General features: G+C 40.6%; 5 protein-coding genes across 7 annotated transcripts in view; 2 read left to right on the top strand and 3 right to left on the bottom strand.

Annotated features, from left to right (window-relative positions):
• LOC114428325 (reticulon-4-interacting protein 1 homolog, mitochondrial-like) overlaps nt 1-134 on the top strand; it is a 6,978-nt gene extending 6,844 nt beyond the window's left edge. The window contains exon 9 of the mRNA XM_028396624.1: nt 1-134. This exon is cut by the window's left edge and continues 570 nt beyond it. The gene's annotated coding sequence lies outside the window, so the exon portion shown is untranslated.
• On the bottom strand, nt 82-23,475 carry LOC114428323 (beta/gamma crystallin domain-containing protein 1-like). 3 transcript variants are annotated; one of them, XM_028396621.1, is made up of 23 exons: nt 21,159-21,332; nt 20,948-21,019; nt 19,355-20,709; nt 15,747-18,996; nt 15,365-15,544; nt 14,449-14,487; nt 13,713-13,831; nt 12,345-12,498; nt 12,018-12,157; nt 10,845-10,971; nt 10,619-10,654; nt 9,829-9,974; nt 9,583-9,703; nt 8,564-8,709; nt 6,899-7,025; nt 5,603-5,632; nt 5,361-5,473; nt 4,893-5,025; nt 3,669-3,808; nt 1,963-2,086; nt 1,722-1,880; nt 958-1,114; nt 82-557 (listed from the first exon to the last, which is right to left on the bottom strand). In XM_028396621.1, exons 2-23 carry the CDS (start codon nt 20,993-20,995, stop codon nt 469-471), a joined length of 6,933 nt encoding a protein of 2,310 aa, XP_028252422.1. In that variant the 5' UTR covers nt 20,996-21,019; nt 21,159-21,332; the 3' UTR covers nt 82-468. The 3 variants fall into 3 exon arrangements, with proteins under 3 accessions (XP_028252422.1, XP_028252423.1, XP_028252424.1); XM_028396622.1 differs by lacking the exon at nt 21,159-21,332 and adding an exon at nt 23,227-23,475 and having other exon boundaries at nt 469-557; XM_028396623.1 differs by lacking the exons at nt 20,948-21,019; nt 21,159-21,332 and adding an exon at nt 23,227-23,475 and having other exon boundaries at nt 469-557.
• Nucleotides 23,476-28,061: 4,586 nt separating this feature from the next.
• mrap2a (melanocortin 2 receptor accessory protein 2a) lies at nt 28,062-30,091 on the bottom strand. The gene is made up of 3 exons (XM_028397794.1): nt 29,770-30,091; nt 29,359-29,458; nt 28,062-28,842 (listed from the first exon to the last, which is right to left on the bottom strand). The coding sequence occupies exons 1-3, from the start codon at nt 29,885-29,887 to the stop codon at nt 28,368-28,370; spliced, it is 693 nt and encodes a 230-aa protein (XP_028253595.1). The 5' UTR covers nt 29,888-30,091; the 3' UTR covers nt 28,062-28,367.
• A 12,071-nt stretch (nt 30,092-42,162) lies between these two features.
• On the top strand, nt 42,163-42,713 carry ripply2 (ripply transcriptional repressor 2). Its single transcript, XM_028397841.1, has 3 exons — nt 42,163-42,282; nt 42,388-42,458; nt 42,551-42,713. Exons 1-3 carry the CDS (start codon nt 42,163-42,165, stop codon nt 42,711-42,713), a joined length of 354 nt encoding a protein of 117 aa, XP_028253642.1.
• A 25,954-nt stretch (nt 42,714-68,667) lies between these two features.
• Nucleotides 68,668-71,320, bottom strand: part of LOC114428730 (single-minded homolog 1-like) — an 8,766-nt gene continuing 6,113 nt past the window's right edge. The window contains exons 10-12 of the mRNA XM_028397396.1: nt 71,063-71,219; nt 70,566-70,953; nt 68,668-70,202 (exon numbers count right to left, since the gene is read on the bottom strand). Of these exons, the coding sequence (XP_028253197.1) occupies nt 69,463-70,202; nt 70,566-70,953; nt 71,063-71,219 (1,285 nt within the window). The 3' untranslated portion in view covers nt 68,668-69,462. The remainder of the gene's footprint in view (nt 70,203-70,565; nt 70,954-71,062; nt 71,220-71,320) is intronic.

The raw sequence follows: 71,320 nt of genomic DNA, 5'->3' as shown, positions 1-71,320 counted from the left end.
GATAGCATAAACAGCTAAATCTTCTGTGCAATGTATTTAATAACTTTATTGACAAAAAAATAGTTTTATTATTCTGAAAACAAAACAGGTCTGTGTTGTATAATTTTGATTAAACAAACATAAAAGACACAAGATATACAGTAATTTTTTGTTGCATGCAGCCTTAGTGAGGCATCTTTACCTTGACATAAAAAGCATTAACACTGTTTTAAGTTACTTATAATTAGGCAGAAGATTTCAATGAACTGATAAAATATAAACATATACTTGTATTTCAAGTTCAGAGTCCACTGCTTGGTATGTTCAGTGGGTGTTAATACATTCTGTTCTCTCCATGTTGACCTCTTCATTGGAATTATTTTACAGTTCGCCTGCAGCAAAAAAGGATCAGACCCTCCAAAGACGTACCGCCTCCTCGAGTGTCCAACAGAGCAACATCGGTGTCTGATTATATCAGGGTTCATGTTTTCATATAATCTCCACATCCCACCTTTGTTGTAGTTTATTTGTATTGAGTGTGTTCAGGATCACCTGGTTTTTGTCATAGTGGTGGCCACCTGGAAGAGACCAAAGTTTTCTTATTGGTAAACAAACAGATTTCAGGATGTCATACTCCATAATAATACATATATTATGGATAGAAGACATGGATAGTATAATGCGTTTTTATTGTAGTGAGTAACTTTGCTACACTAGTATTATTTTGTCCACAAGGTGTCACTAATTGACAGCAAAGCAAACTGCACACACTTGTAATGTTGTGCAGGTCATGGACAAAACTCTTTGCTCTTCTTAACGTATTCACAGAAGAATACTGTGGTTTTCTATAGGACAATAACTGCATCTTAAAAGAGCAGAGAAACTTCCAGAAGAGTGGTTGTACATAAAAAAAAAACTACTACTACATTCTGTACCAAACTCAGTTCATGTGCTCATGCTTTAAAAACCACATGTTACCTTTGGTTTCCAGGACCAGATCAGAGTTAAGGGTGTAGTGGATGAAGCCCTCTGGGGTGATGCTCCACAGGTGGGTGTCAGTCTCTGGGCTGAGTCCCACACGGCTTCCTGCTATCAGGACACTGCTGTTGGGTCTCAGGCAGCAGTCCTCCAAGAGCTGGAAACAAGGACAGGAGTGAGACAGGTATATGGTTCAACTTATATTTATTGTATAGTATAAGCCAGTGCTTAAGCTTAAGCTTAAGGAGTCTTTTTTTTCTTAACACTTCTTCTCATCAGGGAAATCATACAGCCCTTTTGTTCTGTTATTTTTCTGTGTGCTGCTTTTACTGCTTCTATGCGCCTTTTTTTCCTGTGTGCTCTGTCAAGCACCTTGGGAAGATTTGGTTTAATTAAAAGGAAATCCATTGACTGTTAGTGTGGACAAGTGTTAATGTTGCCATGTCAACCTTGGTGTGCACTAAACAAACATCCCAATGGCATCCTGTTCAGGGGTGTCAGTCAAATTAAATACAGATATCTGTATCAGACCAAAGATGAGTTACATTACCCACAGACAGGATGTGATGTCATGCAATAGTAGTCTGCTAAGTTAAAAAAAAAACGTAACAACGCAACCATGGAAACAAGGTAGTGAATTAAACATTTGGTTTGTGTTTGGAGTACTCTCTTAATGTATGGGGCCACATGTAGCTCTGCACACAGCATTGTTCGGTAGACTCAATGGCAAAAATCCAGTTAAAAAAGGCTGAGTGCGTTGGTACCTTGCAGTGCAGATGTCCATTCTGGTAGAACCAGATCTGCTCCAAACCGTCCATCTCCTCCATTTCTTGAATCCGCAGCAGTTTGACATCATCCATGTCCCCGGTCACTGACATCATTAGCCCCGTCTGCCTGTTCCTTAATCGGAAGTGCACTTGCTTCTACTCAGAAAACAAAACAACATATAAAGAACTGATGCTTGTACAAACAGGCAGTCATTTTCACTTTGTGTAGACATTCCACCTGTAGGAGGGGACGGAGGGAGCCGATTTTCTGCCAGCTGCTAAACTTGCGCCAGTCGAGTACCTCGCCGGGTTTCAGCAAAATCTGAGCACCTCGATAGTTGATTCCCTCATACAACACCCACCTGATAGTGAAGGAAAGACAAACACAGTCACATCTCACACATTCAACAAGTGCTGTAAAAACACTCCCTCTTTAACGGTTGAACTTTAGCACTTCGATTAGCCTGACTTAATTAGTCGCAAGGTAAATGCTGCTCACAGTCATTATTCCTGCCTGAAACAGATGTCTTTTGTTTGCTTTTTAATGTAAAATAGTGTGTGTGGGAGTTACATGCATGAGCAGTTCAACGCTTTGCAAAACTTTTCAAAACTTTTGTGGTATTTCTGCTTTGAGCTTGAAAACAGCAAGTCAGCACTGAGTCCAGAGCAGTGATGGCTGTCATCCAAGAATGTGCAGCACCGCCCTGTTCACCTGAATGGTCGTCCTCAGACTGCTAGCTCTTCTCTGAGATGTAGAAGCAGCAAAGAGTTTGGTGTCATCATCCACTTTATGTACAAGAAATAATGGGATGTGCTCCAACTGATAAATAGGGTAAACACATTTCAATCATCCTTCACACCTGAGTCTTTATGAGCATGCACTTAGAAACCAGTTAACCATAAAAATTCCTTACATATTTTTCTCTCTCTCATTACTTCTCTTATGTAAATAAGAAAGAGGCATTTGGCTTATAGTTCAAAAGAGTCTGATTAAAATTCCTAAACTTCTCTGAGGCTTTAATGTTACTCAATCTATCAAGGTTTTTTTCCTTGTGGGCACATTATATTTTTTAGCTCTGTCTTCCCGCCGCACTTTGCCAGAGATAATCTTTTAAAATGTGCCTAGCCTCAACACCGTCCAATTTAGCTTTGACACGAGATGTTGCTTTTAACTGCGGTCCCAGCGGCTGGGCTCTCTCCTGCAGGCGGAATGCCACTCCAGAGGCAGGCTCTGTCTCTCTGTGAGCCCTTTATTTTCTCAGCATGGGCTCACACCTACTGTCTGAATCTGTCACATCAGCAGCAGGTTTCCATCACTGACCAGCAATCTGTCAGTAAAGCTGTAATGTACGATGTGCTGACCTTACACTCTTGGCATCCAATATTTCTGAATCTGTCATGCCTAAAATGCCGTCATTTAAAAAAGTAACTGCAGGAATCCATATTGACTTCTTATACGGAGAGAAAGTGCAGTTCTAGTCAGTGTAAAGGTAACAAATGGTAATTTAAAAGAACAGAAAGATGGACATTTAGAGAGAACACCCTGTTGCGTCGTTTATTGTCTGGAAAGCCTTGGCCTTTCATTTTAAGGACTCTGCTTCGTCTGCTGAGATATATCTACTTTGCCATCTTGCCCTGCAGGTTATTATCAGCAGGGGTGTGGTTATACATACATAAAAGGACTATGAAATAAAAAAGTGAAAAAGCTTCAGAAAATATATGACGCGTCAACAACTTGACAGATGAAAACAACAGGGATTTAGACGCAGAGCGGCTGAGCACCAACAGACCGCTGAAAGATGTGTGAAAAACAAACACACTCACAGAGAGAATATTATTCATGAGCCTGACAAACACATGCTAGGAGTAGCACTTGACGTCGGCCTGCTCTTTCACATTCCTATAAGGGTGAGTGACAGCGCTGCAGTGCTGTAATGGACTCACATGCCGCCTTCCACCAGCACGGACTGGACTCGGCCACAGCCTCCAGCCAGCTGAAGGTTGACCGACCCCTCTGTCAGAAGCACTCTCTTCCCCCGCAGGCCACTGCGCTCAAAAAGAGTGATAGACGGTAGTGAGAACTCCTGCAGAGAGAGGGAAAGGACAGGTACATTAACAAATGGTGAATGCGGCAGGTTGGAAAGGTTATGTTGAAGTTGCCCTGGTAACAGTCTACACTCAAACCTTTGTGCTTCCTGACATTTTTGCTGTCTGGTGACTGTAAAAGGTGGGTTGTTCTTTCGATAGACACTTTTGGAGAGCAGGAGTGACACATTTAATAGTGGCTTTAATAATGGAAGAGGACAGGTGGTGGTAGGAAAAGAATTGATCATTAATTCTTTTGGTTGTTCACATAAGAACCAGCAGTGCAGCCATCGCAATGCAAACATGAACGGCAGGATTTTAACTGTATTATAGGACAAGCTCAGGTATCAGAAAAAAAATATATATATTGGGATTTTTTCTGTCTTCTGCTTTCTGCTTTTGTGCTGCTTCTGTCCTCTCAGTGTGGGGTTTCACACACACAACAAAGTTAACAAGGTGTAAATAAAGGTTAATTGCGGCTTACATAGAGGTTTTCCCAGACAATATCTTAAGATTATGTCCAGAGGCCAGTGTTATATCATTGCTATAGAAAGTAATGACTAATGTGCCTGTTTCTAGCACTTTCAGTTAACAAAATGGCTGCAGGAGTCTCAGCCCTACCACTGCAGACTCCTGCAGCCAAGTTGTAGATAGATAGATTCTTAATAAAATCCATAACAAGGAACTGTGTATTTTATTGCAAATTTTGTTTACAGAACTTGATAAGTTGCAGTTGAATTGGTCATAGAAATAAAACTCGATTTAAAAGTAAAATGTGGACTAATTCCTGGCTGAAGGAGCAAGCTCTTTCTTTGTGTCTCCTAACTCTGGCTCTTAAGCTGATACATTTATATTACCGTAATTTATTTTGACACTTCTGCCCAAAATGAATCTAAGCCACAGTAGATCAGAGAGAAGTCACTCTCTGCTTTTTCCAAAAAGAGTCACCATCTTTCACATTACACAAGGAATTGTTCCACTGTAATGTATTGTAATTTAATATTCTACTGTCTCCAAAAATAGCCTGTTTCGTTTTAGGCTTGGTGCCTATAGGTGAAAGCAGAACCAAGGAGATACACTTACAAAGCCGACAGTCTGCAGTGACAGGATGGAGCCACTGGCACTGACACAACCCATTGCTCTCAGATCAGGATAGCTCCCTTCTTCTAACACGTACATCTTGCCAGTGAAGTCCTGGCCTTCAAATGCCAGCCAGCTGAAAGATATTAGCACACACACACGGAGGAGAAATCATGCTCATATTCTGGATTGAATCCTCACCAATAGCTAAAGTTATATATTCAAGTTTGGGGATGAGCAGCAGTCCATGTTTGTATGTACAGGGGTAAGTAGGCTTAAAGAAAATGAATGCTGCATTCAGACGCTGCAGTAAAGATTTCTGTAATATGAGAGATTCAATCACAACAGATCACCTTGGGAAATATATAAAAAGGTTTTATGGAAGGTTGCTGCAAAGTACTTCAAATACCTGCGATTCTACTTATAATTCACAAAAGAGCCTCTTTCTCCATTAACTGCAGCATTACTCACCTGCCAGCCAGAACCTTACAGGAGGCCACAGAGAAGCTGTCCTGCAGGGAGACAGCGCTGTCCTCTAGAGCGAGGACGGAGCCCTGAAAGCCTGGGTCAGAGAAAAGCTGCACCTGCGGCACACACACACACAGACACACACAGCGAGACAATAAGACTGAGTCATCAGCTCTGAGTCCCCCACACACCCCTCAACAGAAGGAGGAAAAGATTACAGAAATATTTCTTTTTTTACGACCTACCTTGAACTTGGTTGTGTTCTCAAAATTGTCCTAAAATGAGTTAAAAAATAAAAAGATTGATTTGTACCAGCAGAACACAAAAGAAGTCATTTACTTCACAGCAGTGTGCCTGTAATTCATCTAAAGATAAATTAATGACTCTAATAACTGGAACTCCAGCTTAAAGAGACAGTAATGTCTAAAACACATCTTAATATTTTTCATGTTTTCTTCAGTGCTATTTATCTCTACAGATTCTGCAGTGCAAGCTCCAGCTGTGGCAGTTTTACTCTTCTCCATGAACGAGTGCTCAAAGTGCCAAAAAATAAATAAATAATTCAATACATTTTCAAAAACCCTGACCCAGATATTTGAGTCCAAAATACACATGGCAACCGTATCACAGAAATCATACATCCCATGATGCATGTTACAACTCAACAACAAGGACACCATGAATCACAAGCACCAGCCTGTCATCACGGATAGATGTATGACTCCTTATGTGCAGAGATTTGGTTGACAAGTGTAGTTTAGGTTCCTCACATGAAAACAGAGTGCCATCTAGTTTTATCTATGGCTAATGTGACCAAAAATAAATGGACAAGTTCAGGGCACTGCTCGTGTTGTGTGTTTTTTTTTTTTTTTTTTAGATCTTTACTCTTCATGCTGCACTCTGCTAGAGCTGCAGCTGATTATTGTTTCCATTAATAATCAATCAATGTATTCTGCTAGTTCACTGACAAACAAGTAGAAATGTTCCAGTTTCCAGACTGACAAGGTTCCACTAGGTGTCCACATACTTTTGTCAATGTAGTGTATGTTGGTTGAACTGTCCCTTTAAAAAGAGACCACACCACTAAAACTATATTTATGGTGAAGTGCATGTTTTTGTTACTATGGTATCTGTCAGGGAGTTACACTGTGTTCCATCCCAGCATGACATTGGGGCAGTTGTGGCCGATCACTGTAAGTTTGTCTGCTTCACAATGAGTCACCGTTAGATGTTTTCACTCTTAGTCTTGTGACATGTATTTTCCACTGCTTGGATCCTTGTTCTGCCTGTGAATCATGCTAGCTCTGATAATCTGCAGTATAAAGGTTTGTCTGTCACCCCAGAGGTTTCTGTGCTTCATCCTTAATTCTCTATGAGGATCGTGACTGGTCACATGCAATAAAATCACTTGGTGAGTCAAACTAGGACGGCCAGGGGAAGTGAAAATGGGCTCTTATGGTGATTTTAAAATGTCACCAAAGCATCCGCCTAATAACCAGGCTTTTTATTTTAATCTAAGCTGCCTGAGTCACTGCTCTTACCAGCAAGACTGGCATCGTTGATCCGATACAGTGCTGCAGTGCCCCCCAGTCCTCGGGGCTTCCGTACAGGCCTTTCTCCAGGATGTAGGACTCACCACAAAAGCCTGGCTCCTCAAACACAACCCAGCTGAGAAAGAATCAGAGTAGGAGGGGCTGGATGAGTGTACATTTCATTTTGAAGTGACATTTCAGATTCCGTGAATATTTTCCAGTTTCATTTTATTTTAATTGCTAGAGGAGTCATCTTTCATGCAGCCGCAGCTGCTTACAAGAACCACAACGATCCAGTGTTGTTCGTTTATTTATTACATGACACTATCTCTGCACTGACTCTTCTAGCTAAACTGTCAAGCCTTGAGTGTGTGTGTGTGTAACGTGCAAGCAATGGCAAACAAAAACACCGCTGAGTCAATCAAAGGCTCACAGGGGCAGCTGCTGTACAACATGGGCGAGGCAGTCTAATAACAGGCTAGCAGCACAGCAAGAATAACCATCCAGTGTTGTCATAAAGGAGCACATAATGTTCCACTGCACATTATTCACCACTGTGAGTCTTTCCCCCGGGTAGCAGCCATCAGCATTACATGATCTGCAATTCATTATTCTTATTTGCATCTGATTTGTTTATCTGTGTTTTTTTTTTTCAGCTGATTCTCGAATAAAGAAGGCCATCGTTAACAGAACGGTAACTCTACAGTGTGTAGGTGAAAAAACAACCACATTTTTTGGCATATTTAAAATTCATCTGCACTCTTGCCTTCAGCTTTAACCTCAAGGAAAAAGCAGTGTGAACAAAAGGCTTCTAACCTTCAAAGTAAAAGTTGTACCCAGAAGCTAAAAATAAGCCACTTGAGCTCAAAGTTTTAGAGTCACAATTGTAACAGAGACAGCTAAAACACATTCAAAGTCAAAGTTGCCCACAAGCTGCCAAGCCAGGAACAAAAACAGCTTGAGTAGTAAAAGTTTCACCCACAAACAAAAAGTCTGCCTTCACTGCCTATTGACAAGTTATTCAGGTTACGATAATGTGATCGAATAATGACGGGTCGTTACGCTGCAGCCAAATCTTTGTTTATATTCCACTGTCAGATAATGGAACAAGATAACACTTTGTTGTGCTAAAATCGCATTGTAGTTCTTCATTCAGTGTGACAGTAACAGCAGCTCACACATCGCACACAAGACTCAAATAAGACAAGATCTTGTTTGTTGTCATTATACACAGTGAATGCTGCAGAATTATCTTCCATCTACATATATAACAGACAAAGGTCACCGCATACTATCTGAGGTGTGGCCTACTAAAACATTAGTGAACCAGGTAGTCTGTCTCGACCTGTCAGCCTGGGCGTGGCAGCCTCACAATACGCACTCTGGGAGCAAAAAAAGGCAGCAAAACACACACACACTTCCAGAGAACTGTAGTTCCAACGCATTATCAGGAAGGAAAACATCTTAAACACACACGCCAACCACACAGGTGGTTGTCTGCCTGGATGGGTGGATTAATTCATGGGAAACATGCAGTGTAAAGACAGCTGAGGAATTTAAATTTCATTTCATTACCAGAAGAACTACATGCCCTAACCACATCATTTTCAATCGCCTCTCACAAAACAGTGAAGCTCAAAGTATAATGATAAGAGTATAATATGTGTCACTTACACACCGCCGATGACATCAATAGACTGAGTCTTCATGCCGTAGCCTGTGTCGTCCATATTAGTGACAGGCACGGTGAGGTCAATGTTCACTCCCAACTTTCCAAAATCTCTGTCGCTGAATAGTTTGAGGTGAGGAGACATGAAATCCTGCAGTGGGGAGAGAAATTGGACGACAAACATTAATGTGAGGAACAAAAGACAATATTGTGTGACCGCTTTGTGTATTAAAAACACGACAACATCATGAGAAAAGCTTGAATAAAAGATGAGGTTAGCAGATCCACTATCAGGTTTCCTGAGTGTGCTGATATGTAGGCAGTATGTTAATTGAAAGTGTGTATCTGCGTGCTGGGTTTCATGTTAGGGCTGGACAGAATGCTGGAGCTTATTATTGGAACTACTATCTGTATTTTGTGTCACATTTTTTGAGGTTATACTTCCGCTTATATTTCAGGACTTTTCCCTTAGAAAAAACGTGTGTCCAATATTTACTGCAGGCAGCAGTGATCAAAGTGTATCTGCCATGCCTCCCTTTGGATGCACAGAAGAACACGGCTATTAGTGTCACACACGTTTCTGTTTTGGTTAATTGGATAATTTTTACAAATAAATTGGTTCATGAAATCTGTGCACTGGTCGTTATTACAGTGCTGTTCCTTCACCCTGTAGATGATCATATCAGATGAAACATTTGCATATATTCACCCGCATGTGGTCAATGTGTAATGAGCATGCCCAGGAAAGCTCTGCACACAGCTCAAGTCGTGCTGTGTTTATCTAAAATCCTGTTCTGTCTATTGCTGTTATGGTGATATATTTTCCTTTATTCTGACTTCAAAAGAGAAAACCTTGCTTTTATCTTCTGGGATTTACCAGACATGTTACACCCACGCTCTTCATGTGGAAGGTTTATGTCTCCTTTGGTATAAATGGCTTTTCCACCTTGATGGGACAAAAACCCACTCCTCAACATGCCTCATAAACCCAGTGATGTCACACACACAAAAAAAACATACTCACAGAAAGTATCGGCTGTAATGACAGAAGCTCCAAACCACCCCAGTCGCTGCAGTCCAGGTACTCTCCTTCCTCCAGGATGTACTGCTGACCCTCAAACCCAGGCTCACTGTAGCCTACCCAGCTAGAGGGAGAGAAGAAAGCTCAGATCTCATTACCTTAAAACCACTACCTGACTAGTAAAAGCTCTTCCACGAGCCAAGATTACCACTTAATCCTGTGTAAGTAAACAGAATAAAGAAGACTCACAATCCTCCAATGATTTTTAAAGAAGCCACAGACTTCAGTTTGTCTCCGTCTGGATCAATGTCTCCTTCAGCCTCACAGAAGCTGAAAACTTCACTGTCGATTTCCACACAGGTGCCGCCAAAGCCAGGCTTCTTGTAAAGCACAGCCTGTAACGGAAGACAAAGGTTAGCATTATCTTTTATGTTACCTATACAAAAATGTATTCAAAACATCAACAGAAAGAAAACAGCTTTCACGCTCTGTCTATTCTCTCCTTAATCCAACATGAGAAGAACAGGAAGGAACATGTTTCTTTAATACAGTGTGTATTTCAAATTTCCTGTCATTCATGTTGACAGACAGGCAGTCAATAAATAAATACAATGGCTGATGCAGTGATAAAAGGAGACGTGTTGGCCCAGCAGATCATAACACAGGAAGCTGTGTTCTGTGCTGTAGCAGTGTGCCGTATACTAATAGTAGACACCAACATGTGTCATAGAATATTTTGTTTTACAAATTGTACCTGTGAGTAATGTTTCCTATTATGACGTGAGACTCATCCATGTTCCAGCAAAAGAATGAGTGCACCTTGTACTGTGAATGAATATCAGTACATAATAATAAGCCTAGAGCTTGCTGGATTTGGTAAATATCTGCTTGCAAAAACACTCTCCTTGATGTAACTAAATAAAGAAATAAAAACATAAAAATTGGGCCAAGAATGCAATGCACAGACCTCTAAGACCTTTCATAAAGCCTGCATATGGAGCTCAGTTAAACATAAGTGGGGTCACATAACTGTTCATACCTTGACTTCACTGGGATTCTCCACTTTGAAAGCACCCTGAAACACAGACATCATATTAACAGGCATTTTCTTCTTCACTTGAATGTACACTGTAAAAAGCAATGCAGTCTGTGATGTCACAAATTATTATATTAAAGAAGTGGTTTAAAGGACCAACTGATCCCCACTACCAAAACAGACTAAAACCTTCGACCTACAGCCTATGCAATACAATGCAATTACCCACCATTTTCAGTGGTCTCAGAGATCCTATAAATGGTGATGGAAAGCCCCATGTTTCAGGAAAAGGGTACGCTCCAGTTTCCAGAACAGCTACCATGCCCTGAAACCCTGGGTCACTGAAAACAAGCCACCTGAGGGAAGAACAAACACCCACACTGCATGTTAATGTAACATCATGTCAAAAGGTGCCTGCATATAATTATGAGGGGTTTTAAAATTCATGTGAGACGAACAACACTGATGCTTTCCACCTAGATCACAGGCAGCAGTAAACGGTGTCATCAAGTATCATGAGGTCAGTGCAGGTTTAATATGTCAGAAATGAGTCATGCAACTAAGAGAGCAGAACAAAAGCTGTGTAGCTTCAAAAACAATTTCTTGGGAATGGCATGCTTCAGTTCAAAGGATTACTTCTCACAATTTATATTTAGTGTGGGCAGTGTTTGAAAGAAATATGCCCATCTCATATCAACCACCATGTGTGAGCCTGAGGCAGGATGAATAAACCATTCAGCCGAGTATGTGAAATAGAAAAGAAGTGATGCCAACCTCATGGGGGTGAAAGACATACTCTAACATAACAGGAGCCAATGTTTGATCAGTGACAGAGCTTAGTGGTTTTTACTGTAAGTTTGTTTAACTACATTTGTCTCCACCTGTTGCAAAGCCAACAGCAGCAGAGATGAGCTTCTGTCTATCTCCTAATATGTGAAACTAAAAGTATCTGAGGAGGTAAAGGTCTCATGTTGTTTATTTCCTTCAGGGCAGGGCACAAAATGTCCTTAATGATGCCTCTCACGTGGAAAACTCTCCACACCTTTGTAATTTTCTCACTCTCTGTATAGTCTCCACCTCTTTACTCTGCTTCCAACCCCTCCACTCTGCACTCTCTAACATGCAACAGCAGGACAGACATTCCTGAGCAGGCAAATGACTGAAAGTCAAAGATAAACACAGAGTAATGATTATGAGTCCTCAGTGATTTACTGAAGTCAAACTCGACACGAGAACATCCCATTAGAAAAGGCCATTTGCACTGAGCACAGCGGGAAGGATTTTCAGTCAGCAGCAAGAAAACATCAGCGAGCAGAGCTGGGATTGTTTCATTACGTCTGAGACTTGAGTGCCCTAATGTTTCAAATAAAATCTAATCTATCTAAGAAAGAGCCATACTTACACCCCGGAGTGCACCTGGATGGAAGCAGTGCTCAGTGGGATCCCGAATGAGCCCGTCTCTATTGTATCATCGTGGTAAGGCGTCACTCTTCCGTGGCCCTCCGGTTCAGTAAACAGATCAATGTGTGGGATGCTGTAATCCTACAGACAGAGAGCGGGAGAGAGGGGAAACAAACACAGCAATTATCAGTGGTGGCCGACACTGATTTAACAAATCCTCCCAATGAAACCAAGTGACTGAAGTTTTACTCTTTTTTTTTTGTTAAGTGAAGACGATGTGGACACCAAAGGCCGTTTTAAGGTGAAGGTAGTTAACTGGTACTCTCACCATGACAGCAAGTCGAATAGAACCAATCAGCATGGCTTGATTGCTGTGCTCTGTCTCTACTTCAGACTCAGCCCACATATTTGTAAGCTCCGTCGCTCCTTCCTCCAGAGCGATGGTGCGTCCTTGAAAGTCAGGCTTCTCGTATAGCACCCAGCTGCAGAGTAAACAAAATTAATGAATTTAGCACAAACACAAGGATGTGAAGTTTGTGTTTTTAAAAATTCAATATAATTTTGCATTTTTGTTACATGAAAACAAAATGACAGCATCATCACAGGTTATCTTCTCTAGAGCTTACTAATTAACATGAATCACATCTAATTTATCTCCTGCAGAGTGGAGTTGTAAAAACAACAGACTGCATCCTTGAAAACAATGCCCAATGAGTCACAATGTCACAATGTTTGCTAAAAATAGAGTACAGTACAGTGCAGCAAACAAAGAATGAAATTAAAGAAGCAAATTAGCGTTGGCAGTGTATACATCTGTATACAGCAAAGATCTGACGATTTAATGAGCCCTACTGAATTTCTGTCCCTGTTCCTTCAGCATTGATTATTGAGATTCCGGTATGCTAAAAGTAAAGGAAAAATGGAATATCTTTTATTGTTTTTTTCTTTTTTTGGCATGTGGTATTGATTAAAGGTAGGGTAGGAGATTTCATTCTGATGCAGTTTTTGTTAAATTAGTTAAATTAGTTCTCTTTACAATCCGACAGCAACCAATTAGGCAGTTTCGCATTAAAACGAAGAATATTAATCATCTGTGGAAGCTATAAAACGCTAAAAACATCAGCCAATCCTCTGCATGGAGTATTGGCTGCTCTCTTCCTGCTCTGCGTGCACCAGAGATATACGTGCATGATGGCCGAAGTCACAGACCGCAGCATGTCTTCAGGTAATGCGCGTCCATGTGATTGGGAGGTGTGGCTTTGGGGTGAGCTTATACTTTTGAAATCTGGCTGACTCTCCCTGAGTTTTCAAAATCTCCTACCCTACCTTTAAATGCTGATTTAGTTTGCCTTGGTGAGGTTGCTGAAAGCCTAGATTGGATAACAAAGATAGTATTTGATTGGTAGCATGGTGAGTCAGTCCCTGTGCAGTTAGCACTTCTGCAAACAACAACACGGGTGACACCCGGGGCTTCACACTATCCCAGTGATTTACAAGAGGCAGCACCCTGCTGTGAAAATTTTGCAGTACTCAGCAAAACAGAGGCAAAATCACCACTATAAATAAATAAATACAACATGATGGCAGAGTTTTTTTTTTAACTAAGAGACTGATGTTCCATTAAACGGGTCACACAATCACTTTACACTGATTAGAAGCCCACATTTTCATCTCATCATCTTTAGGTTCTACTTACCATCCTCTAAAGACTTTCACAGATATAAGAGGTGAGAGCTGCAGAGATGTAGCATCTGCTACGTCCCTGTAAATCTCATACGCTTGGCCACCGAACTGAGCTTTTTCAAACAGCACCATCTGTGTAGAGAGATGAAGGGGCAGTGTCAAAAAAAGGCAGAGAAATAATGGTAAAATGCCTGAAATCTAAAGCAGCACGGACAGAGTGCTGAGAGAAGCCTAAAAGCATGCTACGGTGGAAGCAATGATGTTTATACCAAAATGGCATACGGGCATACAATAACTTCTAATGTGGTGCGTCACTTTAATATAAAACTTGTATTTTTGGTTTATAGAGCAGCAGAATGCTGATATTCAGAGAGTGGCTGTTGTTTGTTGGGTTCTTTTTACGGTTAATGCCAGTCGTGACTGTGGATCCCAGCTCAGCTGGAGCAGCATGTAGAGTGAATTAATGAAAAGCTGATGTGTGGGCAAGAGACTGAAAACCCTCAGCACCAGGGGGAATATCTCCTTTTTGTTGTAACAGCCATTAATGAAGTTCTACAATAATGAAGAAACACAAGTTTGGCACTGTTTTGGCAGCAGTGAGTTCCATGGAATTTGTACTTTTTTTTAAATACATTGTTTATCCTCAAGAACACCATATGAAAAGCAGATGTTTTCACAGAACTGAGTGCTAGTTGTGTCTATCCAGAGTCCCCTCCCTCCATGTTGAATTCATTCTGTGCCTACTGTACCTTTCCAGGGCGCTTGTGAAATCCCTTAGCAGTTCTTATCTGGAATGCAAAAAAGCACGCAATTAAAATCGTGACAAACATGCAGCGCATGACAAACATCCATAAAAGATGAGGTTAATCTGCATTTGTCTGTGCAGCGACTCAGCCTGTTGAATATCCTGACCTTTTGAGTTAACTTTCAGGGAGGCAGCGGGTCTGTGGAGATTTCACTGTTCTGATTTTGTAGTCAAACACCACAGTGAGAAGTAATAAGCAAGAAGCAAGCCAAAAACAGGGTTTATTCATCTTTTAAGATGCTTTTGGCAGCATTGAAAGAAAAATAGTTAGAGAAAAACTTTTCTTTTAACTTTTCTTCACAGTTTCCCAACAAAACAAGCTCTTTCAAAGGGTCAATACATATTATTGAAGTTATGCTGGATCTTTATTTGTCCTCTGTTGGAAACAGGTTTATTCAGTTCCATTCTCTTCAAGACTACCCCAACCTAAACCTTGTTCTGACCTGCTGCTCTTCATCACAAGTTATTAAAAACCTGACAAAATTTCAGTCACAACTGGAGACCCAGAAGCACAGACTCACTTTGAAGCACATAGCTCGCTGTACCCACATGTTTGCCAACAAATAGTCCTATCACCAGCATCATCATCATTAGCTCTAAACACAGCCCTGTCCATTTTATTTAAATTATGACATCAAAAGGAACGAAAGTGAGTGAGCAGTAGTAGAGAGGGCAGGCAAAAAAATTCAAATCTTTCCATGAATACTGTATGTGGTGTAGCTCTAATGGAAATCATGATTATAAATAGTCTCCAGCTCTCTTGTCAGACTCTTCCTTGTGCCGTTTAGTACTTTAACTTGTGCTACTAAACTGTTATGCGTCTTTTAATAATAGGTTTATGATGAATGCAGAACACTTACACTGCTTTTAGGTTTTCCCTGTGGCTGAGCCGGAGGCTGCTTTAGCTCGGGCAGTGTAGGGCGTGTGGCGGCAGGAATCCCAGGAAAACATGGAGCCACGGTGTCAGGAAGCACTGGAGCTGGTTTCACACACACATCTGCTTCAGCTCCAGAGAGCAGAGTAGCCATTTTTTCAGTAAACTAATGCATAAACAGAAAACAAAGAGGTGAGTATAAAAGTTGTTGAGTCGGTCTGCTCATAAAATGAACTGTGATGACTTTATACAGTACAGTTTATTTAATAATGTCTGTGTATACTGCATATTGCCAGTTGAATTACTGTGTTATGAGGAAGGCTACATTTAAAATGCACATTCTTTTAAAAGCACACAGTGAGACTAACCTCTGGTTTGACTTGCTCCTGTCCTTGCACGCTCTGCACTGTTTTCGCTGGATCTCGCGGGAGGTACTTCTCTAAATAGTCAGGCAGCTTGATGTCGTTAAAAGAAGGAAGTGGAGGACCTGAGTCACTGACCACAGCCTCTGCAGCACAGACTTCCTCTACATTCTGCTTGGCCAGTGAGTCTCTGGTTGGAGCTGTGGTAGTTGAGCTTGGCGGGGGTGGCTGGGACAAAGCTAAGGGGCTGAGTTGGGGGGCTTCATTGGGAGACACATTCCCAGATCCAGTGGCCTCTGCCTGTGTCTGAACTCCGTTCTTCTTTCCTCTGAAACTGGAGGAGGTGAGGTTGCCAAGGACGCAGCTCCCGTCCAAACGAGACTTCACCTTGAACTGGTCATCTTTCTCTTCCTTGACATCCTCCTCATCCTTGACAGACGTCTTTTCCCTGAGGCTACTGAGCAGCAAGCTCCTGTCAGCAAAGCTTGCCCTCGCAGGCTTCAGGCTAGGTTTTGTCTCTGTGTTTTGAAGCTTGGCTAAAAGACTTGGGGTCGTGTCGAAGTTGAACTGAGTCTTCTTTCTTAAACCGATTGTAAACTCCTCAGGGTCAAAGGTCTTCTCAAAGCGGTCCTCTCTGATGGCTGGCATGGCAAAGGGGGGCTGAGGTGGCCTGAGGTGGTTGTGTTTACGTGGTGGGAGGGAGAATGGGACACAAAGTTTCTTGATTTTCTGAACAAAATCCTCATCATCTAGCTCACCAGAAGTGTCCAAGAGATTGCTCTCACTTCCAGAAGAAGTTAGTTTGGGCCCTGGGGCCTTAAGTTTCTGTTTGGGAAAGTCCACATCGAGCCAGCTTGAGGGGACGTCCTGTTGTTTGAAAGAATCATCTTTGCTCAGCAAATGGAGCTTCCTCATGGATGAACGCTTGATTGGATCCAGGTTCATCCTATTAGCCTCTGAAGAAGAGTGTGCTTTTGGAGGTTGACTCTGCTTGGTATTGACAGGTTCCTTTTTAAGGGATGCCGAATATGTGGAGGTATCACCGTTAGCAACAGATGAAGGTTCAATTACTGGCGACGTTTTGTCAGCTGACTTCTCTGTTACACTAAATGTGCCTTCAGACTGTTTCTGGGTGATTTTCTTGGCATCCTTCAGTGAAGCCACATCACTGCTGTTCTCTGTATGCTTTGCTTCTTTAGCCTGTGGGTGGCTGGGAGCTGGTTTCAGTACATCAGATGGCGCTGATTTGACAGTTGACCCCTTTTCTTTCTCTGCTCTTGCACTAGCAGATTTACCAGCAGAAATAAGAGGAGGCTCTTTAACAGGCAATTCTTCCTGGGTCTTCTCAGTGTGTGTAGTTATCAGCCCTGAAGTGTCATTAGTGATTTTAGATGTGACTTTCTTAACTGCTTCGGTAATAGGTTTGGAGCTGGAGAGCACAGCATCATTAGCTCCATGTGTACGTGAGTCATCAAGTTGATTCTGTGTTTTTTCCACAGACACAGAATGAGGCTGTGGCTCTGCTTTTCCAGGGCTTTCTGCAGGCACATTTGTAGCTGTCTCTACCTTTACAGGCACTTTATCACTCTCTGTGCCACTCACAGCCTCATTAGTCTGGGTGATGGTACAAACAGCAGCTTCTGCTGGGTGTGTAGTCCCCACCTGACTGACATGTTGTGTTACAGCAGAGATGTCTGATGATCCACTTGTTCTTTCTTTGTCTTCAACTGTCTGTGTCTCTTCATTTCTATCAGGTTTCGTGCTTTCATCACCTTTTACAACAATCCCCTCTTTCCCTGTGATACCTTCTCCAACATCTGAAACCTCCTCCTCCGCACATTTGTTTGAAGGCAGGAGCTGCTGCAGATTTTCTTTTTTCTTCTTCTTGGTCTGATTTGTTTTTTCCACGTCTTTAATCTCATTTATATGTCTTGTGTTGTTTTGATGTTGCTCAGCTTGTTTTTCACCAGGTTTCTTTGATTCATGTTGCACTGATAACATTTCAACAGGTGAATCCTGCTTAACTGCCGGAGACGGCTCTATAGCCCGTTCAAGCACAGGTGAGGGGGAGGAGGTAGAAGTTTCTTTGTTGTCCTCCGAGGCATTTTTTCCTTCCTCTGTCAATACAAAGCTGTGTGCCTCAGCTTTTTCCTCCTTTTGGGGTAAAATAACGGGATGCTCATCAATAGGCTTCTTTGTTCCACTGCTGCAGGCAGCCGTATCAGGTTCATCTGTGTTGACAGATGGTTCAGACAGTCCCTCCTGTCTGCTGACTGCTTTGTAGATATTTTCTTTAGAAGCAGCATTTAACACTTTCTCTGATTCCTCCAGTTGCTGTTTACTGGCTTCCTGTTTGGTATCGCTCCGTGGCTGTTCATCTGATCTGCCTCCTTGCACACTAAGAGATGGTAATGAGGCTTTCTCTGCTGGCTGTTCAGAGGCAGTCTCCTCTGTATTATCCACCTGTTCTTGTTTTATAGCCGTGACCTTTGGTTTACTTGTAGCACTATCAGGTTTGTTTTGATTATTCGGGCTGATGGGACTGGTTGGTTCTTTGTTTTTCCTTCTCTTAGAGCGAGACCCTGTTCTGTTAGGGCCTTTAGATTGTTTGCTTGTGTTATTAGCGAGTTTTGCAGAAACCCCTTGCTCCTCACCTGAAGGGCCTGTTTCAACACTGTTAGTTTTCACACTTTGATCTACTGTTTCTAAGACCACTGTTTCCTCTGTTGTGGAGTCTGTTTGTTGTGCCTCAGTAGTAGTAGATATCTGTACCCCTATAGCAGTAGTATCTTGTCCTTCTGGTTTTAATGTTATCTCTGAGTTTGTTGCCTCTTTAGTATGCAGTTTATCCTGACTGCCCAGTTCTTGTGACACTGGCGATGGGGCCACAGACGAGGTGGATTTTTGAGACATTCCTGTCATGGCTGGTGGTTTAGGCAACGTCGGTTTAGCTTCTGACACACATGCCTCTGTGAATATCTTTGCTCGTTCTTTGATCGTCATTGGCTTCTCCCTGGCAGGTGATGTAGAACCATAACGTTCAGCTGATCTTGACCTCTGATCCGACAGAAGCAAGCTTTCTTTCAGCCTGTCTGTGGCTTTCCTGGCCGGAGAGACGTCGGCACTCCTGGGGATTCGGATGGTCTGTTTGGGGACACTCGTCAGCTTCTGCTGCTGCTCAAAGAGGCTGATTCTATCTGCAATCCGGCCGACAGCTGTATTGGGCTCCTGAGTAGATTTCTTTGGGTCAAACACACTGATAACGACAAGAGGTAAAAGTCAAAACCTGCCACATTTAAATTTATTAGTCACACAAAGGCAAATTAATGTGACCAAGATTTTGTCCTAATCTATACTTTACAAGTCCAAGAAGCACTGAACTTTGTGTTATGAGTCACACTATTGTTTCGCTGTGGATACACCTGTGTTTATTCCACCCTATGAGTTAGCACACATTCCCTGTTTTCACAGCATGCCAGGTTAAACAAAAGGTAGGTGACATGGGGATGTGCACGTTACTTAAATATTTAGCCCTTGTCTAAAAGAAACATTATTTAAAAAGAGGTAGGTCTGTAGGTCTGCTTCAAATACAGCCTTACCTTTATTCAGCTTACCTTGAATCAGTCTCTGTTTTGGGCTTATCCTCCACTTCATCTTTCGTATCCTTTGGTGTTGCTGTACAGTCTTTGCTGTCCTTTGGTTTCAGAGGCACATTTTTTCTAAAAAACTTCACCTCAGACAAAGAAACCTTCATACTCCTGCGCTTGGACTCCGGCGTCTCTGTCTTTCTTTCTACTTTGTAAAGGCTATCCTCGTCTTCCATGTCTGCGCCGCCGTCCACCACACATACCTGAGTGGCTGCAGTGACTGGATTTGAGTCCTGGAAGTTGTCCAACTGCTTGACCTTATCAGGGAAGGAAATCTCCCCTCCCTCAGGTAAGGCCTCTGAGGTGGGGCGGTGCTCGGAGGAGGAGCCTGCAGGTTCCTTTCTCATGTGAGTCTTTGGACTTTTGCCCTGAGGACTGGTTGCAGAGTTATCTGATGAAGGGGATCCCCCTGGAACGGGCTGGGTGCTCTGAGGCACGTTAGCCCTGGGGCTAGTTGCTCCATCTCCCTGAGAGTTCTTCCTAACTCTCCTTCTAGCTGAGTTTTTACGCCCCATGCCGTCTGTCTCTGTTTGCTCTTTTTCAGGTTCTAACTGTGAGTCTTTGTGTGATTTCAATGACACTCCTTCTAGGGCGAAGCAAACGTTTTCTGCCTCAGCAGCAGGCCTCACATTTATCCTTTTGATGTCTGGACTAGAGCTATTTTGTAAATCACTTGCTGATGGCTTCGCCTTAGGGATGACCTGCAGGCTTTTTGTGACTGTAGTACAGACAACCTCCTGTCCAGCATGCGAGTCCTGGCCACACTGAATCACACTAGTCTCCTCCAGGTACACATGGAGCCTCTTGCCTGTCTGAAACTGTGTTTGTCTTTTGGTCTGAGGCTGGGCATGGGCTTGGTTAGTGTCCCATACCACTCCCTGTTTAGAAGAGGAAGAGAGATGTGTCAGATGACTGGCATTCTTCTCAGGATTCCCACTTGCCACAGTACCGTTGCTGCTCTCCTCCCTCTCCTTGCCCTGCCCTGTCCTTTTCTTCCTGTACTCCACAGGCTCCTCCTCTTTTGGACCGCCCTCTCCTGTCTGAGTGCTGCTCAGAAGAGAGCCGTCTCTGCGGCCAGACTGCGTGGCGTCCTCCTTTTCACAAGGGAAAATGTCTCTACAGAGACCCGCTGAATTCTCCTCCTCCCACTGTTGTTCCCCTGTCAGGGACCTCACAGACTTCTCACTCTGCTCTTCTTCCTCTGACTTGAGATCACTTGGGGAGACATTTTCAGTCTGTGAAGCCTTTCCCCTCCACGGAGAGAACCAACTACCGATACGACCCAAAACTCCTGTACTTGGCTGCTCCTCAGGGCTCTCAGCCTACAGCAAAGCAGAGAAATAACTCCAATAAATTCCTGCTTTTTTCTTAAGAAAAAATGTAAACATCATAAACCATTTATGACCAAAGCAAACAGAGAGCAGTCCTGAAAGATATATATATGTATATATATATATATATATATATGTGGTTGTTTGTTTATAGACACTTTCTCAGTGCAGCCATGCATCATTAAGCATAGCAAATACATGCAGGAGTGCTTATAACCTGTAAGCTTACCGTGGAAAATACCATATCATTCAGACTCTTTATGTAGGTTGTGAACATGATTTTGCTTTAGAACAAAAACTCCTACAGAGCATAAAACACAAAGAAAATCATTCCACCAGGATAAACAGTAGCAGTTTGACAAAGCAGAAAAATGTGACTCTGGCTTCAGCAAAGTGACAGATCCACATGTAACTTAGAGCAGAACCTGTCTCATACTCACCCCTAATCACACACAGAAGAAAACGTTTCTCTCCCCTCCAACATGTCACATTAAGACTTGCCTGCCATGTCTAACTGATGCACATGTTGAGTTTAGTCCTCTTTGCCTCCAGTAAAGCATCCACAACTGCAGGAGCGCGCTTCACTGTGGCATTGGAGATATTCCTCATACTGAAGTTCAGCCCCTCCAGCGGAGCAGCACAGAGCAGTGGTTAAAAAAAAGAAAAAGAAAAAAAAAAGATGCCTTCAAGTGCGGCTCGTAAACCTCTCACATGAGTGCCAATGCTAGTAAGCCGGTCGGTCAACAAGTGTTTTTCCCACGTCTGCCAACCTGTTCTTACTTAGATGATGTTTGTCAGCTGGGATGAAGGCCAACTTCTGGCTTTACAGCCTAAGTTTGATAACATGGCTGCCAGCTGCTATCTACTGGCTAATTTAGATACTACTGCTGTGTAACATTAGGTATAGTGTACACAAAAGGCACAATCAGACATTTTTTTTAAGGATTTCATCAGGTTGCCTGTTGTCCTGTGCATTAAACTGGGGGTGAGTAGCTAACAGTAATAGAGTTAACCTTTAGAATATCATATCTTGCATTTCAAATATTTTAAAAAATATGAAATACTACATTATTATATTCTAGTCATCTTCTGTTATTCCAAGCATCATTTTATGGCTGCTCAGTGGTGTATGTTTACATGTATGACAGCAGCTCAATTACAGACCAGACTATTATCTACCAGTTGTTATTTGTTCCTCAGGTTTTGTGTGACTTGTGATTCACGTCAGTGTGGAACAATCAGTGAGGAAACAGCCTTAACAGCCCTTCTCATTTCCACAAGTGAATGTAATCATGGAAACCACTTTTGAGCTGCCTGCAAGTACTTTGGTGAGATCAACACACACACACAGATACACAAAAAGCATTTAGCAGACAACTCTCCTGCATACTGTGATTTAGCTTTAAAATTGAAATTAAGTACTTGAATGTAACATGCAGTATCAAACAGGAGAAAATATATACATTGCCCTTGGTTGTGTAACAGTCTCTGTATACATATTGTTTTTAGTGATCATCTTGAGAAACCAAGCAGCACAGTAAAGAAAGCCGAACAGAACAAGAACTCTGACATTCTATTCAGTCAATGAAGTCATTTGCATTTAATGACTGCAGTCCTGAATATATGTGGCAAAGCTGACACAACAAAGCTTTGCAGAGCGACTAGACCAACAAAGTCTCGCTTGATTGTCAAATATGTGAGACATGTGCTAGATGTGGAGACTGTTTGAGAGCACTGTCAGGGCATAAGTGTGTTTCAGACGTTCATCCTGTTTAAGATCAGTAAATAAGACTTTTAAAAGTGGAGCAAAAACACCCAGGGTGAAGTCTGAACAAGTCAAGTTAGCCTGGTTCAGTAAAGTGACAGCTAAATAGTACAAATTCCCACACTTTTTTATCTACAAGTGAATGCAGCAGCAGACCGTGTCCAAACAAAGTTTTCCAGGGGAAATGACGCGAGACTGTGTGGGTTTTCAGAACTTTTGTTTTTTTTCTCCCCCAAATGTGCCTACAGTGCCAGTGTTTGACTTGTGTTGAGCAGCTCAGTGTTTCCATGCTGCTCAGTCGAAGAACTTAACCCTTAAAAGCACTTCTGTCCTGAACCCACTCTTATTATAGGGATATAATCTGTTCTAATTAATGTAATTTTCAAAATGAACCACAATTCACCCTCCAGGCGTGGGAGGGAGTGGCTTTAAAAGATAATAAAGCACAGACTATTAGATTAAATTGATTGTAACGGTTCTTCCAGCCGTGCCAAGGCTACTTTCTTGTGGGGTTTGGAGAAGTGTTTAGATCAATAATAAGACAATAACAGCAAGGATAACACGCTATTCAGCCTGTTTAAACAGCCCTCTCAGTCTTCATGAAGGTCGACACAAACACTGAAACCCTGAAGCAGACTGTCCTCAAATAGAATCCATTTCAGTCTACCAACAAAAAAAAACCCACAAGCCCCGGTTTCATTTCTTTACAGGCACGTCACCAGAGACAGAGAGCGAGATCTTACCATGATTACAGCGTTTCTCTGCGCTGTCTTGGGAACAACCTGGTCAAACGCAGCCCGCTGCCTTCACATAAGAAAGACGCCTGTGTGCTGCCTGGTCCTGTCAGGTAACCTGTCCCTCCTGGACAGCCTGCACCCAACTGCCTAATAAATATTTACTGCGGTCAAAATGTGGGGAAATATCAACTCCTGCACTAGAGTTATTTTTTTCCTGTAGTAAGCAGCTACAGGTGGTGGTGGAATCTGCCCGGGCCAGGTAACACACCCCGGGGGTTTGCGCCGCTCACCGTGACACAACGCGCAGGTATGACGGTTTGTTGTGCAACTGTGTCACAGTTCCAACACCCGACAAGTCCAGGCTGCGGCGTTTGTTTAAGCTTCAGGTAGGCCAAGTGCATGATTTAATGCATTATGTGTAGTGTGTATGTAAGGGGGACCCCTATGCTGGATAGTCACGTGACACCAGTGCAATTGGATATTTTTTTGCGCACAGTGTGTACACAAAATAACATGCACTATATTCACAAATACATGCAAATACATTCCCTCCCTTCTTGACTCGTTCCCATGACTTATTAAGCAGCCACAGCAGCTGAAACCTGTCTCATCCTCCACCCTATGAAATATTCACACCTTGCCTTTGACAGATCCTTCTTCTGCCAATAACAAAACAAAGGGGGGGAGGCAAACATAATGTTGATATATAAGCTTCTGTCTTTTTAGTATATGTGTATTTCTGAAATAATATACTCAGCTGTGCCGTTGTTGAGAGCTAAATATGAGATGTGTGCCCCTTATCACAGATCATGCCAGGGAGTGGAGGTCTAGTTTTACTTGATTGGAGCTCATTAATCAAACTGCACATGGAAAAAAATAGCAAAGCTGACAAAGAATAAGGCACCTTGGTTTACTTCTACAGTTGACTGTAGAGATTAGGTCAACAGCTTGGTATTCACAATGCAAGTGCTTTTCACCCAGCAGTATGACCAATTACATTAAATGGTGTAAAAGCAGGATTTTTGCAGCACTGTCCTGAGTCACATTCATCCTGTTAAAGACAGGCTTACCTGACAGCTGCTCACAATACAAATGGCCTACTTTTGTGTTAGTGAGTGGCTCTGCAGGAGGCATGTGTAAACAGCTGCTCCACTGCTGCTGAAGGCAGAGAAAGAGTTACCAATTTTCTGTATGCAGCCAGATTTTCCTTTAGCCACTGACAGCAGACTGGCAGTCTTCAGTAAGAATGTTAATGCATTTTATGTTGCATAAGAGGCTCCTGGGAAGGATTTCAAATGGTCAAATGTGAATGTTTAGACTGGCTACACAAGCCCAGACACTATAAAATGTGACTGCTGGTGGCATGTCAAGATTAAAAAAAAGGTATACACCACACCATTTCCCTGAATTTAATGCAGAAATATGTCAATTTAAAGTCAAATAAAACAAAATTTTCACAAAACAGCACAAAAAATGGTCTGGTGATATTTTTGTAGCATCCATCGGTAAAGAGGGTTACCTGGATTAAAGCAGAAAATCCTTGTGACAAACAAAGCTTATGATATTTACATTTATTTGCTCAGCAAGTTAAGGCATGACCAATGTATGGCTTCAACAGCACCACCAATGAAATTTCAGTGTTCATCATTTCCTCACAGTTTCTGTAGCGCCATTGTTTTCACTCACAGCCAGGTCTAGCCACCAAAACTACTTGGTTAGGTTTTTAAAAAAAAAAAGATAAAGATTAAAACAGATGCTTTCTCAACATTAAACACATTTTATGAGACTAATTTATTGGACCACACAATGCTGGCAGGCACACCAATGACCTGTTAATACAGGCCTCGTCTTACATTTACCTCTCACTCTTGCTTCACTTAAACTTCAGTGTCAGCTGAATTGATTATAAATAATTATGCACCTCCTTAGATGAGAGCAATCCAAATTTTGCAGGAATTAATAACTTGATTCTAGTGAATACTAGTGATATGAAGTTCAGCACACACATGTATGTAAACAGACATCGAAATTGATGTGATGGGGAATTTAAGAGCTAATCCAATGAGCGCTGAAATAAATTGTGCAAACACTCTCCCACCTGCTGCAAAACACATAATGCAGAAAGAGAGAGGAAGCAACCTTGGCCCTGAAGTGCAGTGAGACACTGAGTATATACCAGATATAAAAGACTGTGCACATTCCACATCCAAGACCTTTGACCCTACACATGTGAGGAATCAATACGTCTTATTCTCACACACAACCAAGCATTCACACCAGGTTGTCTGGTATACAGATTTCGAGATAGTTCCTTCCTCCTTTTATGAGGTAATTGAACTCTGAGTGAGTCATACACTTGAGTACATAATAAATAGTCTGGATCTGTGCTTATATGCTTAAATGAGATAGACCATAGAGGCTGCTCATCTCCAGTGCATCTCTTCTATCCCTCAAAGAGGGACTGAGCAGTGCTCCTGTGCATATTATGCCATCATGCTTATGGTCATGTTGTTGTCTTATATGTATATAATGACTATTTAACTGCCCTTTTTTGGCCAAAACAAAAAACAAAACAACAATATGTGCTCTCCTTCTGCCTGGCCAGTCCCAGTCACTCCTCCTCTGCTGCTCGTTTTGTCAAACAGTTGTTGCAGCCCACCAACTGCCAACCGCAATTCCTGCAGAGACAGCCTGGGGGTATTTAGGGTGAAAAAGCCAACGATATAACTCCACCACTCCACCCCCTGGTTGTTGATTGCCACTACACCCCAATTTGATTGCAGAGAAATCCATCATTTCACAGTCTTCCCACAGCAGTCGGATCGCCCGAGTGAGAAAACAAACAAATACATCTTGGAGGATGTACAGACATTACATTTTGTCTGAGCTTTTTTAATAATTTATAAATCTAGCAAGCTTTTTGTCTTTGGGATTGCACAGTGGACACAGCTGAACACCCCCACAGTCAGAAGATAAACAAGAATGTGAATCACTGCGGCTCTCTTCCTTACTGCCAATCCATTTAGTCTTGCGTCACCACAGCAACCATCGCTAGTGATGTGTAAATGATTTTAATTTGAAGTATGGCCATTGAAAAAAAGTATGACGGAAACATTTCTTTTATGCTTTCTGAACTGGTAAAGGTCAGGTCACAAGTCTCATTCGGCTAGTTTGCAGGCTCCACATGGACATTAGGCATGTGCATTAGGTTTAGATTAGATAACCTTGACCCTTTACCTGCTTTCTGGTTGTGTAACGCTTGGTTGTTAACCTCTTCTGCCCCCAATTCAGAACTAACGTTCAGTGCATTCAGTGAGCACCAAACTACATGTTTGATCCTTCATTGTTGTCAAAGGTTTGACTGAATATTAAGAACTGTTCTGGTAAAGTAACTGTGCATTCTGTTATACAATAAAAAGAGACTAGTTTAATACAGTGTGAGATTTCCAACTGATTTCTGATTATTCAATGCTGATCAAAAAGTGATGGTACATGTCAATGTAATCAATTGCATTTTCCATGAGGTGGTAAGAATAAAGAACCATGAAAAACCTTTCTATTCACCTGTCAGCAAGGACAGGGGTCTTTATTTCAGTGTCTGAAACACTGATTTGGTGAAGCTGGTGTCGGGTTAATGTTGATAGACTCTCTGGTATTCCCAGCACATCCTTCCATCAGACAAATATATGTAGCTCAGTCATTGCTTGATAAGTCAGAATTATAAGTAGCAATGTTCCTTTGCATAATCATCACAATGTTGCTCAAAACAATTTAATTTGTTTTTTTACTAAGGACGATATTTGTGTGCTTTATTAATGACAGCCGAACAAAGCATTTGTTGTGTTGCAACTTCCATATTCACTTTACTTTGAGCTTAGTTTTGGTCTCCATCTCCAGGAAGATGCAGAGCATCTTTCTATTCAGATTCACATTCAGATGCCATCTACTGTAGGCGTTACAACACAGACAGCTGCACATGTTTCCTGAAGACGTTTCCCATCAGGTTTAGTTGAGTTGTTGAGGGCAACAGGTCATTGTCTACCAAACCATCATGCACCTTGTTATGTGGGTGGTTCTCCCACATAGGTGTACAGAAAGCTCTGTGTGAATGTCAATCTACCCATCTATTTGTGTGTTGTGAAAAGCACAAACTGTATGTGCTGTGAAACCAAACAAAATGCTAATTAAAAAAAAGGCTAGAGGTGCACTGCTACCTGCACTGGTGCAATGTGGCTGATAGGACATAGTATGTTTCAACTCCAGGGTGTGTGTAGAAGGAGAATCTTGTATGTCAGTTTTTTCTGGCTAGCAGGTAGCATGCTGTGCTAGGTAAAATGTGCCCCATAGAAACAAAATTGGTGCTAAAAAAATATAAAATGCTTTATTTTAGTCCAAGTAAGAGAAAGATTTTTGTGTAATAAATGTTTAATAGCTACACAATTATACACAGCACCAAATGTAATAGAGAACCCCATGGTTCTGCAAACCAAAACATCGAGCTGTTAGCGATGAACTTTGGTGTATTTGAACCCAAACCATGAATTTTGCCCAAATCTGGAGTATTGTTGTTGCCTCATAACACCAAAGCTAATCTGACCTTAGTTATAGGCAATCAACATCCAGCATTTGTAAGCTGAAGTAAGTTTAAGTAAGTATTATGTGACATTGTCATCCCATGGTTTAAGTTTACTTAGACTTTTGGGCTGCTAATTATACAGGTAATGTACACTTCACCTTTACTTACAGAGAGCTCTTCACATTAGAACATAAATCAATACTTTTAATCTTGTTTGGAAACCAACCGGCATTCCTGTCTTGTTGGAGAGATAAGGTCCAGTGTTCAGCACACAGCAGCAGTATCTGGCAGCATAAAGCAGGGCTCACCAGGGAGCCTTCTGCTCTGTATTTTTTCCTCTATTACTAAGCAGAAAATCATCAAGTCCAGGTACAGCGCAGCTGCATCCATTACAGGAGCCCAGTAATCAGGTATCCTTTCAGAGGAGATCTTATCTTCATGAGGAAATTTGAGTTGCAGTTAATATGAAATTGTGAGTTATATATAATTTGTGTTCTCTTACTAATGAGTTAAAAGATATTAAAAAAAGGCTTGATGTGCGGCGGGTTAGAATTTATCCCCATCAACAGCCTTAGCGGTGGGCGTTTTGTGGCTGATGCTCCAGGATAACTGACGGCTCATACAGCAGATCATCCTCTCCGAGTGTCGAGCTGTGATCCAGGTTCACCAGGTTAGGGATGTTAAAGTGAGAAAGGAAGGCACACTCTCTGTCTTTCTTATTCTCCTCTATTAGTCCACTGAGAGGTTGGTGTCCCACAGCTTCCATGATGTCCTCCTCCAGCTCCTCCAACCCAGACGAGCTGTTTCCTCTGAGGCCGTTGCTGGTGCCCTGCTGGACTCTGGCCCTGTTATGTGTCACAGCACTCTTATCTTCTATTTTCTTTTTCCCCTGACCCTGATCCTCCTCATTGATGTAGAAGTTAAAATATGATCTGGACCCTGCTAGCAACGGACGAAAGAAGGCTTTATCGTTTTCATCCGGGTGACCATCGATGTCTACCAGGCAGCTCCCTGGTCGATGGCGCTTTTCAGCAGAGTCTGGGTTTCTGTTAATAAACAAAGAGAGATTCATAATGAGACGGCAGCAGAAAAAAAGGCTCCAAAAGATGACTGAATATAGCTGTAGCTGTGCACTTGAATGACTGAGGACTTCGAGTTCCTCCATTTTCACTGTTGTATAAAAATCAATACTTAAAATGACCCAGTAGGATTTTCTGACATTTATATCCAGCCAGTAAACTCACAATCTTGGATTAACCTAAGGTCTGTGCTCAGTCTGAGCTCATATAAGTACTTTCACACCAATTTCCACTGCAAGCCCTTTATTTCCTGTGATGGAAATATTCCATATCTCTCACCCACAGTTTACATGTCATCTTTTCAGCCTTGGTTCATTCATAATATCCGCTGTCAGAACAGCACACCTGAAAGTCATTACAGCGCAGCCTCCTCCTGACCAACACACTCTGAGAGATGAATTGCCTGAGCTCTCCTTGGTGCTGAAATGATTCGGTCCCCTCAAGGGCCAGATGTGAAAGTGAGTCGTGGACTGTTATACTCACTCTTGATGTGGCGCTCCAGTCTTTGTGAGCAGCGTGAGAACAAAGAACATGAAAATGACGAACACAGCGAGTCCGACCCAGAAGCCAATGACGATGGAGTCTGAAAGGTCAGAGAGGGGAAAATGTTATTAGTGCACTGCTTTATTGATTTTACTGATCTCTCTGCTTCTGCGTGACTGAGGGCACGATTCTCAGTTACTTGTTATTATGATCATCAGTTTCTCCTCTCTCGGTTTGATATTAAAACGCAAGTATAAAATGCTGCTGCAGGATAACTCTTTTTAACTAAAGCAATAAAGATAATGCATAAACCTTAAGGGGTAATGGAGCACTGTTAATTAAAAGTGCTCTAAAAGGCACACACGTATACGCGCACATTGCGCCAAGCATGGAGGACAGAAATCAGCTTACATCTGTGCGCTTTGAGTCCCTCAAAGGAAACAGGCTCCTCGTCGTCATAATATTCATACTGCCAAACGTAGTCGCTGCGACGTGCGTTGGTTTGACTCCGATTGTGTAAGTCAGACATTTCTAACACGGTACCTCAATAAAAAGAAATCAAATCAATCCAACTAGACGCCATGCAACTACGATGTATCCACAAAGTTCGCCCCCCTCTCTCTCTTTCTCTCTCTTTTTTTTAAATTTGTGGATTCCGCCAAAAAAAGAATCACTTGGATATCTATAATTTGATCACAATTTAATAAAGAGTAAGGAAATCCATCGCAGAAACCATTTCATCCATCCTCGTGTGTGTCCTGCAAAAAAAGAAGCAGCAGCAGCCGTTTGGTCAGCTTCTCAGTGCGCATCAGACTCAGACTCATCCAACTGCAGCCTCTGCTCTCGCGGCTCCCTCACTCTCAGGGTTACTGAGATTACACTGCAAAACCTCACATCTTAAACCAGATGCTGCAGGGGTCCCTCCAATGCATGACGAAAGATGCTTCCATAGCTGATTGGTGGAGGATCTGTTTGTAGTGATAAAAAAAGGTGGTTTGGGTATATGTGACCCAGTTACACGTAAGCATTCTTACATCAGCTATATGTTTAGGTAAAAGTGGTGAACAGTCACAGCTCTGCAAACGCTCAAGTCTCTAATCATAGACTATAGAGACAAGAATTGCTGCGACTGTTAAGATTATATGTCTGTACAAACTAAGTGGAGACTTTGAAAGAATAAGACCATTATGACATCTATAAATGAAGTTTGCCATTTAAAAAGCACCATTTGATAGACTCTTTTGTGAAATGGAAAATCTTGGCTACCATATACTTTGACCAAATTAGTTCATACTTAAGCCTTAGTGAGCCATTTCTAATACAACACATTCATAATATGATGGTAAAAAAAATCCAGCATGGATGCCTTATGGCTGTGGTTGCAGAGTAATGACAACAATAAATAGGAAATAAGTGTTCAGTTTCTTGTAAAAATCCTTAGAGCACTGGCATCAACATGCTTAAGCATGACAGACCAGGGAGATATTATATATATTATTAGTATTATTGTTGTCTTTCATAAAAATGAAAATAAATAATGTAGTAAATAATGTTACATGACACATATTTTTGCTACACAATAATAAATCATATGTGCAGTAGCCTACACCACAAAAGCAAAAGACATAACAGAATAAACGTGGAACAAGTGATTAGTGGCTAGCGTGTTAACTCACAAACTTGAGGACCCTTAAATGACACCTAATTACTGTGCAGCACCACACTGGTTACCAACAGAATATATAATGTTGAAGTGTTAGTGTACAGACTGACCTATAGCAAAGGCGGCACAGCAGACTTATTATATGATTCATGGACTATGAAAAAGTCCCATTATTTTTGAAAATAGGCCATCATAGGTAATATTACTATAGACGCACATTCATAACAACAGGAAGCCAATGTTTCACCTAAAGGAAGCCATCGCAGCGTCAGCCAGAGTATCATGTGTCATACAACATGTGTTGGTCAAGGATGACCTAAATCTATTTTGACCCATTTAATGATAACATCTATACCTCTGGGTCTAAAAGAACTTTTGTGTAAGCCCTTTGGGGTAGTTTAATCATTTAACACCCACCAAATCATTGTTGGCCTGTTTAAATGGCTTGACCTGTTGCCACTCTAGTGCAGTGAAGAGGTGCTGAGAGGGTGCGTAAACAACACAACCATGACTAATGATTTTGAAATTACTTTCACTGTGGTGATTTGAAAAATGTGGGGGCGTTACTGCTAGAGGCAGGAAATGCTTATTAAAGCTCTTAAACAGCACATCACTAAATGCCTTCTTTTCTTCTTTGATACATTTACATTCAGACGACAGGCTTCATTAGGATGCCTGCATTACTTTAATTTCTCAAGTACCTATTAGGGTGAAGTACTTTACTTCAGAATTCATGCACTCATGCTCCATTAAAAAGAACGTTTACATCATGAAGTCACCAGAAATCATCATACATTCAAACCTTGGTATTCTTTAATGCAGCTTTGGAATGATGCCAGTGCAGACCTGTAGTGTGAATAATGCATTTTTTTAGCTCTTAGCACGTTGTGGGCAAAACTTCAAACTGTGTGTCTAGAGTCTGGAGAGGTATCTTCTTTTTGGCAGAGCTGGCACTGCTTTGTGTCCAGCACACTGCTGATTAAGGCAGACTTGGCACCACACACACAAACACACACACACATGATCCAGTTTATATTAAAGTCCCCATGAAGCCATTTAACATCCTTAGTGTTTCATATGATATTTAAAAAAGTTAACTGAGGGAACTGCTTCATGGATACTTTCAGCTTATCAGGGTATGAAGAAGTACTAAGGTTGGCACCGCCTGGTGGCAGCATCAGTAACAGCACAGACAGAAACCTAACGGTTTGAGTGCCATTGTATGTGAAGAGTGTCTAAAAGCAAACATGCCAGTAAAAAACATCAAGGTTAGGGATCAACTGTTAAAACAACAGCACTCAGTGCATGCTGCCTCACAACAGCAGAGTGATCAAGGTTTGTGAGTAGCTGGAGTGTAAGTGTACATGCTCGTATCTGAACAACAGCAAGCAAACTACCAGTCAATTATAAGTGACAAATAGTTGTTTGACCAATGTTAGTACCTGTGAAGATAAGCTATTACAATGGGATGGAGGGTAAGGGGTTAAAAATAAACATCTTGCTATCTCATACACATTTTATAAGTGTTAACTTCTCCCATCTCCAACAACTCAGACATGCAGGTTGATAAATGTACTGTGTCTTCCATAACAAGCAATTATTTCAATCAATTGTAATATCTAACCACTGCTGCTGTCTTCCTGATGAGGTTGGGTTAAGTGGGTTGCACATAAGCGTGGAAAACAGCTTGTTTTCAAGAGGAGCTACATAAGAAGACACAACATTATCCACAGCTTTATCATTTATATTACACAGGTACAAGCACAAACAAATTAAATTAAACTCCTGGCAAGAAAGCATTCAATACCTCCCAGAAATGCTGTCTGCCTGCTCTGCAATCTCCAGCTGCAGATGATCACAGTGCTTGGCACACGCCACTAATGATCACTGACTTAATGCTTCCTAGCTGCAACACAGAACTACACAGTAACTCTGATAAATCATGTAAAAGGTCCCTGTGTGTTCTCTATATTCATTCAATATATGGTTTGATCCTCTGGAAATACAGCTCTGCCACAGGAAAGGATCTTGGTGTTATGCTTGAAAAAGCTAAGCTGCACATCTATCCTTTCACACAGCCGCACTGCCACAGAGCATTGGCAGTCGATAAAAATAAGGGCGTGCTGAATTGTTTCATTTTAACTTACAGTAGGGGCATAATGGGATGTGCAGATGGCTCCTCGACAGATCCAACCCAGAATACAAAAACAGCACTACACGGATTTTGACTGGATTGAGCATACAAGTAAAACTATGTATAAATACATTTAAACAAAAGAGGTTGCTATACACATGATTCAGACCTGAAAGATGATTGTATTCTAACTGTGTTCTCTGAGTTTTTCTGTTATCACTTCCAAACATCTTTGTTTTGAATGAGTCTGATAGGGTGCACAGATCACGGCAAAATGTTTTCACAGAGCCCTAAATTGTCTCCACGCTACTCCGCTAAAGGAGATACATGGACAAATTAAATTATAATGATGGTAACAGTGCCTGCAAAGTTTGCAATCATCCTTTGTGATAAATTCCATTCTGTAATCTCTTCAAGGCCCGGAGGTTTTGGAAAAGAAACTAAAATCAATCACACCACAAGATTATCATATAAAACAGCAAATATTTTGACTAGATTACAACTCAGTATATTAACCTGTCCACATGTATTTTAGTGATGAGAAAAGAGGCCTTTTTAAAGCTTGCTATCTACAGTGTTTTGTCTCACATTCATCTGCAGATCAATACTGAGCATTTTAATAATACATTAGGTTTCTGAAAGCTGTTGCACATGGTGTGTTTTTATCTGCTATTCTCATGTGTGTTGCTTTGTTCTTTACCCACAGTGGTCATGGTAAGATGTTATGTGGTGCTGTTTTCACAGGCTTTGATCAAAAGAACGTGAGTCTAATAGTTGCTGGCAGTGAAATGGTTCTTGTCAGTGAGGAGTGATAACTCATAATATTACACACACACACACAGCTAATACGTGCCAAATATCTGCCTGTCTATCAAAATGTCTGTGTGCCTTCTGCAGTTATTATCAATGGTGGAGTTGGAGAGATAAGCTTAATGGAAGCAAAGCCTCTTGAATGCATGTGCTATGGACATGTTTTAAATCAGTGGGCAATACACTGTAGTAGTAAAAACAGAAGTGTTATATATAATGTATAATAATGTAGGCTATATACTACTAGAACTCACCTGAGGCCATATGGCTCCAGTAGCTGCTCAAACACTCTGTGTGTGTTTCTTGCAGATAACACAATGATGCAAACAAAGCAATTTTTTCACTATTGTTTTAAGTCAAATGTCAAGAGTGAATTATTAGCAGAGCCACAGCAAGGCTGAAACATTTACATTTTGACAATGGACTCTGAGTTCACATGAGAGGGTATGCAGTTCCACCTGCCTGCATACCCTCTGTGGTGCTGCAGCCCAGTGGTTCCCATTAATTCACTAACTAATCCGATTAGCATCCTACTGTGGCTAATTTTGAACGGTGTCTGATGACAACAGAATGCCATCATTCTGTGGTTAAGGAAGACCATTTCTTTAGCTTTAAAAAACCTCCATCCTCTCTCTTATAACACACATTTATCTGATACTTACATCAATTAGGGTGATTGACATTAAAACGAATGCATTGGGACAATTTAGCAAACAAAAACTTAAATATTGAATTGAAAATTAGCTGGGTTGGTGTAAGTTATAACCAGAGAGGACAATTTAAAACAACGTTGTGTCTCAGTTGTTTAGAATTACCATATCAACAACTCTAAACTTAATTTATTTCTCTCAGATGCCAGTTTGTGGCACATGCTAGTTAACGGCACGTAAACGCAGATGTTACCAGACGTCCGTACGTACCAGTACGTAGCCAGTCAGTTGCCATATCGTGTGCATGAATCCCTCTTAACACGCGGTGACACTCACTATAAAAACAGGCGAAAATACACAAACCTGGCAACTTCAGTATGTTAGCATTAGTGCTGGACGACCACTGTTTTTAACCTATTGGCACTAGCGTGTGAAAACAGAAGTTAATCATGCTTTCACCAATGATTGCTGGATAAGGTAAGCTTGTTTGGAAAACAGCTGCCTATTTACACGCTCAGCAGTTATGAAACAACATTAGCATTTGTTTAAATTTGTGTTGGAAGACCAAATATTTACTTTGTTTTACATCTCTTATCAAGTAGCCCATCAGTTCAGCAGCTAGCCGCGCCGCTATAGCTACCTGCTGTCAGGTGTTGTGGAGGTACTATTGGTACCTGCAGATTGTAACATTGTCCATTCCTCTGTCACGCTAAGCTATATTTTGTTTATGTTGTATCATTCCAGCCTTCCTAGTTTCTTATTTATTGTGTGGTGAAACTATTTTTCTGTAAGCAAAGGATTCAGTAGTTTGTGAATGAAATCTCCAGCAGCTCTGGCTCTCTTTGTTTACACAGACTAAATCCTCTGTATGTGATTAATTTTATTTAAATGCTACATATGTATTCATTTAAGCTGTAATTGGAATGCTACGCTTGGAGACTACTTAAATTATAAAATGTCTAGTATCATCAGGGGGTTGTGTTCACAATTACTTATCATTGATGTTTTTTAAAGCACTGAGACTCACTCCAGTCTCCGAAGAACCTTCAGACCTCTGAAGCATTTAAATGATGGTGAGCTCTGCATGCTGTGGCCCCTGACTCACCGCTGTGTTGTAGGTAAGTTCATCACATCAACCAGTTCAATTCTTATGAACCTGTAAAAACAAGGAAGAGTTAAATATATCTGTAGGCTCTCAGGCTTATTCCTCAGTGCACTGCGTGTGTCCAATGCTGCTGTGAGCCAGAACATTCTACTAGTTAGCTCTTATTTACTATAATTTCCTTCATTTCCCTGCTATGAAAAACATTCTGATCACAGACTGCTCTAGCTTTAAAGCTGCTACCACCCACTGCTCTGACTGATCTGAAGTTGTCCATTTGAGAACAGAAACAGTGAAGACTCCTTAATAGACACCTTAAAATATTCATAGATTCTTTATCACCATTCCTGCTACGTGCAGTGCATAATTGTGCAGATTTTGCAGATAAACTCTTTCATTCACCAGCTTGTGTGTTATTCTGCTTGTGGCACCTAGGCACAGGCCTCTGTTATGTCTCATTTTTGCTTCCTTTTCTCACTAAAAGAATCATTTTCATGCATGTATGTATTTCTACATGGACATACTGTATTTTCCTTGTGTCTGCGAATAAGCTTGGTCTCTAATTGAGTCTCTCCAGAACAATGAATTGAATTCCCTAAGCTGCAGAGGCTATTGCACAGTGCCGTATTCTTTTCCTTCAGCCTTCATTTGCACCCCATAATCAAACTTAAAAGAGTCTCATTTTCTCCTTTGTCATCCAAATTGACTCACACAAGTGGTGTTTTGCACTGCATTAGCTCCAACGGATGAGTTTTTGTCAACCCAAAACTGTGCTGCTTATTGAGCTGTCACAATACATAATCTCAGTATAAGCAGGAAGAGAATAGTGTCACCCTGACCCATGCTCAGAGATTTATGAAGCGTCTCTCTGTGATAGAGGGTCAGTAACTAAAATGAGAAAGATGGTACAGAATAAACAAAATGAAAGATAAATCAATGACAAATGGAGAACATCATGATAGGTTTGGAAGACTCTTAACAGGATACTATTTTGGTATGTATGTGATGTCATGGATCAATACTCCTTGAACAACAAGACCTGAAGTGTCTGTACAAGTACTGCTGTGTCCTTTCAATTTGATCCACTGATCAGCTGCTTCATTCTTTATTGTGTGTGATTGAATTCCTATGTCGGTGTTTTTCTCTGAATTCTGCCTGGTTCTATACAGTACATGAGGTGGTTTCCAAGGGAACATTGTGGACTTTAATTAAACATCTGGATCAGTCTGACCTTCCCTATTGCCATTCTCTGAACATTACCCAAGTGCTCAAAGAACACCACACAGACATATGCTGGGAAACTTCATGTCCATCTTTTAAGTGTAGCTCCTGAAGGATGAGGGTTTGAAAAGCATACAGGCATTGGATTTGTGGCTGGTGCTTGATGGATAAATGATGCAGTGTTATTAACTGCCTCCATCACATGTGCCTTTGTGGTCATTGATCATTTAATATGTGGGCAGAATACAATTACAAAAGGCATCTTACAAAAGAAAGAGAGACTCTGTGTCTGTGTGTGTGCGCTATATCCTTATGTGCAATCCGTATGTGATTACCTCACTGCAGAGCAAAAGTGACTGTATGAATAGAAATGCCTACATCTTCTTAGAATACAATTTGAACCTACAGCTTTTGCTCAAAGCTCTGAATACCAGCTGGATGCAAGAATGTGGTTTCTTTTTCAGGAGTCACCTCTACTCCCTTCTGTTGCCACACAGAGGAATGTTTTGCCTGTTAAGCCTGGATTAACAAGGAAAACATTCACACCTGGGTGATGAGAGCAGAGAGTCAATGCCACTGGGTCAGGATTACATTAAACTAACCTTGTGGCATCACTGTTTTATAGGGCATATAGTGGCTAAATGTAGAAGCTCACATATTCAAACCTAAACTCTGTTTTTATGTTATTTTTAAGTATATATATTTTACCTGTCCAGTCTGACATTCTAGGCAATTTTACCTTTAACTATCAACGGTTTTCAGTTTTTTCAGTTTTTGATCCCCACAGCTTCATTCAAAAATACACGACAGAGATAAAACGCCAAAAAAAGTCAGATTGAAGGAAATTAGACTGTAAGTTAATGTAGAGTAACACAACTGAAATACTAAAAATAAGCACACACAAAATCAGTCAAATAGTGGTGGAATTTTTTTTTTTTTTTTTTGGTGGAATGTAACTAAGTATCTGTACTTTATACTTTACTTAAGTAAATATGATGGTGTATACTTTTACTCCATTATATTTTGCAGCTATTATCTATACTTTCTATTCCACAATGTTTGTCCTCACTTGTTACAATTTAATACATTTTGTAATACAAAAATATAGATAGTGTTTCTATTTCTGAAGTTTCAGGTGGTTCTGTCAGCTCCAATGACAGCACAGCTCACTCTTGGCAGCAGTACAGCGGCGCACCAGACTGCACCAGAGTTTGCTAACATTGAACATTGATCTTGCTAAACTGAGACACCCGTGGCCATATTTAAAGGATCTTTTTAAATTTAGAGGGCCCAAAAATGATTCATATATATCCTGGTCCATGCCCTGTCGGCCTCAACAAAAGAGTTGCTGGCTTTTAAGAATTCACCCTCAAATTTGAAGAAACATGCTGAGGTAATCGGAGTGTTTGCTATGCTAAATTAATAGCCTCAATTCTGTTACTGACATGATATTATACTGTTAGCTACAACAGTAGCATTACAATTAGTGTATGTTCATCATTTATTTAATGCAGTAGTAAGAGAAAGTAGGTATGTAGGTTATCTATGTCAAGCTAGCCTGCTAGCTCTAGGTTATGGTCTGCTATGAACACTGATGTTTTCCGCTTGTCTCTGGTCAGTAGTTCGTTTTTCACTCCATGTTTATAACAGCAGTACACCACATAATTAGTGAAGCCCCTTCTGGGTTGTTAGGTTAGTGTTAATAGGCAAATTTGCACATGATTTTGCTTACATTGTGTTTTAAATTAGGTTGAGGAGTTAATCAATTATGTTTAACAGTATGCTGTTGTCACTGTTTTTTTCTAAATAGAGAAAGCACAGAACACTTCTCAAGCAGTACAATGACCTGACCTTGCTTTCTTTTGGAGTACTAGAGCAGCCTGGTTTTATTTCTCTAATGCATCATATTCTCCCAGAATACACAGTGACGTCGCATACAACCCTGAGAGACAGAAAAGAAAAGAACACAAAGCAAATGAATATTAGAGTAAAAAATACAATGCAGAACATTAAATTCATTGCATCTACCACAGACTGCTGGACAGCTCATATACAGAGCTTCATAGGAGTCACTATACTGGATTGAGCCTAGAGAGGTGTTCTGTTGCTCTGACATGCAGAAGGCTAAAAGGAGCACATGCATGTACTTGCCAGGGCCCTTAATGATATCCATACAGAATACAACATTTGCAAAAAGATTGTGAGGACGGACCACAACTGACAATACCTCAAATTTCATTCATGTGAATGGCTCTTAGTACTGCAGGGCACATTTTGTCTGTGTAAACAGGCAGGGTCAAAAAACAATCTGGTAAGAATTTTTTTATATTCCACTATACCTTTTTAGTAACTACATGGCCTTTGACTGGCATCCAAACTAGTACTATTTATTTTTTGATTTTGCAATCAGCAGAGAATAATGCTTTGCACGATACAAATACAGATTTCTTTTTCACGTTGCAAACAAGAAGCTACAGAACAGGAAGGCTTAAAGTACTGATGGCTGTTTAAAAACGTATTTCATTTTTCCCATTATGTTTTGTTTGTCTGCTAAATGGTCAAATTCGCATTTTCCTCAAAATCTATTTATTGCTGATTTGCTCATTGTAAGAAATGTCTCTTTGTTGTTCGGTTCTTGCTTGGATGCACACTGTTCCTAGCCTATTGTGTTTGTACTGTTGTGCTATTACCAGAGCACAATTTGAGTTTTGAATAGTTTTACAGTTAAATAAATGAATTAAACATAACATGTCTTAATTGGTTTGGCCTGGTATATAACATGTCATCTGCAGAATAGTAAGTTAGAGTGTGAACAGTGCACCGACCTTTTCAAGAAACAAAAGATGCTGCTTGTAATTATTGCTAGTAGAGACATCTGTAGAGGCATAAGTATTACCAGGATTAAAATGGCACCCCCTGCATATTTAGAGACAATTCATTGCACAAGTACTTTTACTTTTAATAAGTCAATTTTAAATTAAGTACTTAAGACTTTTACTATGATTGTTGATGTAGCACTTCTACTTTTACTTAAGTATATATTTTGCTGGGTAATTGTACTTTTACTTAGGTACCAAGCTTCAGTTCTTCTGCCAACACTGCTTAAATGTGACTTTGACAGCTGCTAAATGCAGTTCTGCAGATGGTTAAAGATTTAATTGATAGTTATGGTGGTAAGCTAAGATAAAAAAAAAGATTTCCCAAAATGTGGTGGTTTTGTTTGGTTGCTGCAGCAATGGAGAAGGATATTTTTGGGCAGGACAATCTTTAGGGTAAATAAGTGCAAATGACTTGGTCTCAAAACAGGCTGTGGATAGTGAGCACATGAGAAAGAAGCCTGAAATGAGATTGATGTGGAACAAAAGCTTGGAAAAATGACATGGGGAAAAATGATGGCCCTACAGCATGTTCAAGATTTTTCTCAGCAGCCATCTCATTGATAAGCTGCAGCCTTGTGTGTATACAGTCCACAACCAGCTCATCTGCATTTCCGTGTCATCTTTTGTTCAGATTTTCTTAATGGCATGAGGCATTAAATGATAATGGCTTTATCTTGGATTATCATTACTCGTCATGGTGAATGTGGTTTGTATTATGTCCGTTTGTGTGTGTGTGCACACTGATGTGTGGGGGGATGTTTTTCTTTATTCTTGGCAAGAAATTTCAATTTTGCTTCATTCAGAGCTGGCAGTGATCTCACATTCACTGCTTCTGCCTTTTTTTTTTATTCCCTCTGTTGACGTGCTGTTCTGTCAGAATGTCTTTCTGAAGACCCGTAACAACAACACACACTGTGAGTTCCTGATGACCACTCTCATGTGCTGACCTAGTTCATCCGTGTTGTTTGGATTTTTGTAAGTATTGCATTAATCTGCTCATTTTTACAAGAGGTTGTGTTTGTTCATAATGTGTCTGAGCATGTAATGTGTCTATATATTTTTTTCTGTTACATTGAAAGCATAGAAAAAAAGAGAGTGAAAGGTTTCTGCAAATGCAGAAACAGAGCAGCAGCAGGGCAGTGTGTCCAATTAGCTGTGGTCTGTGTGGACCTTATTAGCATCAGGCCCTGGCTGCTGCTAGTTCCCTGGAGAGGGGTAGTGTTGTCGAGCTAGTGGGCGAAGAAATTTAATACTGGTCCTGCATGGTTCAGCACCTTTAAGACACCTTCCTACTCCAAATACAATATAGAGTGTATAGTATATATATGGTCATTTCAACTGACACTTACATAAGCTACAACCTTTCAGATGAGTTTAAATGTAAATGCACACACATACTGGAGCCTGAGTGGAGCCTGGATCGTATTTCTGTGCACATTTGTGACCAATATTTGTGATCCCATTATGTTTTCAGCACAGCATGCAGGCCCACACTACCCCCTGCTGGCACACAGTGGGGAAAAGACCACACATATATGTTTATATTTAATTAGAGGATTATGATAAAGGGCAGCTCCTGCAAAGGTTGCATAATATCATTATGTGGGTTTGCCATATGTGAGTGCGCAGCGTTTAAGCTCCTCATTTGCCAAGGTGTCATTATTAGCACCCATCCTGATGTTTTATACACAAAAGGCCGACGCGTGTCAACACCCCTCCACACCCGCACACGAGCCTTTATTCCATCTTCCACCGAGCACGCACTGACAGGGCACGTGTTTCTTCACACCTCACACCCAAATGGCTGCAGAGGCAGAGACAAGGAAAGGTTAAGGGGATCAAGAGTTCAGCGTTTGTCTCGGCAAAAGTTGAGCAGATTGTCTGACGTTGATCGACTTTAGATTTAAACCTATATTTATTTATTATCAAAGACTCCGTGCACAAATCAATACACCCTCAATTTAGGCTTCATAAGCCAGATTCAGACTGTAGAAAGCCACAATCGCAGTTTTAATCAGATAGATATCTACCTGCATATTTAACATGGTTATTTTGATATACGTCATGATTTCCGCGCGCCGTATTGCTGTGTTTTATAAAGATTCAAACTGTAATGACATTTTGAGTCCTTATTCATAATTAAGAGATACAGAAAGGTGACCATATGGCCCTTAGTTTGCTTAAGTGTGACTTCACACCTGAACACCGTGACGCATGGAAACACTTGGGGACGCGTCAAAAGCGCAATTTGGCACGGGCTGCCGACCTCCTGATAAATAGGGGCTTCCAGCCTTCAGCCTCACATCCTCACTGGACTTAACACAGAGCACATCAGCACCGAAGCCATGGAGACTTATAATACCAACAGTGGACTTCGTTCAGGATTTAACGGAAACAATTCTGCCCAGCAGTCCGACATGTGGAGACCATGGACTGGAAATGGGAGCAGCACAGCCACACAGCAGGTCAGTGTTGATAACTGAACGTTGTTAAGTGTTTGAATTCTTTCTTAATACATAAAATCTTTCTTGAAAAAGTAAGAAGTCTAATGAGGTGGTTGTAATTTTCAGGCTCATTCTATACCTGGGGGCCTTTCTGATGCGCAACAATCCAAAGTTCCTCAGTTCGTCCATCCAGTGAAGTAAGTACACTTTTATCAATTAATTCACGTACATATGTGTCTTTTTAATCATGGAAAGTGTATTTACTCTTTCATCTGTCTTCTGTTTGAAGGCTGTACTGGCCCAAAAAGAGATGCTTCGATTATCTGTACCGGGAAGCAGAAGCGCTGCTTCGCAACTATCCGGTCCAGGCGACCATCTGCCCCTATGAGGACTCCAGCAGCGATGAAGACAGCGAGGATGAAGAGGAGCCAATGGAAAAGGAGTTGAACTAAATGACACTCCTTGAAGACTAATAATGTGATAATATATACTTTTCTTAATTTATTCCTGTAAATACATGTAAATATATCGCCTACATTTAGTAAATGCTTAAGTTATTCATTTTTACACTCTGGTATTTTGCAATAAAATGCATTAAATGAATTTACGTGTTTGGAGCTTTTATTCACTCACATAGGTCTGATTATTAGTACCAGAATGTTGCGAAATTAATTAAACGAAATGTTTAGAGAGAAAGAGTAAATGAAGTCTCCCATGCTTCACTGAGATAAAGGGGAGACCAGTGATGTGGGACTTGGAAGATGGGTTGATTTTTACGCATTACGCGTCTGTGGAACTTTTATTTTAATTTGATTATAACGCAATTGTAACCTGAAAATATTACCAGACACCGTGACAGCTGTATATGTTGCTCAAGTGTTACTCTTTGATCCGTACGCTGTTTGTTTGACACATCCGCCTGCCTGCGCCTGAACAGCTCTTTTCCCGCGGATAAGTGCAATGTGGTTCAACGCCCCATTTCCTGCGCAGTGTCACCCAAAGTGCGGAAAATGCGTGGCAGGTGGAAGGTGTAAACACCAGCACATAGCCTACAGATAACATGCGATAGATACAGGGCCAGTTCTCTCTCTCTCTCTCTCTCTCTCTCTCTCTCTCTCTCTCTCTCTCTCTCTATATATATATATATATATATATATATATATATATATATATATATATATATATATATATATATAGTACTTATATATATATAGTAAGTACTTCATTAAAAATGCTGATTGTTTTTTAACTCAGAAAAAAACTTAAGGCTGTTTTACCTTTGTAAAATAATGTTAGGTATTAATTTATAATTATTAAGGTGAATAAATGCATCAGTATGACATATGATATCAGATTATCACTACATTAAAGTAAAAACATACTGTTACTGAATCTGTTAGTGGATCCAATGTAAAATTATTAATGTCAAATTATAAAGTACTTGACTTGTAATGAACAACACTGATCAGTGAATGAATCCAGTTTAACTTCCAATATTATTACCATCTATCAAAAAGTCCAAGCACAGACAAACTAGTAATAACTTTGCCTCATATTGTGAAAATATTGTGCTAAACATTACATGTTAAGCAGCTATGATCACACTCATACTGAACTGCACACTGATTAATTTTTAAAACATATATATTAAAACATTTTACCTTTTGAACTCTTCAACTCATGTTGGTGCCAACCTTCAGCTACACTGTGGGAACAATTCGGATCGTTTTCAGGTGTTTTGCAGAGTGCAAAGTTTTTGCGCCTTGTTGGTGGGAGACACGGTGGGGGCATCTGGATGCACTGGGTGGCTGTGCACTGCCATGAACTGCTGACCTCAACCTGCTATTGAATCAAATCTTTATTCAGTGAAGCAACAATTATAATCAGTGTTGATTGAATCAGTTGTCTGTTGTTATCATGTAGCATGTCAACCTTGTGGGACTAATTCCACAATAGGGAAATTGCGTAAAATGGAAGTCTTGCATTGGCCGGGAAATAGACCTAAGACTTGAGCTGTGGAACTCTTCAACTCACGGTCATCGGTCTGGTGCCAACCTTTGAGCTCCTCCATGGGAAAGTATTAGAGCATGTTTTGAAGAGTGCAAAGTTTGCACACCTTCTTAATGGGAGATGCAGCGGTGGCCTGTGAGCACAGGGGACTGTGTAATGTCACCGAACTGCTGACCTCCACTGCACACATTCCTAACAGTTTAATAATGATTACTGGAGTTATTTAAACAGTAAGGCATTTATTGGATCAGTCGTCCACTATCAGGTAGGATGTCAGCCTATATGAAACATTTACTGGTAATTATACCCACTCTTTGTATTCAAACACAAAGGGTGAGTCTGTGACTGTTTTGAAAGATGGACACCTTATGCCCTATGTCAGCTGCACAAGAGGGAAGGTCAATGAACTAAAATTTAAAGCCAGATGAAATAAACTTAAAGATAGATTATAAACTTTAGACAGCTCTTGAACTCTTCAACCCATGTTAGTGCCAACCTTTAAGCTCCTCCATGGGAATGGTTGGAAACATCTTTAGGTGTTTTGCAGAGTGCCAAGTTTGCACACCTTCTTAATGGAAGATGCAGCGGTGGCCTCTGAGGTCAGGGGGGAGGGCACTGCCACTGAACTGCTTACCTCCACCACACAAAATCCTAATATTAACAGTTTTAATTAATGCTGTTTTCTTTAAAGAGTAAATAAAATATATCCAGTGTTCATTATATAATGTGTCCATATTGTATAATGCCAGCTTGAGGTAATAGGAAACATTTACTGGCCAACATCACTTTGAATTTTAAACACAAAGGTTTGGGCTGTGATTGGTTTAAAACATTTATCATAAAATGAATCAAGATAGGAAAAAAACGAATAAATCCAAGACCTCTTGAACTCTTCAACTGGTGCCAACCTTTGAGCTCCTCCGTGGGAATGTTTTGGAGCATCTTTAGGTGTTTTGCAGAGTGCCAAGTTTGCACACCTTCTTAATAGAAGATGCAACGGTGGCCTCTGAGGTCAGGGGGGAGGGCACTGCCACTGAACTTCTCACCTCCACCACACAAAATCCTAATATTAACAGTTTTAATTAATGCTGTTTTCTTTAAAGAGTAAATCACAAAATATATCCAGTGTTCATTATATAATGTGTCCATATTGTATGATGCCAGCTTAAGGTAATAAGAAACATTTACTGGCCAACATCACTTTGAATTTTAAACACAAAAGGTTTGGGCTGTGATTGGTTTAAAAAATGTATCCTAAAATGAATCAATATAGAAAAAAACATGAATAAATGCAAGACCTCTTGAACTCTTCAACTGGTGCCAACCTTTGAGCTCCCCCGTGGGAATGTTTTGGAGCATCTTTAGGTGTTTTGCAGAGTGCCAAGTTTGCACACCTTCTAAATGGGAGATGCAGGGGTGGCCTCTGAGTTAAGGGGGGAAGGCACTGCCACTGAACTGCTGAACTTCGGCAGACATATCAATAATAAAGACTGTGTTAATGATCTGATGTTCAGGCACATGTTATCTCTCCACCTTGTATGTATACAAAATCTACAGTAGGAGGAAAGATATATGTTCATCAAACTACATAGGCTCTGGATTTTAAGCAACAAAAAGGTTTTTCTTAACAAATGACTGTGAAGAATGAAAATTAAATTAAACGCTCAAACACTGACCTATGAAAATGATCAATGATGGCCCAGAGCTTATTAAGCATAGTCTCTGGGGTTCTCTGGACTTTCCCAAGCTTTGGTGTCAAAGCTGCAATAGTGTCACCTTGGTGTGAAAATCACTCGCCTCCGGAGTCAAACAGAAAAGCAAGACCTGATCTGTTATCTGATCACCTTCTAACCTTTAAGCATGTGAACTGCAGGCCAGTTAGAGAACATATTCCTCCACAGGTTTACATGCACTGATATGTCTGGGTTATTTTAGTTAATGGCTGGTGGTGCAATTTACATATATAGGCTTGTGACTGAATTATTGGCTTCTGAAAGCTAACACAGTCTGCTGGTCTACTGTGTGATTCTGTACTTACAACCAAATGCAGTTTAAAATAAGATAAATTAGTAGGATAACTTCTGATATGCTGACTGTTGTACTCTGCCTCAGAATGACAGTTGTGAACTTTGGTGAACCTTTGGTGAAGACTTGTGCCGCTCTTTCCCAGGAGCTGGTGTGAATTTAGGTGTGAGGAGTACACACCTAGTGGGGTGGACAGTAGTCAGTGCATAGTTTGACCCGCTGTTGTTCACACATGTCACAACTATTGTGAACTTTCAAGACAACAGTGTAGCCCATTTGAAATGAATATCTATTGATGGATAGCACTTTTACCCTGGCACCATATTTATGTAATTTAATTTCTGGCCACTATGTTGACCTCAAAATTTTGTGCAAACATGAGTATTAACTGGATAAGCGGTTGAAGATAGATGGATGGATGGACATGAGTATGAACTATTTTTAATACCACAGGGTTTAATTTACATGTGATTGTGTATTTATTTTGTATCATTGTTTGTACTGAGAAGTGTGGCTGCCCCTGCAAACTTTGCCGGGGCTGCACTGTAGTGTGTGAACCCAGACACTAAAAGAGGTGTTGAAGTGTGACCCAGGCAAGCTGCCTGAACCTGATAAACCACCTTCCCACACTCACACCTCAGCCCCCTGTTCAGTGGGAAGCAGGAGCAGTGCTGCTTTACCTCATGTTTACTTTTGTTTGTTTTTACTTATGTTTGCTATGAATGCATGTTTGTTGATGCAGAGAAATTCATATCATATTAAGAAATTGACGTAACACTGATGCATTGTACAAGGAGAGACAGTCGCCTGTATCTCCTGAGACTTAGGTACTTCAACGTCTGCCAGATATTTTTCCACTCAGCGGCCAACGTCATCTTCTACACTGTAGTGTGCTGAGGCAGCAGGATGAAGACGGCCGACTCCAACAGACTCGACAAGCTCATTAGGAAGGCTGGTTCAGTCCTGGGAGTTCAGCTGGAGTCTGTGGTGGAGGTGACAGAGAGAATACTAAGGGAACTCCTCAGTATTCTTAACAACACATCTCACCCCCTGCATGACACACTGTTGTCTTACATGAGCACATTCAGCGGTAGACTGAGACTACTGAAGAGCAGCACAGAACGCCACATGAGGTCCTTCCTGCCAGTGGCCATCAGACTGCATAACTCCTCCCCTTCCTGTAGTGAGGAGAGCTAGAAGAACAGATAATGAACTTAATATTATAATAATATTATTATAATATATATATTATAATAATATTGTTCTGATGCATATGTGTTGTAAACCAGAAGTTGCTTCTGGTTTTGGCTGGCTGCACTTGAAGCCTTGCTGGTGTTACTGGTGATAAAGTGCACTGGGCAGTGATGTAGGTGTTTTTGCTGTTCATGTCTGGTAGGAAAGTGTGTTCGGTTTGGGCTGATTGCACCAGCAGAAGGATTTCTTATGTTGCTGGTTACAAATGGCAGTGGGTGCCACTCTGAGTGCTGCAGACATGATGCTCTTTGTTGCTGTGGATCCTTCTATTAATTGTCTGACATGCGGTTCCTCCTTCCCTTGTTTTATCTTTTCTGGACTCATGTTTTTTAACAAGTGTTCTTGCTGCTGTCTTCGTCTTTTTATCTCTATCATTTTCTTGTAGTCATTTTGGGTCTGGCATACATTTTTTACTTTCCCCGCTTACTCCAGGGGATGAGGGGAAGCAACAATAATGTTACCTAGGCCTGAGGAAGATACAGGAGACGGAAATGGTGACTGTGAATAATATTTTTTTAAATAAAATAAAGAACAAAACGACAAAGCAAACACAAAAGCAAAACAGAAAGGGATCAGTACTGATCATCATGCTCTCATCCCCCAAAGACGCGTACACGGCCACAAGTTGGCCCACTGGCCAAGCCGATGTGCACACTGCCAGTTTATATAGGCTAAGATGAGAACCAAGTGGAATCAGCTGTGGTCGATCCACTTGGTTCACCAGAAGTGCACCTGGACAGAGAGCAGAGAGAGACACAACATACACACAACAGAAACTAATTCTTAAATTCTTATTCTTAAATGGAATGTGTAACAGACTACAATGAGAAAGAGAGACACCAGGCAGGGAGGCAGAATGAAGAAGTGTTTCTCCTACCATTATGTTAAGGTACCCTGCATGGTAGACTGTGTTTAACTCTGTTTAATTAGTTGTTGCCACATAATAAAATGTTTATTTAATAAATTAGGCTATTATGGCACAAATCATAATTGTTTGTTCAGCTGGCATTAAAGTTTGTTGAAAAATAATCAAATATAACCATTTTGTTAGTTTTGCTTTGCAAAGGGTCCACAAACTATTATTAAATTATGTAGTTATATCCTCCCCGAGATTTTCTGCAATGCTTCTGTGATTCTATGTTTGTGATTTTTATTCATTAACTTCATTTAGGGACGTAACTTCACCAGAAGGGGGCGAACAACTCTAATAACTCTCAGACTTGTTGCTCACTGACAGAAGTACTTCTGTAGCTTTGCAACACTTTATTATCATATCAAAGCTAGCACATCTGATATAATATTAAAAATGAAATGAGTCATATTTGATCCTAGGTAGTATTGGCACTTTTTAATCAAATGTAAACACAAGGACTGTCTCTTTAAAAACCAGTTCTTCTGGTAAAAATCTTTAGTGAAGCTTTTGCAGTCACAAACCAGGAAGTGATGATGTTGTTTTTTGACCCACGATGAAGTCCTCTGGGGAGTAACACTCATCTGCTATCTAAAAGCATATGGAAACATATGCTTTGCTCTCAAAATCAATATGTAAGCAGCACAACAATCGCAGCTTTAGTCCTTTGTTTAGACTTTTTTGGAATGTAAACAATATGAACATGTCTTATTTAGCTTATACCATAACATTAAATAAATAACATAATCAAATGTTCTTTTTCTTTTCTCTCATTTTCTTGCAGGATATCAAGTGCAAAAACCACTGGAGGGATGTACAGAAGCAACAGGGAAGCTGGACAAAATGATGACAACATTGGCACTTTAAGCTTGTGCAATTAAGGTAGGAGCCATCCATGTATTGAACTTCACTTAAAGAGCTGAAATGTTATTTTACTAAGGAAATTAGAGTAACACAATGCAAAAACATTTTTTCAGTGCATGGTGAGAAGCATATTCTTGCACTTGAGGGGTGTGGTGTGACGCTGCTGAGAGATTTTATGGCGTTGGGTGTAAAGATCCACTGGTATCTCCTCCGGGTCATTCACAATGATGCCCCCACGTTCAATGAAAGCCTGTACAATCATTGATAGACAGAAAATATATTTACAATATATTTACAATTTAAAAGCAGAATTAAACAGAAAGAAGCAACAGAGAGAGAGAGAGACTGTTGTACCTTTGTAAAGGCATCACACTGTGTGATGTGGTACTTGACCCCAAAAATCTCCCAAGTCCACACCAATATTGAGGTCCATTGACGCTCCATCTTTGTTTTTAGGTAGTCGCTGGCGTTAATCACAATAAAATGCATGTATGTGACACTAATACCATCAAATACCAAAACATGTAAATTCAGGAGGTTTAGTAGAACAAAAGATAAGTACCAACACAGTTATAACTGCTGTAATTTACTGATGCAGATAATAAATTATTATAAGCCACTAAGCAGCATACAGTATAATATTATCAGTATCTTTACCACAGGAAACTACAATAACTAATAAAAGCAATCAGGTTATTATTATTATACCCACACAGCATCTAATTATTTTATTTTTAGTTGCCTGTGGTAACTGAGCATCGACAATAATAATGTAACATTTAAAGTAACATAATGAATACTTAACACGGACAAGGCCCTTTGGTTAGAATTCATATACAAACTGTTTAAACTGTAATTTAAACTGTTAGAATTCAACATGTTGCTTGTAGGTGGTGAATTCTTTCATCATGAAGGTTAAAGAAAGGCATTGAGAGCTTGACGGTCGGTGTAGCTCTTGTATTTTAACTAAAATTATGGGAGCGAGCACCATTGTATGCCTGTTCATTTCAGAACACCTCTAACGTCACATCCATGTTTAATGTTACGTACTGTCACATTCCTGAAAGAAGTGCAATCCGTTGTTCTTCCAACCAAATTTCCAGGGGGGGGAGGTTTCTTTTAATTTCCTCAGTGATGATGGAGGAGATGTTAGCGTTTCCATAGAAAAGGCAGAATAAAACAACAAGATTCTGAATGAACATCGAAACTTTGTTTAAAATAATTAAATATAATATTTTATATTGTGTAAGATTTTAGCTTTTTTTTTAAACTTTTATTAGTCCCACAATGGGGAGATTACTTAAGGCAGCCCAGCAAGGAGCACCATACACCAGTGAGTACACTGGTAAAGATTGGATTTTTATGTATTACCTTTACAAATATAAGCTTCAGGGACCTTCTAGGGAGAAGGAGCCATAATCATAAACTTATCAAACACAATCTAGTGATGTAGTTAATTAATTTTTTTACACACAAATGAAGCCACCAAGAATTGTACAGTATAATATTATCAGTAAAATAAAATCAATCATTTGTTACAGGAAACTTCAAAATTTTGCATGTTAATGCATCAATAACGTAACTCAGTAATGTTACATTAAAAGTAATATAATGAATACCTAGCATAGAAAGGAACCTTAAGGTTCATACAATGTAATTAAAACTTTTATAATTCATTATCTATGGTGGCAAATGCTTTTATTGTGAAGGTCATAAAAGTCCCTAGGGTGTACCAGTTTATGTCTTCGAGTAGTCATGGCTTTAAAGGGATGGGACACAGCAGCAGACTCCTTCTCCAACAGATGGAGCAATTAGCCTGAAGTGAATGTTCCACTGCTTCAGTGGGCCTGTGGTGTAACTCTGCAGTGCTTCCACATGGGGGCTGTGTTGCACTTAAGCAGTAACCAGAATGTTTCAGTTACTGTTACACTGTTTTAGATGTGTTTTTAATTTAGTTTTTTTATTTGCCTTATAAGCTATGATGTATAAGTACAGGCATTTATTATAAAAATACACTGTTTTTAACAATGGAAAGGCTATTGTCTGTAATTAGATGTAAAGAGATGCTGCTTAATTCTTTCAGTAGAGGAATAATGGCTCAAAACTACATTATATTTTATGCTGTTCAGATGGAGTATGGAGTCTTTAGAGAATTTAGCCTTTTAAATGTGTGAAATGTAACCATAAACAATGAGACAACAGATTTAAACTCACTATAAAATATACAACTTTGGACTTATGATGTAATTAAATTAAATTAAATCTTATTTAACATTTTTAATTAGTCCAAAATGTATACATGTATTTATTATAATGACCTTGTTTTCTGTAATTATAATATTTTAAATTTCTTTTATGAAGTTCTTTGCTTGTTAATTGTAGGACAATGAAAACAAAGATTAGTTTTTGCCTGTTTTCAGATGGACTGAGGAGTTCAGATCCTTTTCGTCAGCACCTGTCATACTGACCTCTGGGTGTGATTAAGCAAAAACAGAAAGACTGACCACTAATGAGAATCTGAAGCATGTTATTTTTGTGGAATGAATGCCTTTATATGCATTACTCTGCACATAAACATCCTGACGCACACTGCTTTCTAGGAGAGATATAGCTGTTGTGCTTTTCTACAGCCTCCACTTAAATAGTTAGTTTGGTCTTCTTTGAGATGTGTGCAGTGGAGATAATTACAATTTCAGCAACGTTTGTCAGGTGATTACCTCATAATCCCCTATTTCATTTGATAAGTCACGCATTGATTTAACTCAGAGTTGGACCTAATGGAGTATCTTTTCCACTGCCACAGTGATTTGTATGCTGGGGCGAAAGGACAACGGTGGATTGGAGGCAGAAAAACAGCCGCTCACCATTCCTGTTCACTCAGTGGCATGGTGAAAGATGAGCAACGACAACAAGGCAGGTTTAATCACGGCAGCCTGAATGCAAACAGTAAATCACCGTGGTGGCTGATACAATAATGTGTGGTGGTTGGGAATGGCCCCTCTCACATAAAAATCTCCCTGTTTTTTATATTGTCTCTCCTTGCAGGCGAGGAGGGGGATGGAGAGAGGGAAATACTGGATGAGAGATAAGACAAGTGAAGGGAAAAGAGACCTGCTTGGTATTCACCTGTCTCTCTGGATCAATAAAGGTAATTTGGGCTGATTCCTCCCCGTAGGCCTCTTAGCAGACAGAAGGGGAGAGGGGTCAGCCACTGCTGAGCTGTAGGGAGCTGGAATAACTTAGAAACACACTCTGCAAATTACTGCCCCTGTTTGAGAATCTCTCATTCAGCTATTCCTCAGCCAGCTTCACATAAATAAAAGTATGTAATGCATAGATGAAATGACCAAATCTTTTGGTGTTAATATTATAACTTTATAGGGCTAAACTACAACCTAACCAAATGTAACCTAAACTTTACCTTTATCCTAACCTTCACCTTATGCTCGTCATGACTATCGTTTTTCAGCTTTTAGAGTGTGAGAAAGATGTGCTCACTACCAAACAGTTCAAAGAGGGGTTATGATAAGCATAAAGTAGACCTGCGTGTTCAGATTTACAGGTCAAGCCTCATAAATTACCATGGAAACAGGGGTGTCAGGTTGAATGAGAAATAATTCTAGTTAAAGACACACATTGAACTATCATGATGGAAGATCAGGAGTTGTTTTTATTTTAATTTTTGATCACATCATATTATGTTCTTAGTTCTATTCTGGACACTTATTGATTAATAGAACTATTTCTATTATTTATTTATTTTTTTGCACATTCCTGATCACAACCTCTGCCTTTCTGTCTCTCGGGACTGCAGACAGTCTCATCAGTTGGTTATAGGCATGGAGGTTCCCGTCCGTCATGTGGGGTCACCAGTCTGGGAGGAATGCTCCATGTCAGAGGTGTCAGGAGGAAAGGGTGTCCCGAGGGACAAAAAAAACCCACAAAGAGTTAAACCCCACCTTCACCTAGTGTGTGTGTACTCCATCAAAGTACACAGGTGTGCATCGCACCTATACATATTTCTTCACATGCCTGCAGAGCACACTGATCTTGTGCACACGTGATACACATGTATGCACTCATACTTGGACAAGGACAAGAAAGGCTTTATTGTGAGCTGATTGCAGAAGAACAGGGGTGAAAGAGGTTGTTGTTACAGGCTTTGGAAGAGCAGGTTCCTTTGTGGGTTCAGGCACTTAATTGAGGAAAGAATGGCGATCCGCAAACCTAAAAAACAAGTGTCCTGCAGCTTGGAAAACCTTCTCCAAAAGGAGGTTAGCCTTTGAAAGGAAGGGTCAAGTGCTGAGGAAAAAAAAAAAGCTAACCATCCCGCTGACATTTTTGAAAAAACAATCACACTTCAGAGTTGACGTACATATTTTAAACATGTCTGGCTTTACCTCGTTTCAGAATAGAACAGCTAATTTTCATCCTGGCAGACACAAAAATCACAGAGAGTACGTCTTATTCACAGTCACCATAATACAAATGATATTTGAATCATTTTTTACATACATGTCAAGTATTACTCCGATATGAATCCTACTAAAACGACGTCTTGTGGAAATGTGATTAATAGTCTACTTTTGGCTTCGACATCCTATCAAACTTCAATTATCTTTCAACATCATTAATTGCTTCTTGAGGAAGCACATATTGATAGTCCATCATGTGCGGAACTGTTTGAGGCCGACTTAGCTGACAAGTCATTTCCATTCTAGTACTCTGACCTAATCACCATATCTTATTATCATTCACATGAAAACACTAATTACAAAGGCAGGGTGAACCTGATTTATGCTAATGGAAACGTGAATATGCCACGGATGCATTAATCTAGAGTATAGGACCCTGTGCTGGTGTTAACTGTGATTAGCATGTGATTACCATAGCATGGGTTATATCTACTGGAAGCCTTGCTTCTTGATGGGCTTGTGAAAATCTCTCTACTCACTGGCAGGCAATGAGACTGTGGCTCTTCATGGCAGGAGGAAATAACGCTAATAACACAAAACAGGCAATTTCCATTGTTTTACTCCAAACAAAAACACAATCTAGCGAGCTAATTGAAACAATTGCTGCTTTAAAATGTGTGAAACGGTTAAGTCTTTTTTTTCTCATGGAGACTTCGTAATATTAAAAACATCCTTTAAAGGGTTAGTTCACATTTATTATAGATGATTTGCCCATATTTGGGCAGATCCATACTCATACAAAATATGTTTATAGTGCCTAGCAATGAAAACTAATTAATCCATTTAAAGGAGTTTAAGAATTGTAGAAAAACCTACCACACCATACTATATTAGTAAAAGTATTTTTTGGACTAAGTGAACTGACCCTTAAACCAGCAGAGGAGCTGTGAGAGACCTACTTTTTTAGTCTATTATGTTTTTGTATTAGGCTTTATGAGGGTTCTCTTCTACCTTCCAAGTGTGAATGTTTTTTCCATTTTTTTTGTAAAATGTGGCACCAAAAACGTTTTTCTCTCTCAGTACTTTCTGTCTTCCACTCAATTCAGATACTTCCATCTGAAATTATCTACTTCTAGTTCCATATTTTCTTTCTTAAAACACTGTGAAACTTTCTACCACTACTACAACATTAACACTGTCCACACTTTTGGATAGTGACACATTTGTAATACAGATACAACAACACGATGTCTGTACGATTCGTTCTTAACAACTGTTGCTCAAAAATACCTGTTGTTTGGGTTCTTATTTTTTAGCTTTGGTGAGCTGTTGTTATTTTGTTCTACTTTTTTTTCGAAAAAAATATAGAAAAAATAACTTTCTTCAGATATTGTTGTATTATACCTTTTGCAGCATTTTCAGCACATCTCTGCATGTGATGTACTGCATCATTACTGTCTATTTTATGCTGTATTTATAGCTCAAATGCTTGTCATCTATGAAGCAGACAGAAGGATGTGTTGAACGTATCACATCCTTTTGGAGAATACAGGTGTCTCCCAGTGGTAGTCCTCTGCACCATCTGTTCTTGTGGCCAGTCTGTTCCACGCAGCGTCCAACAGAAAGGAGGATGCGTTTATTTTGGGAGCCACATGAGCACAATGAAAGGGGGGCCCATCCTACTATCCCTGCTTTGATCCCTCCATTGAGAGGACCCAGCCGTGGCCCTCGCTCTGCATCCCCCCGGCTTGTGGCTGCCTGTCTGGATGGCTAGTGTGTCAGCTAGAAGAGGCAGGCTCCCTGCACACGGCACTCCAGCAGAAGGAGCCTATTGACGAGGCGACAGATTGGCTTTGAGTGTACCTGATGGTTACCCCCCCCCCCCCCCCCTCTCTACCCTTCTCTCTCTCTTTCAACCAACCAAAGACAATCCAGGCGTCTCCATCTTTCTAATACAAATTGCCAGTGTGTAGTGGATTTAAGAGTGTGGCAGAAGCCATTGTTGGGTAATCTGTATCAAAAAGGAGAGGTGATGTTGAGTGGGCTCCTTTGCTTAGTCAGGATTAGGCTTGGTTTTTCTCTGTTAGCCCTCTTTGGGTGATGTGTTTGGCTTTAGCAGCAGCTTGGCATAGATAGAACAACTCTGCAGCGGGTACTAAACCAGCCAGCAGGTTGAGTAAAAACGTGTGTGTGTGTGAGTAGTTTGTATGAGGGTGGATTCATCATTAGCCGAGCGGAGGGTCATCTGGCTGTAATAGGTGCTCTCAGGTGTTGGTTCTGATGTCTACAGCACTGGTGTTGTTTGCTGTTGGGAATCAGATCCTAGCTTACCCCTTCCCCCTCTGCCCTCCCTCTGCCCTGCTTCAGTCCCTCTGCACCCCAGCTAATACCACGCTCATTACAGTGTTATCGATCGGCCCTCGCTACACACCAAAGGGCAGAGAAGTCTGCTCCTTCCTTTCTCTCCTTTGTCATTCTTTTCCCCTCTTATACCTTTTTTTATAATCTGCTCTCTTTTCCCTGTGCCCTTTCCTCTTCACTGACATCCTACACACTGCCATTTACTCTCTGCCAATTATGTCTGTCTAAAGATACTTTTCTGATAGTGTTGCTTCGCTTGTGTCAGGTTTTGCACAGTGAGCCAGTGTGCAGCAATGTAAAGAACATGATTTTAAACCAATCTAAAGAGGAATACTCAAACACTCACCATCCAGCCCTGCTCCTGCTGTCCGACCTCCTCCGTCTGAAAGCCTCCGTGCTTCTTTTTCTCATTGTTTCTTTATCTCAGAAGAGATTTGGTGTCTTGTAAAAAAATAACACCCAATTTATTATACAGATCTCTGTTAAAGTATGCAGGCTTGTGTAGGCTGAAGTATAAACACTGTGAGGTGACTTTGAAGGAGAGGCAGGTCTTGAATTACAACTGCAATGCAAGATTGCATCAGACAACAGATTTGCAAGTAAACATGCATCACATTTGGCATCAGCAATGGTTTTGATGTTGCCTGATTTTTCTTGTAAGTTATAAGGAAAAAGAAAAAAAACACAAAAAAAAACTTCTGATGCAGTAACACTGTAATTTAGTTGATTCAGTTTTAACTTTTGTTTTTTCATTCCATATTTGATTCTTGTGATTTTTAGGCACTGAGTAATCTAGATGCACCGAACTTGCTTTTGAAACAATGCTAACCTGTCATCAAGGAGATAAAACTAAGGGTTGATTTTGTTAGGGTGACTTACACTGCCTGTTTTTTTTTCTTTCTTTTTTCTCTGTGCTCAGCAAACTAAGCAGTTTGTTCCACTGGACACACAAATTCCAGTGTCCTTAGTGACAATGTGACAAATTCATTTATTCTTTTATTGAATTACTGTTTTTTTGCTTCATTTTTAGCAACATAACTTTTTGTATTCATACCAAAGTGTTTCTATGACACAACAAAGGCCTTCCTATTTCACTCACAGGATTTATTTGCATTTCTTCTGCTACAGTAACTCAGCAAGGGGTCGTTTGTTCTCTGACCTCACAGCTCACAAGCTGCATTGCCTGTTTAACCATAATTGCTTACATACCATATTACAGCATTACTTCTTAACTTTGCATTTCTTTCCTCTGTAGCCTGTAGTCCTCTTCCTCGTTGATTTCAGCCAGTCTTACAGTAAGTTTTCAGTATAAGTGCTCAGCGGAGCTTTACAAAGGTGGTGCTGTTGGGGTCTCTTGTTGTTACCCAGGTTGTGATACCTCTGACCCCCCGCTACCTCTACATCTTTGTTTCACGGCTGACAGAAGGAGTGCCAGAGCTCCTCCAGCTTGGGTGATTTATGACCAGCAGCTGCTCCTGCAGCCCATGACCCACACAGCTGGGTGTCAGATGTGGTCGCCCTGTAAGCAGAAACTTATCTGGCAACCAAAACATCAGTCGAAGGCTGGACGGAGAGTGAGTAGAGGTAAAGAAGAGAGAAGACCAGGCAGGAAAAAAAAAGATGGACTGACAAGACAGATTGTAGGAAAAAAGAATGAGAGCAAGAAGAGTGCACATTAGTTAGTTAAAAAAAAGAGGTGGATTACACAGTTGACAGCAGTAAAGCTTGAAACATGTGAAGGAGACACCCAGACCTGACAAAATTGATTTGAATGCACCGGCTAGGCTCTGCATTGATTTCTGCTGGTGTAGGGAAAGCAAAATGTTTGTATTATTTCATAAGCCAATTAGCTGCAAGGAGACTCCTCTCCCTGTGAGCCTATTGACCCACAGTCTGTGGCTGCAGCTTATTGTCTGGGGGGTGCTCTATAAAAGATCAATAACAGGCGAGTGATTGGATTATGGGGTAATCAATGCATTGTACTAATATATAACCAGAGTGATTATGGAGCACTGGCTAATAGGAGGCCTTAGAGAGCTGTAATAACATCACACCCCTGCTGGCGGCCAGGAGAAGAGCGTGCATGTTAAATAGAGTTATTCCTGTGTGGTGTGTGTGTGTTCAGGTGCATGTGACTACACTGTAAAATGTACTTGCTAATGTAACTTAAAATCAGAAGTGATCTTAACTGATATGTGCTTACTGTACTTGCTTATAGTCGTAGCCCTCCTTAAAGATTAGCATGTAAGTCTGTGCTAACACCGTTAGCCCTCACCTACCACATGAAGGACAACTCCACGTTTTAGTTGAATTGTTCAGAACTTTCCCATGTAACAACAGCAGCACTTCATCACTGACGCTCTTTGGCTTTTTGTTTACTATGCTGCCATGAGAGGCTGATTATCATAGACTGCCATTGTGGTACAAGTGTGACACCTGTCACCGATCATGTACCTCTACTACGTTGGTAGTTTACTCATCAGTCTGCCCAGAAGCTGCAGTGACAAAGAAGCATAGGTATTTAAGGTGATAACTTACATATAATTGTGGTTGTAATGCTGTTTTTGTTGTTAGGACTATGATGACCCAGACGTCTCCCACACCTTTAATTGAGATCTTGAAGACAGTCTGGACTCTTCTGATTTGCTGCACCTACAGGCTTCAGGTACTGAACAATGGGGATAGATTCTCCTAAAACTTTTCTAGATGCCATGTGCTTTCTCTTTGGCCTCTTTTACATCCTGAACTCAGAGTACCCTCAACAACAACTGAAGAACGCTTTTGACTTTATTCTAAAAGTGCTTTTGTCACTTGGACACAAGATACTTAAAACCAAAAACACAATCATTCAAAAATCGTCTGTTGTAGTGGGTGATTGTCTTCACATTTGATTAGTATGTGGCATATTAGGTCATGCTATGATATTTATCTACTGCAAATGAAGCTCTCTATTGGTACTGGGAAAGTGTCCCCCTGGCTTTGTTGTTGTTGTTGTTGGAAGGAGCCTCAATACTCTTTGTTCTAAAACAGGCTGCTAAATAGTTTCATGTTCACAAGCAGAAAAGCCAGTTACCACTAAAGTTAGTATATTTTGGAAGTACAGCATTAAATGCATCCTTGTACAGTTGTACATTACACAGAGTTAGACCTAAAACTTGAGGCACTCATTTTTATTTTATTTAAGTGAAGTCAACTTGTTGGATTTTACAGTGTAGCGTGTGTGTTTGTGTGTGCAGGGGCAGCGTGGGGGTAGATGATGGGTTGATTTTCTTGATTCTTCAAACAGCTGAAGAATAGTACTACCAGATGGCGTGTGATAGCTGCTTAGAAGAGGCCATCATCAGATTCCTGTTGTAACATAGTGACAGGGCTTCTGAGTTCAATGCAGCAACATATGTGGAAACCGCCAGAATAATGATAGCTGTGAAAAATATGCTGTACACAAAGTCCTCAGACTTGTTTCTTAATCAATTGTGTGTTTTTAGTCACAGTGTCAAAAATAAATCAAATTATAAACATGTGACAAATGTTGCTTTTTTTTTTCTTTTCGTGTAAGAAAAATGTAGTTTCTCTCTCAGGGAAAAATTGTCACCAGATGTTTCACAGCAGGAATTCCGATGATTTCAGCTTATGGTGCTCATGAGTCATCTTATATTATATTATTATACTATACATGTTTTAAAATTATTGAAGTGTCATTTTTAAATAGACAGTTTTCTCACTGTCCTGTTAAAATTGCATATCTTTCAAACTCTTTTCCTGATTTTTAGCTTTGTAAATGCCTTAACCAGATGCGAGGGTGCTGTGAGTGGTGCCTTCAAAATGCATTTAACCTTGCTGAGATGATTTACTAATACCGGTGATGTGTGTGTAGCTCCTAAAGTTTGGACAGAAAAAAAAAATCTCATGCATGTAGTAAATTTATCTCCTCTTAGTGTTTTGTTTGTTAGCTAGACGTCATGCTAACAGGCTTATCTACACTCATCTTACAGGCTTATGTATACACCTACAAACACTGTATCGTGATGGCCAACAGTATATGATTGTTTTACTAACCCCTGTAATTAGTCTTAATGATCCAGTTTATTTCATCTTGGACAGCAATTTTTTTCTCATCCTCTCATATGGTGCCAAATTTGAGAGTTCTTAAAGGGCCGAAATAAAAAAAAAACAGCCAGCTGGTAAAGTTGTCCATTGTCTGCTCAGCTGAGAGGAAAAACGTGACTGGCAGCCTAATCTTGTTAAGACACTTAGCACCAGAATGCCAGAAAATAATGATGTAATGATAATGACAAACCTTTTCACAAGTAATTATCTGTGTTTATCAACACGTGTCAGACCATTTTATGTAATTGAGTGAGTGATAGTCACCAATTTCACTGCTGCCATTCAGAATAATCTTTGATTTACCAAGTGTTTATAAGCTCAAACCACAATGATATTAACAGTGAGATCTCCACAGAGCCACTGCTGCACGCTGATGGTGTGTAAGGAGGGCTGCTTTTGTTGGCCTTCCTTATACCAAAGAACAGAAGAGAAAGTGGCAGAATGAATAAGATGTGGTTAAACACCTTAAATCCTATTTAAGGTGTCCTTTGTTTGATTTCTTCTTAGCTGCTTTGTCGCGTGTCTCTTAGTCAAATATGAGGCAGGAACGTAGGCCTGCAGACTTGCACTGAGGGAGCTTTGGTAAAGTTCCTGTTTGCTCAAGAGTTTAGGAGGCTTTTATATGACAAATGGTAAAAGAGCTTTTAGAAGACATAAGGAGATGCAAAATCTTTTAAACTGGAGGACAAAAAACAGTGGACTTATGGGTTAATTGCTTAAAGTGTGATTTTGTAAAACCTCAACAGAATCACTGCAATACTGCCTGACTGACGTATAGTTATTTGTGTTTAAACTTTTCTTATTAGCATATGTCAGCTAATTGGAAGTGTTTTATCACATGTAAAATTCTGTCATTCATGTAACACAACACAGGTTTTCCTATCAGCCTGGATGGCTTGTTCTCTATGCTCTGGCTTTCCTGGCTGTTTAAGTGTCCATTTAAAAGCTGCCCTGTCCCAGAGGGGTTGTCTTTTACCTGTCAGCCCTGACGAAAGCACTAATCACCACACAAAGCTGAGTTAGCGCACCATGCACTTGTTAGCCCCCATCCCAATCTTCCACCACATCCTCTTTGACATCCTCACGGGCACTTAATTCCCCCCCTATTATGTTCTTATGTTTCTATAGCCTCCTAATGAGACAAGAAAGAGGAGTATCAGGTTGTGTCTATTGAAGCGGTGGGCCCGGCGTGTGTTGAATGCGTGTGAGTGCATGTGCCTGTGCACTGAGCCATCTGCCCATCACAGGAACATGGCGTGTAATAACAGAATCATGACCGTGGAGATCAGGCCCCGGCAGGGAGCCTTGTATTCATGGAGCTTTAAAGGCAGCCATCCAACGCTGATCAGACACGCCCAGCTCGTACAACCCCCCCTCCCTTGTCCTCGTCGCCTCTTTATATGCACCCCAAACGCTCATGCACCCCCTGATTCATCCACACAGCCGCACAGGCCTCAGACTCCATGTTGCCAGGGGTGACATGATCGTCAGGGTCAGAGGTGCTTGTTGGAGGTGAGGTTCAGACAGCAGGCCCATCTGATAGGACCATCTGGACGAGTGACCTGACATAATTAGTTATTAATTCTTTTCGAGGGGCGAAGAAAGGAGGTGGTTATACTCACACGCAGCTAATGCTCTTACTCACACTGCTGCTGAGTTACCAGAGAAAAATAATAATAAAAAAAGGTAGATAGATGACCAACTTGAACAGTGTTGCATCATATTGCACCATTTGTATCAAACTGCAGATGTTGCTATCAGTTTCTTAAAGTTAAAAATAGCATCCAACCAGCTGAATGTGATACAGTTGTGGAGTCTGCAATATTTATATATGTTAAAGGCGGCTTAATGTTTTTTTTTAATTATTAAAAAGTAAGCATCCTCTTCTTTTGTTGCAATATTTTCATAAAACTCTAATGAAACACACATTCTAAGTGCACTCCAGAATCCTCTTATAAAGTGACATACAGAAAAAAATATCTAATTTGGAAAATTAAAAAAATAAATATACTTTTTTTACAATCAAGAACACTGCTATAGTCTGAATAATAGGGAAATATTGCTAACTATTGAGCCAAAGCCTGGAAGATTAAGCTCTTTGTAATGAGGTATTATGGGAAATTAAATGGGAACAGATCAGATAAGTGTATGCAAAACTAAATAAACACAAAATAACTTATCAGATATAAAAACTAATATAATGGAAAGTTATGCTGAAATCATCAGATCATGTATACAGCTGAGATAAGAATCAGCATGTTTACAATGTTTTGGTATTTGATCGTTCTTGCTTAAAAAAACACCCATCTGGTGTTCAGCTCTTTTGTGTGGAGTGTGTAATGTGACTATCAAGGACTATAGTGGTACAGTGTCAGCCCCTCCTGCTGCTCTGCTCCACCACTGCTGCTGCTGCTGCCGCTACTGCTGTTGCTGCTGTTGGGGAATCTCCTCATTGGCATGCAGGCAGTGACTCGGAGCTGTGGAGCACCGGCACCCTCTCTCTAGAGACTCTCTCCTCTCTCCTTCTTTCTCCTTGTCTGTCTCCCTCTTGCACCCCCCTCACACAGCTGTCACAATATCTGCAGAGTGTTAGAGGAATCGTAAGAGTAGAAGAGCCGGTCGGCTGATGTGCAGCTTTAGAAGCAGAAGATTTCAAAACAGAACGGTTGAAAGGCCTCTTGTGAGAGGTATTGAATCAATCTTAACGTTTGTGGAAGATATGTAGTGTCTGTGCGCCAGGGGATTGTCCTTGCAGTGGTGGGAAATTATTTAAGACAGATATTCTGGAAATTTAGTACATAAACAGCAGAGCAAAAAATGCTTTGATAGTATCAGAATTCACTCAGGTCCAATCTTGGCAGATTGATATCTTGTTTACAGTAAGAGCGACTGGGCGGCAAACAAACAAACAAACACAACTTCCTGGCACGTTGAGCATTTTGCAAGAGATGCTGGAACAAACAATGGCAGGCGAGAGCACAGAGAGAGAGAGAGCAGACATGGATCATGTGTGGCTCTGTGGATTTGGCAGGAGTGAAAGCAGGGAGAAGAGCGCTGATACCAGCCAGACTCAAGCTGTGGGCAAATCAAGCGTGAAATCGGGAACAAAGGGATTCACAGGATTGGAGGGCATTAGATTCACACCGTCTGAGCCTTGGTGGTGGCTGTGTGTGTGTGTAATAGAGGCTCAGGATATTATACTTGTAGTCTTTTTAATAGCCTAGAGATTAGTGAGTTTTAATTTAGGGTGATTTTGTTTCGGTTTTAAACACAACATTCAATCAATCAAAGTAACACACACAACAAACTTCATTCTGAAATGTGTGGATTTAGTTCTGTGTGATAAAATGTTTTTGTACCTGTAAAACAGAAGAATTGAAAACATTTAAACTGAAACTTGCTGCTGTTTTTCTGTATTTTCATGGTCAGTTACAGTTTACCAGTATTACCAGTATCCTATTACAGTGTTAATAGTTTAAAAAATGTGTGTTTTTCCGAACAAACAAATGACCAGAGACTACAGAACACATTATAAATTGTTTGACCCAACCCCACATCATAGCCAAGGGGATTTTTTTAAAACCACTGTGGTTAGTACATGCAGTACTATCACTTTCTTGAAACACAGGCAGAGAAACAGCTGGAGCAGTGACACAGAGGCGGTGGCCAATGTTGGTTGGAGCTGAGACAGAGAAGGGAATGTTAACTAGAGCACTGACTGGAGAGGGAATATCTTTGGCTTGGGTGTAAAACACCAGATGCACCAAAGCACAAGTGGCTTATGGCTAAAATCATGTATTAATAACTATACATGGTTGGTTCATGATATCATCCAGCCAAAAAAAATCACAGATGTACATCTATAAATATTATGGAGAAATCCAGACTTTTTAGGGCTGTAAGTGTAACCATTTACAAAATACGGCCCTTTAATATTTCATGCATTTTTGTTTAGTAGTGTTGGGTCGATTTGCTTTCAGCCAAGTTTAAGTTTTTACTGCATGGCCTCTGTTACATGTTGCATATAAGGCATATGCTGCATAGGGCTTACTTTTCCCATGGAATCAGAAAATGTACAAAAAAAATTGTCCTGTCTCAAATAGTTTGGGTGTGATAAATGCCTAAAAATGCCATTTAAAAATGAAAAAAAACAAACACAGAAAACTTTTATGCATCACTGGTCTGTAAATATGCAAGATGGAAAGTTGATATTTGGTACAATTATACCAGTATATTTATATTTTGCAAAGAAATGCCACAGGTGGTATATTGATATATAAATATTTTATCTTCAAATCCTTATTTGACCATGTTGACAGTAATCCAGCTCCTTATTTGTACCACATGGTCTCACATAGCTCAGCATGATGTGGCATGAGTATGGTGCTAGAAGATAGAAAAATTGGATTACATTTTCTGATTCTATAAGAAAAGTTAGCCCTATGCAGCAAATACCAGATTCCTACATGCAACAGAGGCCATGCAGTAACTTGGCTGAAAGCAATTCCACCAAAATCTAAGAAAAAATCATAAAAGGGCTGTAATATACACTTACAGACCTAAAACTCTGGATTTCTCCATAATATTGATCAGTAAATTAAAAAAAAAATATCAGAGGGGTCATCCAGCCGCCCTGGATGATTTAGCATGGAATGACCCCTTGTTGGTTCAGTATTACTTCCATCGATGTGCATTAGCTTAAAAAATAGACACCTTTAGATTTTGATGCTCCTTTTAATGCAGAAATTCAGAATGTAGAGAGACAAGACATGGTGATTTATATAAACATAATTTAGTAGTGTTATTCCTAAACCTAACAAAATGGATAATGAAAGAAATTTACAGTGAGACAAAGTCAAAGTAAACAATAAGTTGAAACTTAACTTGCAAAAATGGTGGCAACTAGTCATGTGACACCTTTAGCTTGATAAATGCATCTGTGTCTCCTGTAATGAGTGGTGTGTTTTTAAGCAGCAGTCCCACTTCAGGTGCTGCCTCCAAAAAGAATAACTTATTTCCTCTCCACTTTGACCTTTGTCTCCTGGCTCAGCCAATCACGTCGACCAAATGACCTCAATATCCTGTTCCACCCAATCAGAACATCTAAATGTCTTCTGGTGCAATGAGGTATAGGTGTCACTAAAGGTCCCGCTCGAATGATTTTCCCAGGTCCTGTGCCCTTGGTTGAGTCATTTGCAGGTGACTCACACACTTGGGAAGTGGGTTCCTGCACAGTTGAATGTTTGCACACTGTTCCACACTGCACAGCTGTGTTTTGAGGTAAGATATGTACAAGCTGCAATTTCACAGAGAGAGGGATTAAACAATTATTTCAGTCCACACTCAGCGAGGTCATAAAGCACACACAAACAGAAAACATGTTGAAACATTTTCCTGAAGCCGCTTCATAAGGCTGACCGTCGCAGAGCGCCAGCTTGAATTATGAGGTAGTAGTGGAGGAAGGCTTTAATTGATGCATGAATATGCAATCGTGCCTCGATCTCGAACCTGAAATCAATCAATTCGACATTCGGTGGCTATTCTGAGCCGCTCCACCTGCACCCTTGTATTCTGTGGTCGTCTGAGAGGTTAGGATCCATTTCTCCCTCACTGTAGTATCCTGCTCCTGCGGTTCTATAGTTTACCTCCAACCCAAAGTCAACCACATGACGCAGCCAGCATCTTTGCTCTAACCACCACGTTGTAAAACAAAGCTGCTTCACTCATGCTTTTTGCTTGCAGTAGCATAGCAAAATTAATTGCAAATGCTTTAAATTTGCAGCAGTGTGGTTCATTATGAGGAGTAAGGAAGTGATTAGCACAACACATCTGTTCTTGTAATGATGTCATACAATCCTTTGTTTTGCTCCTGATTGGTTTTATTTTTGTCCCATCATTTGTTGTTTTTTTTTAGTAACATGTGGTACTATAACATGCAAAGATTCTCTGGCTACTTGATTTTTTTATTATTTGGCAGTGGAGGGTAATTTTAAATACAATCTGCAGTAATTGCAGAGGTAAATTTGGTACTTTTTTCTCTTCTACAGACATAGTTACATGCTTCAGACAGAAGCATGTAAGACAGACAGCCAGACAGCCAAAACTTCAGCGATATCAGTTATTAATAATTAATAAATCTATTTCTTACAGTGTAGTTAAGCTTTTCATAATAGAACATAGTGCTAATTTGCCTTAATTTATGAGCCACTATTTGTTATTGATTAATAATAAATCATAAAGAGTCCTTCAGCTTTCACTAAACAAGATGGCAGCACAAAAAAGCAAAATAATGAATTAAATTAAAAAAAAAAAAATCACTTCCAACAATGACCCAGTTGCTGGTTTTCCTCTTAGGTTTACCTCTCCTTTTGATGTTGATTTTATGTGGCGGTTGCTCTTTTCTCCATTTCCCACAATATATTATTATCATAGATTATATCTCACTTCTCATTGACATACAGCCATACAGTGACACAGTTGATACTCCTACTGTTTTTTTTTATTTGATCGTCCGCTCTACTAGCACACAACCCTGCAGCATTCCACTCTTAGACACTATAATGGCCCATTTCTCTCTGTACACTGAATTAGGGAAGGGAGGATGTAGGGTGAGTGCAAAGTCTGGGCAGAAAGCCTAGTGTTTAGCCACATTTGACTCCACATGTGAAAGCCTTCAGGGCACATCAGCAGACTAAAGCTCCAGTGTTTGGAAGAAGAAGAAGAAAAAAAAAGCTCTGATTATTGAAGTATTCCAGCAATAAACACTCAGCCGCCCACACCTATTCACACACACGCACCACTCATAAACCTCGGTGATGTCAGCAGCAGAGCGGTATGCTAGCTTTGCCTCCTGGAATGACAGCAGCAGTGATATCTGGCAGACCATCAGATGGTCGTGTCAGCGGTGACTGATGGAAGGTCTGTATCCAAGCCCAGACTGCATGTGTCCAGGTCCCCATCAACTCAGACAGACAGGCTCTCCAGCTACATGTGAATAACTTACATACATTAAAACACACAGCAGAGAAATTGCCTCTGAACAGAGGTCAGAGTGGCTAAATGTGCTCTAGACAGCAGAAACGTGTTGCTGCAAGTGCTTTTAAAAATGTGACGGCTCAGTAGTTTGAAACGATTTGTTCGAGGCTTTTTTTTCTACTAGGTTCTCGCAGTAATTCCTTTCTTTAATTCCAGGTGTAAAGCTTCAGACATTCAATATTTTTTTAAGAATTCCATTAAAAGGTTGAGCTCCATTCTTGTCAATAATTAAGTTACAAAAATACCACAAAGTACTTGTACTTTAAATACGATATGACTGTTAAAGATTAAAGCAGTGATTTCCAAACTTTGTCCCTTTGTCCCTAGTTGATGACATCATGCCAAAAATGGATCTTTCCCCGTGTTTAAAAGATGGTCAAGTGATCCAACATCTCAGCAAAAATCCTCTCCTAATAATCATCTGATGACTCCTCACATTTATCTGCTGTCCCTGCATAAAACTGCATATAAAGTTCCAACTAGTCCACCTCCCTCAGCTACAACAGTAACATGGAGCTTAAGGGCAATTCACAGTACTGCATAAGTTTCTGTTTGCGTAGCTCTCAGTGTGAAGGATTATGGGAATTTGACCATTGCAGAGGCTGCAAAGTCACACTTCCAGTGCTTGTTAGAGAATAACTACATAGTTGTAAGACACTTGACTTTCCAGTTTTATCATGGCACAGGTAGAAGGAGGACCAACAACAGTTACACAAACAAGATTAGCCCACTGCTATTGTTTTGTTTGTAGCTAAAGAGGTAGGCACCAACACGTAGGGTTAAAGCATGCCAGAGTCATTACACCCCGATGCCTCACTACTAATAATTTAATGATGTCTTATACAAATCAGTTCTTTTGCTTGTAGTGTTTCAAGATTGCTGTACTGGTTTTATTTATTTAAAAGGATCTTATTACTACTTCCACTACTGTTCAATACTAAGTGCTCTGTCCCGATTAACAAAAATATGGTGAACACACTAAAGCTTCTAAGCTTTAACTTTTTTTTTTTTTTTTTTTTACAAAATAATTCCAAAAGGAAATTAAAGACAAAACACACAAAAAGCCATTCACAGTCATTGACCTTTCAGGATCTGCATTCAGTGTGTGTTAGTATGTGTGCGTTTTCATTTATTTGTGACGACAAAAATCAACACAGACAAATGTCATTTGTTTGCAATTGTATTCAGATTTAAGAGACTTTTTTTTTAAACCAATTAATAAATAATCTTGTTCAAAAGTTCATTGTGAGGTGATATTTACATCATAAATTAAATAAGAAACTAAAGACATTCAACTTAGTTTAAGAAATGTCAACTCTTTAGGCTACAATGACCTAAACAAATGGTTTTCTTTAAGAACCACTGCATGTGAAGAATTTGAAGAGTTTTACAGCATACTCTACATATGCTAAGAAGTCCTGTAAAGGTTTAGTGAAGTTAAAACAGCAGAAATTATACTCTGATATGTAAACAATATCACTTAACAATGCCTGTATTTAGAGGGAGAGGACTCTAAATGGAGGCATTCCACATACACATTTAAACAGCTTTACATATCAGAGGCCTTTTCTGTTTTATTACTTCATTCAATTTTTTATCTAATGATGGTGTGATCCAAACACCAAAACTAATTTAATGCCACCAGTAAAATATTCTACTTGGACAGAAAAGAAAATGACACATACAGAAAACAGCCCACTGACAAATAAATACCAGAGAACATTGACATCTTACAATAGCTAAACACTTGCCTTTCTCTCGTTGCACTTCATGTGTCAAACATTAGGCTCTGTGCAATGGAGTTTTCAGGTGAAAGGGCAATGGAACAACACATTTTCTTACTGCCTTTGGAAATCATGTCCAGGATACATTAACTCACATGGCCAATGGTGCGTGAGAGGTTTGGGATAGAAACATGGGATTGATGTTTAACCAGCTTTTCCGAGGAGGCGAATCGAGTTCACCATCATTAAAATAACACTGTATTCCTACTTAATGGAGCAAGCCTCCTCCCTGTGTCAGGTGGCATATCAAATGTCAGTTCCTGAGCTCTAGTTCCTCAAGAGTCTTGGAATATCATCCATAAATAATACAAAGGCCTGACAAACACAAGTTGTGCACATCAACTCAACGCAGGCCCTTTGTATCCTTCTGTCACTGTTTCACCACCAACGGTAAAATCCTCTTTTAGACAACAGGACCGATCTGTACCAGAAATCGTCAGCTGCCATTGGTAATGATCACTGAGGTGGTCTTGTGTCCCTGTATCTGTTCAGCCTGCATCCTGACATGGGAAGCCACATCATACTGGACTCCTCCACAGGCCAGGCCGGAGTAACTCCGCAAGTTCTCTGAGTCATACAGGTGCTCCAGGGAGTACCCGGTCAAAGCATAGGCCGCTTGCCTGTCCAGCGGCTGCCTGTCCTGGGCCGGATAGAGCAGGGGACTCCCTTGTGGTTGTGGAGGGTGAGGGGACAGATCTGTCTGCATGTAGTCTTTGGTGAGTGAGTGGCCTGACCTAGGGATTCCATCGGAGCTGGGGCTGCTGAGACGAGACAAAGACACAGGACTTGTTGTGTTTTCATCATCGTGGGGCCCAAGAACTTTGATGCTGTCCCGGTGGTGGAGACGCTCAGAGGGGAGCTCAATGCTGGGGGCTCCAGGGCCACGGCACACCACGCTGGGCATGGTAAGCTGAGAGTGGTGGGATAGGGAGGAGGTGAAGCACGGACTGTGAGTCTTGGAGAGGCCCGAGACGTCCAGCGGAACCTTGTGCTGCTGCAGGCGGCTCTCTTCCTCTTTGATCATTTGCTGCGTTGCACGAATCAGGGTCTCCATCTTGCTGGGCTCTCGGGGGCTTGCTTGGAATTGGTCACCGTGGTAACGCTCACCTGAATCACTGGTGGACCCGCCTCCATCAGGTGAACTCACTACACTGTCTTCATCCCAGTGGCCTCGTCCTGCAAAGACAAATCAAAGGCCATGTTTTACAACTATGGTATAAATGAACTGTGGCCTGTTGAAAATGCTCATGTGGTTAATGTTAAAATTCTGCTCCATATAGATTGCCGGTCTGACTGGATGCTTGGCAGAAGTACAGTGGTGGGGGTAGTTTCACTGTTTGAGGATGTGAGATGTGCAATAACTTGGCTTTCAATTGCAGGCAATTTCTGAACAGATGGTAGCAATCGGGACACTGGCAAGAAACGGCGTAAACAACTTAGCATGTCCCATAATAACATTTGGAAAACAGCTACCAGGAGAAGCTAGGCCAGAGCTATTTTCAGAGACAGATGGTTGTGGTCTCAACCCTAACACCTCACCGTGAATGGCGCCATGGTAAGATGTTATTTCGTAGCCTTCGCTGTTCTCCACCGAGAATTTTGGCAGTGACAGAACAGAGCGCGTGGTGTCCCACCACATCTCTCTTCCAGACTGAGGGGTTCCCAGGAAGTAGCGGCCACTCTGACACCGAACACGGTCACAGGTGGTGGAGTGAGGATGTGTTTGGGCATGGGCGAGGTCGTCCTCTGATAGACCCAGGCCGTAACACAGAGAACCAGAGTCAGGATACAGTCGGTAGGCGCAAGATGCCTCTGCAGCCTCGCTGGGATCCAGCAGCTGGGGAGAAGCAGAGTCTGTCAAAGGACTCCCTCCCCATTGGCTGTCCTGGTCGGATTCGGAACGATCTGGATTGAACGCTGAAAATTGCTGGACAGAAATTTTAAAAAAATTACAATTGTGAAAATTTGGGATTTTAACCTTGTAATAATTAAGCCCGCAGAAAGTCTCTTTTTGTGCTTCATCTAAAGCAGACTACCTGAGGGTAGGGCGACACTCTGGCCTTTGCCTTTGACTGGGTCAGACGTGATTTGGTGGTCTTCCGGTCTTCACTGTGACTGTCAGCATAAGGGAAGGCTGGCTTGGTGGGGCTCATTTGGTCCAAAGACAGCTGCATTCCTTTATACTCTGTGTCCCTTTTGACACATACAAAAATGCACATTAGATATAAAATTTAAAAAAAAATAGATAAGATTTTTTTTCATTCCAGTTTCATGCAGCCAGTTTCACACACACT

This window comes from Parambassis ranga, chromosome 24 (assembly GCF_900634625.1).
Source record: "Parambassis ranga chromosome 24, fParRan2.1, whole genome shotgun sequence".
NCBI classification, from domain to species: domain Eukaryota; kingdom Metazoa; phylum Chordata; class Actinopteri; family Ambassidae; genus Parambassis; species Parambassis ranga.
Note: the sequence above shows the minus strand (reverse complement) of the source record. Positions and strands in the feature narration are given on the sequence as shown.

Bases quoted from the DNA above. Each gene is read 5' to 3' on its own strand.
- LOC114428323 (XM_028396622.1), bottom strand. From the start codon at position 20,995: ATGTTCACAACCTACATAAAGAGTCTGAATGATATGGTATTTTCCACG. The intron at 12,499-13,712 runs GTAAGTAGAACC...TTTACTCTGCAG, and splicing joins GTGAAAGTCTTTAGAGGATG to CTGGGTGCTATACGAGAAGC. The intron at 9,704-9,828 runs GTGAGTCTTCTT...CTCTCCCTCTAG, and splicing joins TTAAAAATCATTGGAGGATT to CTGGGTAGGCTACAGTGAGC.
- mrap2a (XM_028397794.1), bottom strand. From the start codon at position 29,887: ATGTCTGACTTACACAATCGGAGTCAAACCAACGCACGTCGCAGCGAC. The intron at 29,459-29,769 runs GTAAGCTGATTT...CTGACCTTTCAG, and splicing joins GGGACTCAAAGCGCACAGAT to ACTCCATCGTCATTGGCTTC. The intron at 28,843-29,358 runs GTGAGTATAACA...GTTTATTAACAG, and splicing joins ACTGGAGCGCCACATCAAGA to AAACCCAGACTCTGCTGAAA.
- ripply2 (XM_028397841.1), top strand. From the start codon at position 42,163: ATGGAGACTTATAATACCAACAGTGGACTTCGTTCAGGATTTAACGGA. The intron at 42,283-42,387 runs GTCAGTGTTGAT...TGTAATTTTCAG, and splicing joins GCAGCACAGCCACACAGCAG to GCTCATTCTATACCTGGGGG. The intron at 42,459-42,550 runs GTAAGTACACTT...TTCTGTTTGAAG, and splicing joins CAGTTCGTCCATCCAGTGAA to GCTGTACTGGCCCAAAAAGA.